Source organism: Dipteris shenzhenensis, chromosome 3 (assembly GCF_047967505.1).
Source record: "Dipteris shenzhenensis isolate YYH24624 ecotype China chromosome 3, Dip_SZ_1.0, whole genome shotgun sequence".
NCBI classification, from domain to species: Eukaryota; Viridiplantae; Streptophyta; class Polypodiopsida; order Gleicheniales; family Dipteridaceae; genus Dipteris; species Dipteris shenzhenensis.
The window spans coordinates 7,655,266-7,727,354 of NC_141598.1; the positions used below are offsets into that span (position 1 = coordinate 7,655,266).

Sequence of the window (72,089 nt, forward strand, 5' to 3'; positions counted from 1 at the left end):
CATAAGAAAAAGAGATTTGATAAAAAGCCCTTCTTTAAATCTAAAAATGGTTTGGTTCCACAAAAGACAGATTCTTCTTCGAAGCCAAATGGTGGAACTTTTCCAAAGAAAGAAATAAGGTGTTTCAAATGCAACAAGCTAGGACACATAGCCACTAAGTGTCCTAAAAGGAAGAAGACCCCGACGACAAAAGTGCACATGATTGACGACGAAGTAGCCAAGCAAGAGGGAGGTAAGTATAATTGTCATGCTCTTCTAAACATGAAAGGTTTCATTAATGGCAAAGAGGTTGTTATTTTGCATGACGATGGTAGTACACATGATTTCATTTCAGAAAGAACCTTAGCAAAGCTAAACCTAGAGTCTTTCCCATCTAATTATAAGGTCAAAGCTGCTTTCACCAAAACAAAGTACAATTGTACTAGAGAAGTCAAGAATCTTGAAATCTGAATCAAACCCTACAAGGATACACAAGACTTTCTAGTGGCACCCCTACAGGGAGTGTACATCATCTTAGGAATGCCATGGAGGCATCAATACAATCCTAAGATAGATTACGATTCACATCAGATGTGGATTGAGAAGGACAGACAAGAAATATGTCTGAAAAGCTCAATGAAATCTGAGGTTAGTCCTTTACTCAAACCCACACAAGCCAAAAGAGCAATTAGAAAACGTGAGAAGACATATCTTATTTTGGTGAATATAGTTACGGCTACTCAACCAAACACTAAGCCTATGCACCAAAAATTTCTCTCTCAATTTTTTGATTGTTTCTTAGAGGATTTACTGCCCAGACTACCATGTTCTCGACCTGAAGATCATAGGATAGAAATCCTATCGAGCAATACTCCACCTTGCAAAGGTCCTTATAGAGTCAACCAGCTAGAGCCAAAGGAAATACCAAAGCAAGTGGAGGAACTGATAGAGAGAGGATTGATAAGACCCAGTAGTTCTCCTTATGGAGCACCTCTCTTATTAGTCAAAAAGAAAAATGGAACCTACTGAATGTGCATAGACTATCGTGCACTGAACAAAATCACAGTGAAGAACAGATATCCAATCCCTAGGACTGATGATCTATTGGACAAATTGAAAGGGGCCAAGGTCTTCAGTAAGATAGATCTCAAATCCGGCTATCATCAAGTTCGTATGGTAGAAGAGGATATATACAAGACTACTTTTAGAACTCAAACGGGACATTATGAGTTCTTAGTTATGCCTTTTGGGCTAACTAATGCTCCAGCTACTTTTAGTAGAATGATGAACCGAATCTTTCTTAAACACCAAGATTGTGTAGTGGTATTTTTTGATGATATTCTGGTGTTTAGCAGAGACATAGAGGAGCATAAGGAACATTTGAAGCTAGTCTTTTTACTCTTGAAAGAAAATCAATTGTACATAAATCCTGAAAAGTGCAGTTTCTTTCAAGATCAGATAGAGTATTTGGGTCACATTGTATCCGTCAATGGGATCCAAGTAGATCCAAAGAAGATTGAGTGCATAGTCACATGGCCTAAACCCCAAGATATACATGAATTGAGATCATTCTTGGGATTGTGTAGCTTTTATAGAAAGTTTGTCAAGAATTTTGCATACATTGCACATCCATTGACAGACCTTCTTAGAAAAGCTAAGCATTTCTTATGGACTGAGCGCCAAGATAAATCTTTTATAGCTTTGAAAGAAGCTCTCACTCAAGCTCCTGTGTTGCAATTACCCAATTTCTCTAGACCATTCTTTGTAGTTGTAACCAATGCTAGTGGATATGGAATTGGAGTCGTACTTATGCAAGATGGACATCTAATAGCATATGAGAGTGGAAAATTAAAACCAGGAGAATGCAATTATAGCACATATGATAAAGAATTAACCACTGTCATGCATGCTTTACGAATGTGGAAACATTATTTGATGGGATCTAAGTTTCTTATCAAAACCGATCAGCAAAGTATCAAGCATTTGTTGACTCAGCCACTTATATCCGATAGGCACATCAAGTGGGCATCATTTATACAGAGTTTTCAGCCCATGATTCAGTATCAACCCTGAAAAGAGAATGTAGTTGCTGATGCTCTTAGCAGAAAGCCAAGTATTAATCCCATCACTGCTGTAGAGACCCAGTCTTTTGAAGGTATGAAGAATTCTTATCAAGGGGATCCAGACTTCTCCGATTTATGGAACAAATTAGAAAATAACAATTGGAATCCTATGTTGGACTATTCATGCAATGATGGACACCTCTTTTATCAAAAGAAATTATGCATCACTCGACCTTTAGACAAATTGTAATGGAGGAAATGCACCAACCACCATATATGGGACATAGGGGAGTGACTGCCACTTTACAAGTTATAGCAAGAGAATTCCATTGGCCTACTATAAGAAAAGATGTGGCTAAGGCAACTGGAAGAGCACCCTTTGAGATTATCTATGGGAAGGTTTTACCTATTCCTATCACATGACTGACCCATAGAGTGGAAGCAGTAGATGCATTTACCCATGATTATCAAAATATTCTCAAAGAAGTTCGAGAAGTGATTGCAATAGCTCAAGAGAAGTACACAAAACAAGCTAATAAGAAACGGAAACACATGCTTTTTAAAGAAGGCAATTATGTACTTCTTCGGATTGAGAAAAGAAGATTGAAAAGTGTTGAGAAATGGCCAGTAATCAAGATGTCACCACGTTTTTATGGACCATTCAAGGTGATTCAGAAAATCAATGATCTAGCTTATAGGCTTGAATTACCTGATAATTGGAAAATACATAATGCTTTCCATATCAGCCTCTTAAAGCCCTTCAAAGGACTTTACCTATTCATCCTGTCTATGAAGAGGCTCCATTGATTATTGATGAAGAAGAAATTTTAGAACTTGAATGAATTATTGATCATCAACAAACCTTGACCCGAAAAGGAAATATCTATACTACATACTTGCTCAAATTTAAGAATCATCCGAGAGATGATGCTCAGTGGATGCCTGACTGGTTCTTTTGAACTTTTCCAGACCTCCTTAGTTCCTATAATCAAACACGCAATTGAGGTCATTTGCAATCCAAGCAAGAGAAATGTTACGGAAATTATATTTATGATATATCTTGCTTTGGACATTATTATTTTTAGTCGAGTGTGACTATGGCAAAGTACTCCATAGGAGTGCATCGGATGCAGTGGGGTCCTAGTGGATACTTTGTGTGGTTAATTGGGGACGCCTGACTAGCTTGTGTTTTGCTATGCTAGATGATCGGTATTGTGGGTGATTCCATGTAAATACTGATGTTGCTAGTGTCATTGGTGTTATGCTTGATTATTGTGCTTTGAACGCAATGGGCCTTATGGGTTTTATTGTAGTGGGTGTGCTTGTAATGATTAGTGATGGGTCTATGATTCCCCTAGTCATCCTCACCTACTCCTATTGGGTGTGTATAAGCCAGTGGTCCCCCTATCCATTCCCCTGGAGGCCATTGTTCCCAGTCCATAGAAGATGGGTGCACATGAGGTGATGAGGGAACAATTATAGGGATGGTGGGGTGTGGGTGGGTGTGAGAGGATGGGAATGACAAGGGGATGGGACGAAGGGACAATGGGCATGCATGGGGGGATGGGCAGGGTGATAGGAGGGCATGAAATGATGAGAGGAACGACAAAGGGGGGCAACATGGGGACATGAGGAACAATGATGGGGTGGGAGGGTAATTGATGGCCTCGAGGCTGAGGGGATGAGAGGAACGATGAGGAGGAGGACAAGGTAGTAGGAGGAATGGCATGGGGGAATGCAAGGACAACGGTTGGGGGGAAAGGGCAAGGGGGCAGGAGGGACAATGTGAAGGGTGCAAGGGGGTAGGAGGAATAATGCAAGGGGGTAGGAGGAATAGTGCAAGGGGGATGTGAGTCATCTTGTGGCCTTGGAGTCACTCTTCTAGAGATATATGCTAAGATTTGATTCACTTAGAGGAGGTAATTCACAAGTGAGCTCATATCGGGATTTCCAATCCTATCCTAAGCATTGGCTGTCTTGATGGTGACAGCTCACAAATTGAGGAGTCTATGAGCCTTGATACCAACACGAAACCCCCTTAAGACCTCAAGAGGAGCACAAGCATACTTCCATCACCTATGGAATCTACATCCAATTTATTCTCTAGAGTATCCAATCTCTTTGGAGCCACAACCAAAATATAACATCCTATGTTTCCCACTGCCACACCTCCAAACTTTGTCAATATCTTTGCAACTCAGAAGAAACTTATGGCAACCACAATCCTAGCCAGTGAGTCACACCTAGCTAACACGTGGGATAGAACCATGAAACTCAAGAAGTCTACAAAGCATGGGAGTATGCCTACAATGCTCAAGCGCCAGGTAAATAGTTGACTTGAACCAACCCAATGGGAAAACACATGCCACAAATATTCATTAAACTATTACAAAATGTAGTACATGGGCAATTTCATCAGGCTAGCTTGGCACAATCATAGTAACTCTAAGCCATCCTGATGGTTGACCTAAACCATCTTCGTGGGAAAATAGCTGCCCCTTTTGGCTTCATGAGACATCCAAAATTGGATCAGACCACAAGGTGTCCAAAAAATCTTTACCCGAACAGCTTGATTAGCCTACTTAAATGAATACCCAATATCCAACAAATCCTAAATTTAACCCTTAGTACTCCTATGATTTGAAGATCCTTCTTGGCTAAGAGTCTTCAACTAATCCTCCTTATCTACTATAGCTAGCTATTTGATAATTATAGAAGACTAGCTTTTATATTAAAATAGGGCTACAAGAAAAGACGAAGCTTTGAATTATGTGGAGATTTATGCTTACCTTTGTGCAACACTTTGCTCCTGATTTTTAATTACATATAGTTCTCCAACTAATAGATGGACCACTCTCTATAGCATGTAAGATAGAGTAATTATCTCGAGACATATAATTAGTATTGACCATATGCAATAGTCATTAGGGGTACCATGATAATTGCTATCTGTGCTTTTATCCTGCATTTTTTCACCAAAAATTAGTTGTGTGAATGCTCTGTACCCCAAACTCACAAAGCATGTCATCATCAGTATACTTCTCATATTGTTGTGTTTGTGCCAAAGGTAAAGAAAAAACTTTTTCAAATGAACTCAAACATAATGTATTGATCCAAAAGGACTTGACCTTCTAACCATTACAGTGTGCAAAATTGTTGATATGTTGACATCCTATCTCACCCTTTGTGCCAAGGAAAGTGTGCATATTCCTCTAAACTCACTTTTTGTAGTCATCTCTAATGTTCCTCAAGCTCCAGGCCAAGTAAAACTTGGAACTCTTCAAAACAAAATGGTGAATCCATAGCTAACCTTTTAGATGGTTGAAACATCACACTTGCACCTGAGCCACTATCCAAATTGTGATCATTGAACACTATCCTATTTGGATACTATATAACCCATGGATTGTATCACATTGGCAGACCACCCTAGGTGATATAAGTGTGGTTAGAAGAGCAGGGCCCCACAGTTCGTGTGTGAGTGAGATTGACAGGATGTGAGTACAGTGGACGTGATCATATGTGGGTAGTAGGGGTGTTAGTGTGGGTGGTTATAATCTTATCATAGACGTGGGTGCATTACTTGCGGGGGAATGTGGAAGGATTGCCTTAGGGATTAGACCCACAAAATGATGGTAGAGGCCCCAAATGTTAGCTTCAGATACATAATGGTGGTCTCTCCATAAACACATGAAGGAGAATGTCAAATTCTTTGCATGCCCTTATGTTGGGAATCCCATTTCCCCATGGGGGTGGCTCATCACCACCTTCATGTGATCAAACTCTAGGTGCTCAGGCAATGTGTCCAACACAGTCCTTTTTGTGATGAGTTGTTCATGCAAATGCATGAAAACGTCCTTGTCAAAGGTCAACTACATGAGCTAGAATTCAAATCTTTGCAAAGTTGGACCCTAGAATCCAACCTTCTCTCTTTCTTCTCCATCTCTTTACTGTTCTCTCTTTACAAAATGTCCCATTCTTCCTAGACAGACTATTGTAACCTATCTGCCTAAAGTAATCAACCAAAAATCTATCTTCTCTCTCCTCTTTTCCTCTCTATCTCTTTCTTATTTTGTCTTTATAAAATGGTCATGGAGGGTGAAAATAGTGCCATTCTCCACATCCCAAAGAGGCAAAATGGCAGTACTACCATTCTCCCCTTCGGGTTATGGAGAGTGGCACTAGTGACATTCTCCCCTTTAGGATATCAAAATTGGCACTAGTACCATTCTCATCTTTGGGATGTGGAGAGTGGCACCCATCATCACTCTCTTTATGAGTTTATAGGGAATGGGACTAATCCTATTCTCCATAACCTCATAGGGAGAGAGGCATTAGTGCTACTCTTCTCATCTCAAAAGGGAGAATGGTAGTGCTGCACTCCAGCATAGTTAGATGATGATGCAAAGGAATGCCATTGTTCCTAATGCAGAAAAGGAGAGAAAGGGAAAGGAAAATGGCGATGCAGATCCTAACATATATGAGGTGCCAAAGGGCAGCTCAAAAAATCATGCAAATAGAGAGAAGGTGCATGGGGAAAAATGTAGTGCTAAAGGGAAACGTAGGTGACACAAATGCTTGAATTTCTATTTTCATAGTTCAAGTTGTGGTTCTAGCATATTTTGGATTTTAGGAATTGGTATGCATGTAAGAAATGATGTTGGTAGGAGAAATAGCATTCATGAATGTGGATTTTTTAAAAGACACAAGCCTTGCTAGATGGTTGAGGCTAATTAACATTTTGAAAGAAAACTGTTTACATATGGGCTATAAAGAAAGAGCTCATCCAATTATTACAGATTATGTTTCCATGGATAAATAGCATTCATGGATGTGGATTTGTGACATTTGAGGCTCATTAACATTTTTTAAAGAAAATCGATTACATATAGGGTATATAGAAAGAGCTAATCCAATCATTATAATTTATATTTCCATGGATTTCTTAAGCATTGGCCTTTGCTCATATGGATTTACACTTTTGCATGCATTTGCACTATTCATTCAGGAGAAAATCACATCATCCTTTCCACTTTTTTTCTCAACCATTCGATGATTCTCTTTCACTTTCAAGATTGAATTCTATGGTATTAGATGCTTTTTTTTGCTCTAGCTCCATACTACTATATATGTATGCTCCCAACAGTCCTCATCCCCAATATATCACCACTCTTTAATCTAGAAATTTGCATGTTGTACTACACCCCTACATCTTCTGTGGATCACAATCCAATATTGCAAAATACCTTCATATAACTAGTGGAGGGCTTTTTTGTGTCCTTATTTGATAATACAACACCTAGCCAAATGGGATATATTCGTTAGTCATGCTTGACTTAGCTTGACCAAAATGAGATCATCTTGTTTCCCATCCACCTCTAGTTTGAATTGTTCTCTTGGCTTATTAGACAAGCAAGGCCACTATAATGGTTCTAGGCCTTCTAAACTCATAGTCTTAGTATCTTCTATTTCCACTCCATAACCAAGATATCTTTCCATCGACTCTTTGGCCAAAAGTCATGACTAAGTTTCTCATGCTGTACAATGGGATTCTCCATGCAAGAAATCAATGTCAACCTAATATTTAATCACACGTTCTATTCACTTTGAGTATGAATCCTTGACTTTTGTATTTCCCAGATGAGACTTTCAATATTCCACATTCTTATTCATTTCCAAAATTATGAGATCTTTGTCATTCAAGTACCTGCTAATAAGAATAGCATCAAGAATTCTTAAGGGTAGTATTTCTCTACCTTTTGCATCACATTTTCACGATAAATACCTTCTAGTGGCTTCCATTGGATGCCTCATATACTATACAACCCCACTCACCACCATCACAAAGCAAAAATAAATTGCAATGGTTTTGAACAATCCATTAATGCCTCTTTTTGTTTGAATACGTATCCCTTCATGAATATTTTGAAATCAAAACCCCCCTTAATCACAATTGGAGATGGGTGAGAGTTTCGGCATTCACTAAAGGATCACATCAAATGAGGAAATGTCAAAGTACAATTCTTTCTTAGCTCCTCTGATAATTGACTAAACCACTACATCAGTGTCCTCATGTGTATGTTCCAACATCAAGAACCCTAGTTGGACCATTTGAAAGACTCCATATGCAAAAACAAAGGACAAGAATGCCAAAAGGTATCTATTTTTATTCTCAAAACCATAGTTGTCTATGATAAGAGTAGCTCTTTGTTGCTTGTACTCTCCACTCAATGAAGTTCTTCATGAACTTGGTGGTCCCAATGTCATAGTTATTTAATGCTCCTTTCATAAGTCCATATTGATGCATGTGTAAATCTAATGCATCTCTTGACATCAATATAGAGAATAACTTTTGCCTTATGCTACTTTGCTTGTTAGTTGTCTAATGTCTCAAGGTCAAGGATTCACGAACATAATAACAATGAGCCAATAGTGGAATTAGGGTCATTCTTCTAATATTATAATGAGAAGTTTGCATATGACAATTGGCCATGCACATGAGTAAGCATCCTTGATAAGGGTACAAGAAGTTGCATGACACATTTCAAAGATTTTGGTATCAGTTGTAGCCTTTGTATGCAAGTCTTCATTCGATCCATCTTGTCATGAATGGTGCAAAGATTTTTCTTTGGACCCATTTTCAAAGCCAAATTGCATGCATAATATAGGCTTCCATTTAATGTCCATTTTTTAAGACAACCTGCATGCATCATATAGTCTTTCTATATAACGTTTGCTAATAGCAGATCCTCCCTCTCCCAGTCTTTGCTCTTTCTAGCTCCATTTTATAGACTAACTATGTGAATAGTGTTATAGCACATTCTTTGTTCTTTCCAACTTCTCGTCTCACATTATTTGCTCTTTCTAGCTTCATTTTAAGTGTATTGAACATATTGCAATTGCAAAATGCGCTTGTTTTTTATAGACTAACTTGTTTGAAGCAGTATTCCATAACCTACTGAATGTTGACCTTGATAAAGGCTTCTACTTTAACACCTCCATTGTTTTGTTGACTTGTCATAAAATGTCCACTTGCGTGTACATGGGTAGGATGATGATTTGTGTCTCGTGTTTGCCAATGATCATTGTGTGACTTTTATGGGGCATTATGCTCAACAAATTATTGAATCATGACTTTTCCCGCCTCCACATGCCTCACTCAATTCCGTATTTTCTCCACATCTTCATGCATAGATTTTTGCACTCCAATATCATATTTTTACTTGTGCCAATAGAAATTTGTCTTTAGAATTCTATGTACCATGTACCAAGCCTTGCAGTAGCAAATGTTATTTGTCATTAGGTTAAAATTTAAAGAAGCATCTATTGAGCCGTTGGTCATGAGCCACGAGACTTACCTTCATTTTCACAGCTATTTTAATACTATAGCAACAAACTTTATGTACAAAAGCACTCCATGTATGCCTATGTTATAACTCCACAAGTTTTATGATGCCAAATACTTTTAGGTCATATATTCATGTACATCTAGGCGATAACCTATAATACATCGAGATCATAACCTTCCTATATTTTTTAATGTTTTGTTTGATTTTGTCTTTATTAAATGGGAGGCAATGCTTTTGAGCATTCATGATCTCTCCTTCTATTAATCAAATTTTGATAACCTTCTGTGGTCTCTATGCCAACATGGACTTAGGTAGCACAGAATGTGTGTGTAAAGTAGTGGCAAAGCTCTGCTTGTACTTGCATAAGGCTAGGGATAATCCCTCTTAGGAATTCAACTTGCATGTTCTACATGCAAGTTCTACATATGATTCCTACATGCAACATGCGAGTTCTACATGCAACATGTGAATTCTACATGTAACTCCTACATGCATGTTCTACATGCAAGTTCTACATGTGAGTTCTACATGCAACTCCTACATGCAACTTGTAACTCCTACCTGCAACTTCTATATGCAAGTTCTACATGTAGAGAGAGAATGTCTTACAATTCCTACATGCAAAGAGGAAAGCTCTCCAACTTTTATAAATACCCCATAATGGAATGAAGCCCAGACTCTGGGGCATTGGGTTGAGTTCTACTTGCTATTCCAAGCAATTGTCTCAAGTGTCCATGCTTCCTTGCACTCCACATCCAAAAGCATGTCTTAACCTTGCAACTCCTCCTCCCTCTCCTCCAACCTTGCAACCCATCCTCTCCCTCTCCTTCTTCCCCCTCCTCCTTCTCCTCCTTTCTCCTCCTTTCTTCTCTGTCTCCTTTGCCCCCATGCTCTTACATCTTCTTCCTCTCCCACTCCTATGCTCCCCCTAAACCGTTAGTTCCTCAACCCTTAACCTCCATGATCTACGAGGGAGACGAGTTCTCCATCATGTACTGTACCCTGAACTTGGGATCCTCCTTCTAACCCTTGAACCTCTTCTAAACTCTGGAACCTCTCTTTGAATCTTGGAATCTCTTTTTAGTTCGTGAACCTCACTCTAACCCTTAAACTCCTCCTAAACTCTTCAACCCCCAATGAAGGCGAAAGCCTTCATTACCCCAACCATGATGATGTATGTCCCTTTCACACATGCATGCACTATGTTTGCATACCACACTTAAGCCTACATCTCTCACCAAAATACAACTCAAGGTCCTAAGCTACACTTATACTATAAATGACAACACCGATATATCTGTAGGTGACAAAAAGCCTCGGAACCCTGCATACTAAGATAACCCTGCTCTTCCTACGGAAGCCGTGGGAAAGAGCCAACATCTTCGCCTATGATCAAGTAATGTATTTTTCCATTTTGTGATCTTTCATGTGTTTTTAATGTTTTGACAAGTATTTATGGATGAAGTCTTTTGTGATCTTCCATGTGTTTTTAAGATTTTGACAAATAGTTATGTGTAAAACAAATTCTCTGTGTGTGCGCGTGTGTGTGTGTGTGTCTCTCTCTCTCTCTCTCTCTCTCTCTCTCTCTTTCTTTGTGTGGGAATGTGTTTCAATTCATGAACATTAAGCTCAGAGTTACTCTTTGAATTTTTGTTTCCTATTATCAATTGCCTCATCCATATTTTTAGCCCCAATAAGCTACTAAGTAGTGCCTAGGAATATTCTCTCACCTATACTTTTTCACATTTTACAAGAAAGAAAAGATAAAGTTGGCATTAACGCATAGTTTATTGGGAGTCAAAATTAGGTGACACTAGAGAAAGGGTTGAGAAAAGCAAGGAGAGCTTGCTTTTATAAATCAATACATAAAAAAGAATGAAATAAACAAGGTGGCAATGTCATTGTGATCTACATAAAGGAAGAAAAGGAAATCGGAGTGATAAATGTGAGAGAAGATTTTTTCCTTTATTTCCACATTTTTAGTGGATGTTGAATGCATAGATTGATCTATCCAATATGCATAGGAAGTGTGAAATCTTATTACTTCTTTTGGTATGTCAGTCCATATGTGATCAAGGTGGCTAACGTAAATTGTTGTGGGCTCATGGATATGCATATGATAATTGTGGCTCGCCATCATTCTTTGAAGGTTTATTGACCTTATTGTGTTTTTAGACATGTCTATGTTGAAGTCTACCACCAATATTATGTTTTTATTCTCATTATGTATATTTTCAAGTACTTTTTTTAGGAGGTCAATGTTAAAGATAGTGTAAATTGCACTATCTACATAGGGCATAGGGGCAAACCCTAACCATAAGGGATTCACATGTATATCTTCATGTTCATTGTCAATACACTTAGTGTATAGGTAGCTATATCATGTGCACTCCTCTCTCCCTCCCACTCACTTTTGGTATCATGGTATCAGAGCCACATCACCCTCCAAGACACCTCATCGATTTGGACCCCCTCCTTGGACAAAGTTTGGCATAGATTTCAAATGGCCATAACTTTTGATCCAGAAGGAATTTGGAGGTGATCCAAAAAATAAAATTGCTCACCACTAGCTCACGCTCTACGTACCTCTCACATCAAATTTCACATCTGATATTTCCACAGGTCAATATTATTAAATCCTCATCATTGAAACCACAACCTGATCCAATGTAGCGTACCCAGCACTTAAAGTGAATTAAGATAAAATTCTTTTGCTGCATTTGATACTTCTATGTGTAGTCTAGTTGTAGTCTAGCACCGCCATAGAGGAGATCTAGCTCCACCAAGCCAAGTGAGCCATTGCCACATTACTCGATTAATTCCTAGTGGCGTCACTCCCATCAGATCTATCATCAGTATACACATTCACACACTAACACTAGTTCAGTTCTCTTGGTATTTGGCACTTCATCACTTAGTGTGACACTTGGTAGAGTGATCTTCCTCCCCGAATTTAGGATTGTTGCAGCTTTGCATGCACATATGCCACCAATGTATAGTCACATTTTTTGACTATTTTTGGCATTGGTTTCCACACACATACATCAGCCTTGTATAGCCTCTTGGCTACGTTCGACACGTAGTTGTCATCATTCTACTAGAGGCTTGATCCTTGGCATACATGTTCTCACATGACTTGGTTCTGACAGTTTAGCATAACACGGAAGTGAGAGAGGGAGAAAGAGAGGAGTGCATACAATATAGCTACCTATATACTAAGTGTATTGAGAATGAACATGAAAATATACATGTGAACCCCTTAGGGCTAGAGTTAGGGTTTGCCCCTATGCCCTATGTGGATAGTGCAATTTACACTACTTTAACACCCCCTCTTAAATTGCCCTGGGTAAGTAGAGGGTGCATGTATAAGACCTTTTTGTAGATTTTGTTTGGTGCGTATGATAGCATCCAAAACTAGAAATTTTTTTTGATAAGAAATTAGAGTAGTGTGTGCATATGTGAGCACATTAACTACATAGCGTAAGCATGTACAATGAGTACAATTTGCAATCCTATACAGAATGTGGATTTCCCCCTCTTAAATTGTGGGTCATTCTTCGCCTTTGGGAATAAAACCCATAAGATAGGCTGAAGGGAAGAGGAAGGAAAGCTAAAAAATAAGATGCCTGCCTAGATCAAAGACTGGTCAGTCAAAGATAAATGCATCGAGAACTGTGTGTATTGCTACATGCTAAAGATGTCAAGGCTAAACATGTCATAAGTAACCGTGGATTGTGCAGCTTCTTTGTAGAAGAGGCATCTAGATGTGAGGTTAGTCGATGTTGCGATGGCAATGTAATCTGGTAGGTTGTCACATACAAGGGTATCACCAACCCAAAAGAACTGATAGCAATGTTGAATGTATGCTGCAGTAGTGTAATCTCTATCAAATGATGCAGGTTTGAAGAAGACCACATAGTAGGTGTGAACAGAGTGATCCAGGGGCTGAAAATTTGGGGCCGAAGGTGCAAGTATGATTCCCTATTCTACCAAAGAAGAGGCCCATAAAGTTGACAAGGTACGGTGGCCTGTCAAACTTGTATGCTCAATTGTCATGAGCTGAAGGTCATCTGATGTGTGCATGGCTAAACATCCATCGACATGGGATTTAGCATCTATCATAGGCTCATTGAGAAGGAGTTGATAGTGTAAAGGCCTAGATGCCTGAAATACAACTGTGAAAACATAAGATGTGCTCGAGGCGAATGAGGTGCCGAATGCTGATGTAGGGACCGATCTCTAATCATGGATCCAACCTTTAATATGCATCAAGAAAGGACAGTATATGACATCCATAAGTGCAAGCTGAAACAATGAGTCTCCCTAGGGTGTGCTATGGCTGAACCTGATGATGTCCATTACACTAGGGTAGGACTATACTAATGCATAGGTATCCTCATGCTAAGGAATGATTTGTTGATCGAAAGAGGTGGTGATCATTGGATCGAAGGGTGCAATGCGGCATGACTGAGCTGATGCTAGAATGTCTTGTAAAGTGATCTGTTGATCTAAACTACTCGTAGAAACTGTGTCCATGGTATGCTCCGTGTCAGGAGGTCAAAGCATCAGAGATGGATGCTAGAATGGAATCACCAGAAAAGCTAAATGCACCATGGCATGTATCTCTGCATGCTGCAGAGGATGTGAGTGCCTCATACTAAGGACTTACTTGTTGAATAACTCCATGATCACTGATGAACTCTTGCTGAGTATTTGTAGCATCTGTGGCAAAAGATGGAGTTGGATCCATGCATGAATGTGATGCATGTACATCACTAGAATCAGTTTTTGTGCTGATGTAGATGAGACTACCTCATACCATCAAATTTGCCTCATGTTGACTAACCATCAAATTTGCCTCATGCTGAGGTCTTACTACTGAATGTGCCTCATGATGAGGACTTAGAAGTGTGCATCATGTTGAGGGCTTACCGAGGAATTTGCATGATTAGAAACTGCAGGTTGATCCATGTTAGCATCTGAAACATCTGCATCTAATCTATCAAGGACAATGAGGCTCGAGTCTACATCATAGATTGGTACATACCTTGTGGCAATAAATGGTCAAATAAGGTTCTCTTTCCACACACAGATCTCATCCAGAGTCATGACTGGTGTATCATCAATGGCGTGATGTGGATAACTCCATGCTGGGTGTAGTCTTATGCTATGTGCAAGAGGCTTATTCATGTACCAGGGCAAGAGTGTCTACCCATGAGAACACTATAAATGAGCTGCTCTTATGGGGGGCTTATGCTAAACGATCAAAACCAAGTCATGTGAGAGTTGTGTATGCCAAGGATCAAGCCTATAAAATGAAGATGACAACTGAGTGTTGGGTGTTGGAACACTAAAAGGAAAGAGTAGAGTGGACACAAAATCAGAATACTTGCTTATAGAATGAAGAAGAAAGAGGTCCTTAAGTAGGCACCTCATACAAGGTCACTGACATCACTGATGACCTCAAAGCTCCACAATCATCTCCTCAATCTGCTCCTAGATTCACTCAATCATCCTATGTGGCTTTTCCACCACCTAACTGTGCTTGTGGGCACCTAACTGTGCCTCTAGCACTCACACATAGAAACATAAGGTGTGCCTGAGGCATACACCTTGAGATATCCCAACAAACCCCCCCTCAAGGAAATGCCTCAGGCTATGTCAAGGATACATCTAGTCTCATAGTTTCTCATGCCATCTCATGGTGGTCAAGGATTAATCTATGGCTAGGTTCTCATGCTAGCAAGGGTTCCCTTGGGTGTAAGGTAAACAAAAAGGGATACAAACAGACCTTCCAATGGTTATCTCCCCTGCATGTACATGCACACAATGTCTGCAAGAGGTACCATGGAGCAAAACATACACATGGCCTACATCATAAGGTGACCAGAGGTGTTTACAAAACACACAAAACACAATAGTTTATTTTCATTCATTTTGGAGGACTATCCAGGGTGAGTACCTTGACATAAAAAGAGAGATCTGGAGCATACATAGAGATGATTTAAAATGCATAATCTTCAAAGGATGCCTCATCTTGTGGAGGCTCATTCACTGTAAGTAGATTTGCATTTTTTGTCTTTGCTTTGGCTCTGCAAAACTTCTCACTATGGTTGTTTTTGCCACAGTGCTTGCATGGATTAACTTTGAAGCAGTCCTTTGAAAGGTGATTTGTCTTTCCACAGTGATTGCAAGGAGTATACTTGCTCTTTTGGAATTTCATAACATAAGCAGTGTCATTGCCTTTCCTTAGCTCCATATGTCTTTCTTCTTCTTGGAGAGCTAAGATAATGCCTTCAAGGTTAGGATTGGGAAGATTCTTCAAAGTGCTAACAATGTGATCAAAACTTTCAGGCATACTCTTAAGTAACACTGCCATAGCATCATCAGGGGTGATAGGAGAGTTGATAGAAGCTAATTGAGTCATAAGTCTCTGCATATAGTTGACATGAGCAGCTAAAGTAGTATCACTTGCCATCTTTAATTCAAAGAAAGAGATTTTAAGTGATAGTTTAGATATGTGAGAGCTTGCACCAAAAATCAAGTCTAGCTTCTGCCAAGCTTCCGAAGGAGACTCCAAGTCAGAGATATGATGTATGTAATCATCACCCAAAGCTAAAGCAATTATACCATATGCTTTTTCTTCTCTTGCTGGATCCCTTGCCGGTCGTGTCGGAGTTGAAGATTGTCCAGCATTGGAGGCCGTAGAAGAAGCGGTAGGAGTAGGTTTGACAAGTCCCCATAAGTTCTCCCACATCAATGTAAATTTCACCTTCATTTGCCATGTATGGAAGCCCTTTCCATTGAGCTTCTCAAGATTATATATGGTAGCCATGAGAGGGTCTAACCCAGATATTGGGCAGTGTCTATCTCTCTTACAAGGCAAAGATAACTGAAATACTTCCAAAGTATGAGCACTTGATGTAGCAAATAGTAGTGACTAGATTTCGAACAATGATGCTTCTTTTTACATGCTTCATAGAAGTGGATGAAATAAACACTTTCCAATCAAAACCAGGTCTAGCAAGTCAAAACAAAACTGAAGCAACACTTGTATGAAGTTATTGAAAACTTCAAAAGACCAGAAATGCTAGAGTAGCATTTTATGTAGCATCATTTTCAAAAGCATGTCAAAACTGTCAAAACTAGAGAGCTGAAGTTGGAGGGCTCATAGCACACTCTTCAAAGCAAAAGAAAGGGGGCTTTCTGAGGCAAAAGAAAGCTGGTATACCACAGTAGATCCTCTGGGAAGAAGAGGCGAAAATATGCGTCAGGTCACCTTCACCTTCTGGAATAAAGTCGACTGGTTTTTCTCTGTTTTCTCCTTCAATATGCAGCCATTGTTGCTCAAATTTCAGCACAAGGTAGCTCTAGGTATGGAGAAGCTTGCCCTAAAAGGAATTAGACAAAGACGGAGTAGGCGCAGAGAAAACGTAGGAAGAAGATTCGATGAACTTCGTGCAATGGCGACCAGCAGAGCTTGCATTTCTTCAATTCCTTGCAGCTCGAAATTTGCCCCAACAAGAGGGATCTCCAGTAGGAAGGGCGTGGGAAATGGGTGAGAATCGGAGGAGAACAAGCTCAAGCAAATTTTTGGAAGAAGAGGGAGAGATGGTGAAGAAGAAGAAGAGGAAGAAGATGATGATGTGGCAGAAATGGGCTCAAGGGGGATCAAATGGCTCTGATACCATGTTGGAACACTGAAAGGAAAGAGTAGAGTGGACACAAAATCAGAATACTTGCTTATAGAATGAAGAAGAAAGAGGTCCTTAAGTAGGCACCTCATACAAGGTCACTGACATCACTGATGACCTCAAAGCTCCACAATCATCTCCTCAATCTGCTCCTAGATTCACTCAGTCATCCTATGTGGCTTTTCCACCACCTAACTGTGCTTGTGGGCATCTAACTGTGCCTCTAGCACTCACACATAGAAACATAAGGTGTGCTTGAGGCATACACCTTGAGATATCCCAACATTGGGCATAGCCAAGAGGTTGTACAAGGATGTGTATGTGCAGGAACCAATGCCAAAAATAGTCAACAATGTGACTTTACAAGGGTGGCATATGTGTGTCCAAGAAGTATGCAACCACCTTGAATCCAAGAGGGAGAACTCTGCCAAGTGTCACACTGAGATGCTGAAGTGCCAAATGCTAAGAGACTAAGCTAATGTCAGTGTGTGAATGTGTATACCGATGATAGAATCGATGGGAGTGACATCGGTGGGGAATTAATCGGTGGCTAACTTGGCTTGGTGGAGTTGGATCTCTATGATGGTGCTAGTCTATAGTGAAACTACATGTTGAATCGCAAAATGTAGCAAATGAATTTCATCCTAATTAATTTTAAGTGTTGGGTGCGTTGCAATGGATCAGGAGTTGGTTCTGATGAGGAGGATGCAATGATGCTAACCTATGGAAATCTCAAAATGTAGATTGAAAGGTCTCAATGCATAGAGCATGATTTGGCTAGCATTTTTGTTTTTTACATCTCTACGAAATTCCCTCTAGATCAAAAGATACGGCCCCCGGAAGGATAAGCCAAACTTTGATCCCAAGAAGGCTCAAAAATGATGATGTGGCCTAAGGGTTGATGTGGCAGAGGGTGTCACATGCTAAATTCATTGTGTGCCTATGGTGGAGAGGCAGATGTGCCTAGTAAGAGGTTGTGCCATGTGGCACTACCATATGTCAACAAGTTAACTAGCCTTGTCTAGAAGGCCAAACCAGAGTAAACTCCACTCGGGTTAAAAATGACCATTGACCAAACCTGCCTAACTCTAGGCACTCCAAACGTAACCATGTTTTAATATTAACCACTAACTTAACCTTGTCTAACCAAGGTTAGCTTAAAGTATCTTAACTTGACCAAGGTATCATTGGGACCTGATCCTCCACATCACAGAGGCACATCACCCTCCAGGACATCTCATCAATTTGGACCCCCTCCTTGGACAAAGTTTGGCATAGATTTCAAATGGCCATAACTTTTGATCTAGAAGGAATTTGGAGGCGATCCAAAAAGAAAAATTGCTCATTATCTTGCGCTCTACACACATCTTACATCAAATTTCACATATGATGTTTCCACAGGTCACCATCATTAAATCCTCATCATCGGAACTACCTCCTTATCCAATGCAACGTACCCAGCACTTAAAATGAATTAAGATAAAATTCTTTTGAGGCATTTGATGCTTTGACATATGGTCTAGCTGTAGATGAGCACCACCATAGAGGAGATCCAACTCCACCAAGCCAAGTCAGCCATTGCCACATTACCCAATTAGTTCCCAATGGCATCAGTCCCATTGGATCTATCATTGATATACACATTCACACACTGACACCAGTTCAATTCTCTTGGCATTTGGCACTTCATCACTCAGTGTGACATTTGGTAGATTGATCTTCCTCCTTGGATTCAAGATTGTTGCACCTTTGCATGTAGATATGCCAACCATGTACAGTCACATTCGTTGACTATTTTTGGCATTGGTTTCCACACACATACATCAGCCTTGTACAACCTCTTGGCTATGCCCGACACATAGTTGTCATCATTCTACTATAGGATTGATCCTTGGCATACATGTTCTCACATGACTTGGTTCTGATTGTTTAGTGTAAGCCCCCCAATGGTGGCAGCTCTCACATAGTGTTCTTATGGGTAGACACTCTCGTCACGGTACACGGGTAAGCCTCTTGCACAGAGCACTAGACCCCTCCAGCATGGAGTTATCCGCATCACACAATTGATGATACACCAGTCATGAATTGGAATGAGATCTGTGAGTGGAAAGAGAACCTTCTTCGACCATTTATTGCCACAAGGTATATACCAGCAGTCTATGATTCAAACTCGATCCTCATTGGCCTTGACAGATCAATTGTAGATTCTCCACATGTTAGCATGGATCAGCTTGCAGTTTCTGATCATGCACATTCCTTTGTAAGCCCTCATCATGAGGCACATTTGGCAATAAGCCCTCAGCACGAGGCATATTTGACGGCGGTAAGTCCTCAGTATGAGGCACTCACATCTCCAACTGCATGTGGAGATTGACTCCATCTTTTGCTACAGATGTAGATAGTCAATAGGAGTTCACCATTCATCATGCAGTTATTCAGCCAGGTAAGTCCTTAGTACGAGACACTCACATCTCTAGCTGCATGCAAAGATTTATGCAATAGTGCATTTAACTCTTCAGGTGATTTTATAGCATCCATCACTAATGCTTTCATCTCTGACACAGAGCATACCATGGGTTCAGTTCCCTTCTGCAGTTCTGATCAGCAGATCAGTCTAGAGGACATTCTAGCATCAGCTCAATCATGCTGCATTGCACCCTTGGATCTAGTTATCACCACCACCTTTGATCAGTAGAGATCATTCCTCAGCATGAGGATACTTATGCATCAGTGTGGTCCTGCCCCAATGTAGTGGACATTATTAGGTTTAGCCATAGTGCAACCTGGGGAGACTCAGTGTTTCATCATGCACTTATGGCTATCATATACAATCCTTACATGATGTAGATCTTGCAAAGTCAGTTTATTTCATAGTAGTAAATGAGCTGACTATGGAAGATTTGTGGAAGAAATTATGTGCCACTTATGCGAAGGAAACTGCCTTTAATAAAGTTTACCTCATGAAGAGGCTGTTTGAGCTGCAGATGAAGGAACGGGTCTCCATTGCTTCTCACTTGAATGAATCCAATACAATTTTGAGCCAGCTTCAAGCTCAAACTGTCTTCATTTCCATCCTCATGGGATACCTTCCATACAGCTGTCAGTTACTCTGCACCTGGTGGAGTACTGAAGTTTGATGATGTTGTGGGTAGCTTGTTGGCCGAGGACATTAGACAAAAGTCTATGGATGGCAACAAGTAGGTTGTAGCCTTAAATTTGCAAAGGGGTAGATCATAGTTCAGGGGGAAGTCCCAAGAAAGAGGAAAGTCTCATAGTAAATCCAAGGCACAGAACATTGAGTGTTACCACACTGTGACAAGAAGGGCCACATGAAAAAGGATTGCTACAAGCTAAAAAGAGAGCAAAAGGATAAGAAAAAGAATGCAAATTGGGGTGCTTTGTATCCCTTACATGTATCAAGGGTGTTTGATCATGTTGTTGCAATAACCAAGCAGCCAGTACTTCTTTATGGCATTATAGGCTGCGGCACATGAGCCAGAATGGAATGAAGCTCTTATGCCATTTGGGTTATGTACTATAGTTGAGTTTTTATGACTTTGAATTTTGTATGCATTGTCTCTATGGGAAGCAAACTAAATCAGCCCATAAAAGAAGAGAAAAGAAAGAGCTTGAAAGGCTTGATTTGGTGTATTCAGATGTATATGGTCCCATGCCTACAAGGTCATTAGGCAGGGCTAAATACTATGTGACATTCATTGATGATGCAACTAGGAAAGCATGGGCTTATGCTATAGCTTGGAAGAGCAATGTATTCCAGGTATTTCAAAAATGGCTTGCTTTGGCTGAAAATCAGTCAGGTAGAATGCTTAGATGCCTATGGACTGATAATGGTGGATAATATATCTATCATGAATTTTAGCTTTTTTGTGATACACATGGGATGAAGAGGGAGCTCATATCTCCTCATACTCCAGAGAAGAATCCAATTGTAGAACAGATGAACCGCACCATTCAGGAAAGGTTGCAATGTATGCTTTCCAATGCAAGTCTTTCTCGTGGTTTTTGGGCTGAGGCAATGAAGACTGCAGTGCATGTGATCAATAGATCACCTAGTAAGAGTTTGGATGGTGGTAATCCTAAAGAGGCATGGAGTGGCAAGAAGCTCTCTTACTCTCATTTGTGTATATTTGGGTGTGAGGCATATGCACATGTGCCAAAAGAGCTTCAAAAGAAGCTAGATCCTAAGTCTAGGAAATGCATCTTTTTGGGTTATGGTGAGAGTGGAGAGAGGGGCTATCGTCTCTGGGATCTAGAAGCAAAGAAGATCATACGAAGCCATGATGTGGTCTTCAATGAGAAGAAGATGCATAAGACACCCATGAGGGATGTGGAAATGAGGAGAATCACTATCTAGGATGTGAATCCACTCACATATGTTGATAGAAGTAAGATGTCCATGCACCAAATGTGCAAGAAATGGTGCCACCAGGTACTCCCACAGGTATACAATTGAGGATAGATGATGGATCATATATTGGTGGAAATGATGAGCTAAATGTGGCTGATATGCAGGCGGGACAACATGCTGAAATGCTCTTGAGAAGATCAACTAGAGTGTCTAGACCACCTGAGAGATTTGTTCTAGGGGTAGACTATGTGATACTTTACTGATTGCAGGGAGCCTTCTTGCTATAGGGAGGCTATGATGTGTGAGGATCAACACAAGTGGGAGTATGCTATGCAATTAGAGATGAATTCCCTCATGAAGAATAAGACTTGGGAATTGGTTTCTTTGCCACATGGAAAGAAAGCATTGCCATGTAAATGGGTCTACAAGATGAAGGTCACAGGAGATGATGTGCCTAAGTGCAAGGCCCATTTGGTTGCTAAAGGGTTCAAGCAAGAGAAGGGTGTGGCTTTGATGAGATCTTCTCTGTGGTTGTGAAGATGACACTTATATGCATACTTGGACTTGTGGTAGCAAAGGATATGGAGCTTATGCAAATGGATGTCAAGAGATCTTTCTTGCATGGGGATCTGCATGACAAAATTTACATGGTACAGCCGGAAGCCTTTGAAGAAAATGGCAAAGAACATTTGATTTACAAGCTAAAAAAGAGTGTCTATGGCCTTAAGCAAGCGCCTAGAGAATGGTATTATAAGTTTGACGCTTTCATTCGGGGTCCTAGGATTTCAAAAGAAGTGAGATTTGATCATTGCCTCTAAACTAAAAGGACTAAGGATAATAGCCTGATACTCCTGGCACTTTATGTGGATGATATGCTATTGGCTAGCAAGAATACTTATGAACTAGATGCATTGAAGGCCAAGTTTCATGAGGCCTTTGACATGAAGGATTTGGGACCTACAAGTCATATTCTTGGTATGTGCATCATGCGTGACCGGAGTAGGAAACTCCTTTGGCTTTCACAGAAGGAGTATGTTGCAAAAGTATTGCAGCATTTCAATATGGAGGGGGGGAAGGCAGTGAGTACTCCATTGCCTCCATATGTGAAACTCAATCATATAGATAGTCCCAAATCAGATGAGGAGAGGGCCATGATGGCCAAGGTTCCTTATGCATCAGCGGTTGGGAATCTTATGTATGCTATGATAGCTACTAGACCTAACATTGCATTTGCAGTGGGAGTTGTTAGTCGATATATCGCTAATCCAGGAAAGAGGCATTCGGAGGTAGTTAAGTGCATCATGAGGTACATGAAGGTACCAAGGAGATGTGTATTTGCGCTAACAGAGGAGAGATGCATGTACTTGGGTACACAGATTCAGACTATGCAAAGCATGTGGATAGCAGGAGATCCACTTATGGTTATGTGTTCCCTTTGCAGGTGGCGCAATGTCGTGGATGTATTGCACACAAAAGTGCATTGCTTTGTCTACCATAGAGGCCGAGTATGTTGCAGCTATAGAGGGTTGCAAGGAGGCTATATGGCTTTATCGTCTAGTGGGAGACTTGGGGATTCATACATGTGTACTGATATTGCATAGTGATTCCATGAGTACTATTCATCTAGCACAGAATCTGGTCTTTCATGCAAAGACCAAACACATTGAGGTCAGGTACCATTTCATCATGGAGGTACTTGAGGACAAGTGCATAGAGCTTATCAAGGTTCATACAGATAATAACCCTACAAATATGCTAACAAAGAGTCTATCTAGTCAGTAGTTTGAGTATTATCATGTATTGATGGGCATTGGATAGTATGCTCACCGATTGTTCTCCCTTAAAGGCACATTGGCCTTTAAGTGGGAGGCTATGGGGGTTAAAGGCCACTGTGCCTTAACCCTAGTTATGTACAATACTCAAACACATATATGTATGGATGACATAGAAGATTAGGGTGTTTTGCACCCACCAAAACTTGTGTGGCTCTCTCTTCTAGCTCTCCCTCTCTCTCACCTTCTTCTGTTTCGCTTCCATTGTTGAGATCTCTCAATCTGGACATGCATATCATTGAAGATGAGGCTATGGTCCTCCTCATCATAAGAATCCAAGATCTCCTTTGCCATCTCTTCATCCCACACTTGCTACCACGACAAGCTGGCAAACTTCATTAGTCGATTCTCCTGATGTGAACATCGCTAGAGAATATTCAATCAGGTGGTGCAGAGGCAACACATGAGAGCTTCTCTTTCTCTTGTGGTAATTGGTGCACTCTTCTCTCTCCATGACTATGAAGATAGCATAGATGCTTAGTGAGGAAGGAGATGTGAGTGATGAAAAGGCTGAGTGGAAAAGGGGATAGATGGGCACAGTAGAAACAAATGGAGCAGAATGGCCGATGAAAAGATTGATGCTATTGTAAATAAGAACAAAGAGGGAGCTATTATAGACAACGAAGATGACAACAGAGAGGTAAGGACAGGAGTATATTGAGTATGCAAGTGAGGCTGATAATTAGAGTCCCTAACCAAATGTAGTCGAATCAAATCTGCAACTAGGCATCCTATCAGATTACAGTTACACACTACATGCATAATGAACATGATCATTTTCATATACATCATTACCCCTTATGGATTGTTCTAAATTGCCCTTATAGTCCTCTCTAACATAGTGCAATTTACACTATCCTTAACACATAGGAATTAGGTTCGCCAAATATTCATGGACTAATAATCATTCTAGGTTTGAATAGGCTTCTGTCGTGCAAGCTGAGTGAAAAGAAATCTTCAAACAATCGGGCATATCACATTGGAAAAGCAGCATTTGCATTAAGGAATGCATTAAAATCATGGATACTTTTTATACAAGCTGTAATGTGGAAATATTGTCATGAGCTTATCATTTGCAAGAGAGCATAGCAAAAGTCCTAGACTTGAATTGCCCAACACATCACCAAAATTTTTTTCCCTTCGCATGGTAACAGCAGTGCCACATATAAAAATATCCTCGCTCATTTGTGGCCTAACTATTAGATATCAATGCTCCACTCTCATATAACTATGCGAGAACTAGCTAACTCTACTTGTAAGCCCCCCATATGAGGAGAAGGCATTTGAGTAGCTCGGTTATCTGGTAGGTCCTGGTTTGGACACCAGATGGGGGCCATGTGTGGCCTAATGGCTGGATGGCTTCAGATAGAGTTGGCACACTACCAACTAGGCTACATGCAAGTGCAGGAAGGCATCCCTTGACTGACCGCACTGAGGGTAGATGGAGCATTTCCCAGGGTAGCCCACTCTCGGGTTGCGGGGCTCGTTTGGAGCCTCAGATGATCTCGGATGGCTGTGGGCTAAACGGACACCGTAAGTTGGTTGCTCTGTTTTGCACACTGGTTTTATCGTATGGTTGGTGGCCTATTTCGCTGACCCCCAGTCGACCATTTTGGGTGGACTGGGTCGGCCACCCAATTGAGCCTAACTGACTATGACTGGTGGCTATATAAGAGCAAGCCCGTGAAGTCCATTTCATCACTGGCTACAGCAACCCTAATTCCTTAGCATCCAGCCTCCGTCTTCTACTGTTTTCGGCATGCCATCGAAGCTTCTTTCATAGGAGCGCATGGTTGGGAGGCAGCGCCATCTATTGTATCAGTTCTACAGTAATCAAATTTTTGATTCTCCATATTATCTTGTTTTCTCTCTTGTGTACGAGATCCTATTATCTGTTGAGCACATACGTTGTATTATTTTCTTACACTAACAAGCTTACCATCATGGAGCCTATGTACAAACCACTAGAAAGGAATTTGGGGGACCATGCAATGATAAGAGTATTGTCTTGATGGATATTGATAGCTAATATAAGAGATGTGTGAACCACCTCGAAAATGGTTCTTTCCAAATTCATTTTCATTTGGAGATTTGAATAACAACTTAAGTATGTACCAATATGGTTGAACTTTAGTATGAACTTTAGTGGTGCAAACATTAAAGGTGTGGAATTGGAACAATAGGCCCCCCCGGTTGGTGAAAACTGCTATTAACTCATTATATGGTGTGGGGGGAGGGGGGAGTGGTATATGATGGCAAAATATTTAGGGATAAAGTGGGGGGATTGAATTAAATTAAGGGGTAGGGGGAGGGGCAAATATATACCCTTGAATTTGGGGCAAATTAATCCCACTCAAGGGGGAGGGGAGAGCTTGAATTAAAAAAGGGGGAAGGGGGAGGGGCATTAAAGAGGGAGGGACATGTGAGATTGGGCTTGAATTAAATAAATGGGGAGAGGGAGGGGGAGGGGCATTAAAGAAGAAAGGAAATCCCAAAGGGGGAGGGGGAAGAGGGAGGATATCTGACACTATTATAAAGAACGGGTAGCATGACCCATGTACAACGGGCTACAAACCCGCTCTATTAGAACTTAGGTCTCAATTTAAGATCTTAAAATGTCTTAATTTGCAGAAACAAAATTTCAACCCTAGGCACTACTTTGCTTGGCTCACTCAATCTAGGTTACGGGACATTATAGGTGATGTATAGCAATCAACATTTAATTTGTTTCATCTAGTGTTAGAGAGGCTCGTCACCATTAGGTTTTTTTAAACCGTAAATGTCCATGTCTCCATCTCATGATTCTAATCACCATATGTATTAAAACATACATGCATTGAATCATACATGCATCAAACCATATGCAAAAAAATAAAAGCATGTACAAATGCAAGGGAACAAATGTCACCTACTAGACCAAATAAAAGAAGCAAATGGAGATACAAATAGAACAAAATAATCCCAAACATATGATATTATTTTTCCAAATTGTAGATTCTAATGACATTTTTCAAGAGAATCCATATAAGAAAGCTAAATATCCCTTCCACTCAAGCTCTTTATTCATTGAGTCATCATATGTGTTGAATCATGCATGCATTTAATCCTATATGCATTGAACCATATGCAAAAAAATAAAAGCATTTACAAATGGCAAGGAACAAACAACATCTACTTGACCAAACAAAAGATGCCGATGGGGATATTAGTGGTGTATAGACCTGATGAGCTAACGGCTAAATGGAGTGTCTTAAACAAAAAACCAAAGAAAAAATGAAAAGATCATGGTTTTTGTAGGTTGCTAATTCCATGACATATATGCATCAAAGGATATGCAATTGCAATAAAACATATGCATATAAGTAAAAGCACTTGTACATGTGCATATATATCTTAAAGCACATGCAAACAAAAAAGAACGTGTACATGCAATTGCAATGATACATATATGCATTATTTTACATCTCCTCCTCCCCCTAGCCCCCATGTCCTCCCCCCCCTCCCCCTCTCTAATCTCACCTCCCTCAACCTCTCAAATAACTCCCTCTATGGGCCTATCCCTCTCTTCTTCTTCAACCTCTCCCAACCTCTTCTCTAACCCCCTCTTAGTTTATGTATATATGTATCATTGCAATTGCATGTACACATTCTTTTCATATGATGTGCTTTAAGATATATATGCACAAGTATAGATGGAGGCAGTTGGCAAGTGATCCTAGTCCAACTCGAGATGGAGGAGATGTAAAATAATTTGCTACATAAAGTACAAACTACATCAAATTTCATTGGATAAATCAAAGCACATTGAATTTGCTTCATTTACATTGCATTTGCATGAAATCACATGAAATGGCAATGACCTACATGTAACCTACTCTCAAAACCCCCAAAAAAACTAAATTATCCTTAGACCTAAATTTTAAAAACATGAGTGAAATCACTAAAACTAGACAAAAATGTAACCAAACTTCCTAAAACACTTATTACAAAACCAAATTAATTATACATAAATATGTAAGATTACTCGATGTTTTTCAAACTATATGAATATATCAAAGTACATTGCATTAGGCAATACATCATAGTACATTGCAGCTCCATGAAATTTTCATGAAATCACATGCAAATGCAATGACTTACAACCTACTCTCAAACCCCCAAAAAATCACCAATTATCCCCAAAAAAATAAAATCACTTAAAATATACAAAAATCTAACGAAACTTCTCAAAACTACTTATTACAAAACCATATTAATTATACTTAAAGATTCATATTACTCAAAAAAAAAATCAAAGTACATGCATGAAAGTAAAAAATACATCAAAGTTCATTACGTATATCCAAGCTCTACAAAGGATCAACAGTGGTAGCTATCAAGACATAAGACTAGACGATGCTGAAAGGGCTTATTGTGCTTTCTTGAAAGTGATTGTGACCCACCTACATTAGGGCAATTTGATTGTGTTCAACCTTCTTCACAGAGGCAGTTGGCTTCCATTCTAGAGAAAATTTCTATCGATAACCTAATGCAAATTCTTGTGTTGAGAATGAGCACAAGCGTCAATATTTGTGGCCCATTTGTTCTAAAATGGCCATTAATTTTGGTGTCCGTTCAGAAAAGCAGCGAATATATCTTCCCCCCCCCTCTTTCTCTCTCTCCCCCCTAGCCACCTCCGCTACCCCTCGCTCCTTAGTTGGTTATCCCTTCCTGGCTTTCATTATCCCCCTCCTTGTGCTCTCTCCCTACCCCTCATAGCTCTTTCGCCCCTTGTAGCTACATCTCCTCCCCCTCATTGCTGTTCCAATCTAGACATGCCACCCAGCCCATCCCTCCTCTCTCCTGCCTTCCCTCAGCTTCTCCTTGGTGACCCCCCCCCCCCCCTCTCTCTCTCTCTCTCTCCCTCTCTCTCAGCTTGTCTTTTTCCCTCTAGACCACCTCCTCCCTAATGACGTCCCCTTCCCCCCTTTTGGTGTCTCATATCCCCTCCATAGAGCCCCAAACCCTTGTCTTGGTATCTCCTCTCCCCTCTACACTTCTACATAGCCTAGTCTTTTCTCACTATCGCTCCCCTCCATGGCAATACCATCTCAACATCTCGATAGTTCCTTCACCTCATTCCTCACCCAATCTTGTGATGCTCACCCTTGACCTCCTCAACTCACCTCTCTCCCTTGCCTCTGCTCTACCTCACACCACCCTCTCAAGACACTCTTGCCAGCAGCAAGGATGACTTTTTCAAGTTAGTTTTGTTAAGAAGCAAAACTTTTATATTGTTATTGAAAGCTCATATACCCTAATAAAAATAACTTTTGAAACATTCGCCAAGATTTGAGACTTTTATGGGGAAAAATAATAAGTTTCGCCATTCAGAAGAGAATATATAAAATTGTAGTGTGTGCTCTCAATAATGTGAAATAAAAAAAACTACCTCGATAAACTTTCACCAAGATTTTATATTAATATATAACTATAGATTCGATAAAAACATCCATGCTTGCCAGCCTCTTGCCTCTACAATATGACCTTCTCAATGACACTCCTCCCCACCTCCTCCCTCAAGAACTCCACCCTTCCCTTCTATATGGCTCCCCCCTCATCCTCTGAAGTGTCTCAACCTCACCCTCCCTACTCCAATAGCCCCACACCATCAACCCATAGCAACTGCATTTCTCATCCACACCTCTTCTCTTTGCTCACTCTCTCCCCACATGGCTTGCCCTCCACTTACCACATGGATTTCCATCCATATGACACGTGGTCGAGCCCCTTATTTAACATGTGGCCTTGTTCACGATTTTTAAAACAAAATAAAATGGGTGTTTGGAAGAAAGATTTATAAAAATAATTTCGAGGTGCTACAAAAAGTAAAAGTATTGTGGTTTTTTAGGAGTTCAAGCCTAAGGTAGCAAAATTTGGAACCAAGCATGATTTGAGGGAGTTGCAGCCTCCTCCACAACATCTTTAGGAAACCTTCCCAAATTTTAAAGTTCCATAACGCTTTATGGGAAAAATGAGTACTTTTGCATTCTATATTCATTGACTATCGAGACTATGTGATGCGAAGCTACCTGGAGCATCTCACTTGGTGCTTTCCATAGCAATTCATGTTTCATGTGACCAAGTTGTACTTGGATTTATATTATTCATTTGGTAACAAAAGAATATGGTAGAGATCCCTATCTTTTGTGGTGGGATAGATTAAAACCCCAAAGGTTATCTTGTATTGTTTAAGCACCACTGCATTGCGCTTCATTTATGAACTCAAGATACATGAATTAAGGTGATACCTATTTTCATGAAGGGCCTTGCTAAAGTTTGGTTTTTAAAAAAAGCAAAGGAGATTCAAGAAATTTGGCCACTGCTAACTATAGTGTTTGTGGAGCATTTTGGCTAGAAGGAAGACCCCACATGCATGTTTGTGCAGCAACTAGCCTAGTTAAGGCATAAGGTGGGAGAGAGAACAAGTTGATATTTGGATTGAAAAACTTATCTTTTGTAGAGCCTTTAGGGAATGCAAAAGGTTTTGCCTATAGAAGAGCTATGAAAAAGGAGGAATGTGTGCTTTTGCATGTTCTATTAATTGGTTGAGTCAAATTCACCACACTATGTGATGCAAAGCTAGCTGGAGCATCCACTTGCCATAGTAATTCTTGTTTTGTGTGATGACCAAGTCGTACTTGGCTTTCTATTTTTCATTTGGTAAAGAAATAATATAGTAGAGATCCCTATCTTTTGTGGTGGGATAGATTAAAACCCAAGAGATTTTCTTGTTTTGTTTAAGCCCCCTTGCATTGTGCTTATTTATTGACTCAAGATACATGCATTAAGGTGATACATATTTTCATGGAGGGGGTTGCTAAAGTTTGATTTGAGAAACAAGCCTAGGAGATTAAGTAGGGTTGGTCATTGCTAACTACAGTGTTTGTTGAGCATTCTGGCCAGAAGGAAGACCCCACACTCATGTAACTAAAGGTGACCCAAATAAGGCATGAACCATGAGAGACAATAAGTTGATATTTGGATGGAGCAACTTTTATTTTGGAGTGCCTTAAGGGAATGCAGAAGTTTCTTCCTTTGGAACGGCTTAGTATGTGCTCATTCAACAATGGAGCTAGTGATGAGTTCCAGCTTAAGTTGAAGTAGAAGGCACCCACCATGGGGCGGGTGGGAGAATTCTAGGCAAGCCTCCACACTCTTACTTTCTACATAGAATCTCTGAGCTAAAGCTTTGAATAGTAGAAACCTTATTTCCCCCATAAGTCCCTCCAATTTGTTGGATTTATGGCTTTTGATGCTAGATTTCTTCGCTGGTAATAGATGCATGTATGCTAGGTTTTTGTTTAGCAGAGCATGGCAGTCCATTTGCATTTGTAAAGCTATGTTGAACTACAACAAAAATCATCCAACAAGAAAAAACCAACAGGTTGTCTAGACAAGAAAAGACCGCATGGACGCATGTGCATCGGACTACATACATAGCTCCATAGGAGTGGCTCCTACAATGTCATGGACTTTGTAAAGAATCAACTATAGTTTTGGGTACAAAAGTGTGTTGGGTGTGAGAATATGTGAATTGCAAAAACGTGTTGGCTTTGACCTTTGGAATGGGCATCAACACGCAGTAGCTTCAGCTTAATTGCTCACTTAACAATATGAGTGATGCGTGCATGGATGGCACTATAGATGCAAAAGATCAGCTACTGCTGCCTGCGATGATACATAGCACCTCAAGGATCGCGAGGTGCCAGAGTGTGAATACTGCTGCGAATCACGAATTGTTTGAGCAAATATGTGTCATCACGAATTAGTAATGGCTAGAGGAAGTTGGTGAAACAAGGTAATAACAACGATAAACAACAATTATTTGGACTCTTGAGTGTTGTAGTTCCATTTGAAGGAAGAATGATGATGATGCCAAGCTCAACATCCCATCATCATGTTTACTAAAGTGTAGACTCTAGAGTTTATAGAGCATTATAGTATACATCCACATGATGTTCGAGGTTTGAAATTTGTATAAAATTCTCTGGTTCCCAAGCAAGGTAGGATGGTTTTGGCCGTTGACTAAAGCAAAATCATGTCTCATTATTATTGTGTCCCTCAACTACTCAATGAGGCACACTCATTCACTCCGTAGTGCTCATTGCTCACTGTAGCTGCAAAAACATAGTGGAGATTGAGGATCGAGGTGATATGAAGAACATCCTTAAGGCAATGCCCTTTACGCCGCTCTCCTAGCTAATCATTACATTGGGGACTTCCTTTGCCAAAAACCCATCTTTTCAAGATAGCTTACATGTAGTGGAATTTTCAGCTATGATAGATGCCTAGGGATGGCAAATATTACACGGATCATTCCTTACCAAGGCAGTGGGATGGATGCTCGATATTATAGCATGCCATTGTGTGCCATTAGATCTTATACCCTGAGGTCACATCCCTTTAATGGGAGAGGCGTTACGCAGAAGCCAATCCATGCAGATTTTGGCACAGTGGTGTCTTCGATTAGTGTAGTGTGTTCTCATAATTTGGCAAATGAATTTACATGCATTGATGCCGATGTGACTTAGCTTTCGGTTGATGAGAGTAAACCTTATGAGGGGAAAAAGCTTATGGACACAAGTGCTCTATATTGCACCATAAGCTTTAAGATTCTAATATGATGCAAGGGTGGGTTCTCACTACATAGTTCTATCTGTAATCTCATAGTTGGCTCGACAATCTAGAGTGCAAATGACTAGAATGAAATAAGTTTGCCAAAGCGTAATTTTTTGCAATGCAATACCTTTCAAGCTTTCATTTTATTGCTGTTAGATTTTTTTTCTTACAATCATAGATCTAACATTGTCTTGTTATCGTTTGAATAATAGGGGGCCTAATATTAGAGAAAGTTCTAGGTCTGTGTAATATTTGATCAAATTAGCCAAGGCTAAATGCCTGAACAAGCCATTTTAAGCCACCCCGTAGCACACTTGTATCAAAGGACACCGTTTTATGTCTCTTCTATGATTGCACATAAAGGACCTGACACCTAGAACACAAGTGCATTCTAGGTAACGTGCACCTTCCTCCAATCGAGCTCGAGGGCATTCTTCTATCTCATCATGCCATTGTAAGTGCACCTTGCAATGCATAAATTCTTCAAATGGGTTCTCATGCAAGTGAAACAAGGTTGTGATCATGAAATAATGTGGAAAGAATCACTCTTGGGTCTTGCATCCTTAATCTTTCCTCTTCAGTATGGCAGATTAGGAACAACAGAGGTAACAGTAGATATTGGAATTGAATCTATGTTAAGAGCTAAGCAGTGTGAACTCTAAGCCATATATCCTTAGTGCCATGAGGAATGCGATTGTGCTTTATCAAACAATCATGCAATCGATATAATGCCGTAGCATTGAACGGGTCCCCTACTATTGCCCCAATGCACACTCCCCACACAAAGAGGCTATATAGACAATAAAAACCAAGACGCATGAAACTACATGAACACCCTCCATAGACAAGAATCCACCAAATGGAAAAATCTCCATGCATCAATCAAGCACAATAGACTATGCTAAATGAAAGAAAGTCCTCACCTAAAGAGCCTACCATGATCCATCACATGCAACCTTGTAGGCTTGTCATCTACCCACCCTTTCAAGCTCCATATCATATGTAATTGATACCCTCTTCAACATCTTAAGCTGATGCCCTAGACTGCAAGATATAGTGTGGGTTCATGAAAGATGAGAAGAAAAGTATATACCTTTGTAAGACTAGAATAAGTCCAATCATACAAATTTAGATTTTTTGTTGTTCTAAAGATCAAAAATCTACACAGAAAAGAAAAGAGAAAAAAAATCTACACAGAAAAGAAAAGAGAAAATAAAAGAGAATATGAAAGAGAAGAAAAAAGAGGTAAACAAAAACTTTTAAGAAAAACAAAAGGAAGACATACTTAGCAAGCAAAGCAACACTTATGTCGTCATCAGTGCCCAAGCATAAGTAGCTATACTAGGTTTCTAAAGACCCTCGGAGTCTCTTAGGCAAACCATGTGCTTACTAAAATATGTCAAATAAACAAAAGAGAAAGAAAACAAGAAATAAAGAAGAAAGGAAGCAAGTGACTAAGCAAAAATAAACAAGCACGTCACGAAACAAAATCTTCCAAAAAACTGGAATCTCTCTCTCTCTCTCTCTCTCTCACTCTCACTCTCACTCTCACTCTTATTTAAAACATAAAAAGCTAAATGGTCCTTTACACTTATGTATTGTTTCCTACAAAGAGTCAAAAATACATTTCCAACTTAAAAAGCACAAGCATACTCAAACAAACTCTCTTTTGAAACTAAAAGAAAAACGGGCTATTCAGCTCCTCGCTTTTTGTTTTCAACTTATGTTCAATCATTCTAAACATACTTAAGGCTGATACACCATAGATAAAAGACTTCATATTTAAGATTGTGCGTACTTTTTTCATTATTTTCCTTGGATTATACCTCTTGTGTAATAGTAAAGTGATCAAATTACTACATTGAGTGATAAAAGACTCCTTAGTTGTACAAAGGCGGGAAAATCTATGGAATTGGGAAGAAATGACTCCATATTTTGCCAAATCAGAAATGTTTGAGTCAATGTGAGGCATTTTTATAATGTGTAAACCACTATATTCAGGTTGTTCACGTTTATTGTATATATCAACGTCTAATCCTATGGTAGATTGAGAAATTTTAAGATCTAAGAAAACACAAGAATCCCTCTTGAAGTGCAGTTCAGTTCACAAGAGTCACGAGGATAGATTCCTTCTCCAAAAGCACTAGCGTCTTTGTACATAAAGTCTTGAAAGTTAGGAACATCTAGTACAAATAAATCATCTATAAAACGCCAACTTGGCTAAGCTTATGTAAAATGATAGGGCAGGTATTGATGGAAATAAGACATTGCATAAACTCAAATTCATAAGTGAAAAGATAAAAGTTTGCTAAAAAGACGACACAATTAGTGCCCATGGGGATTCCTATAATTTGTTGAAATAAAGAATCACCTATTGTAATGTAAAGATTATTTAAAAGAAAATCTATCCAAGAGCAAACATCTTCCACACTTACTACCTTTGTGTATCTTTTTTTTAAAGAACCTATGTCATGATCTTTATTTTTTAGCCACAAAAAGTCAAAGCATAAGGCTGTTTTCTCAACTTTTAGCACTTTGCATCTATCTTTGTCAAATCTCATATTGAAAACTTCAGCCACTAGCTTTTTTATTCTAAACTTCAGGTCTTCCAGCTCAATCTTTGTGTAAAGCATCGTAAAATCATAGGTTTGAAGGAGAATAGGAGACTCATTTTCCTGAATGCTTCGGGAGGAATTACAAAATTTTACAACAGGAATCACTCCTACCAAGTCATTTAAAATCCAGCTTGAGTGCAAGGGGACATCTGCCTCTTTTAATAAGTCCCTCCAAAGTTCATGGACACTAGGCAACATGGCTTTGAAGCAGTAGCTTAGCCATTTAGAGACATCCGTCAAAGTAGTCTCACAAGTAGCTGCAATAAATCTTGGCTTTTTGGGAGTTTTGTGAAACTTCCAAGCAGCACAAAGGAAAGGTATACTTGGATTGCAAACAAACCTAGAAGACTTGCAAAAACTCTAATGTTTTGAGATCAAATCCTTTTGAGAAACTAAGGCAGGGGCATAAGTTTTGGCAAGCGAGTTCACTTCTCTCAAAAGACATTCTAAGTAAAACTTTTTGCAAATAAAAACAAAGTTATTGGAACATTTGTCCATATAAGAAATGACAAAATTCCTATGGAATTTTCGAAGAAGAGTTTCATCTTCTTTAGAAAGATGGTTACTTTGCTTTGAGCAATTAACCGAAGGGACTTCTTCTAGTTTCAAAGCAACTTTCTTCAAAATCTTCCCTTTCCATTCTGATAAGATATTTTGAACTCCTAAACATTCTTCTAATTGCAAAACAGACTTTGAGATTCCCTTATCGATAGCTTTTAAAAGGCAAGACTCTTTAAAAGAGTACAATTGAAATTTCGTGCCTTTCATGAAAAGGTCTCTTAAGTTACTAGAAAGCAAAATTGAGGTATCAGTTGTGACTACATGTCCTAAATCAGCATCAATAAATCTTTGGAATCTCTTACTTTTACAACAACAAGGTTCTCTAAGGATAGAAGATTTTGAATGCTCTGAAAGCCTTTTCCCTATCTCTCCATAGTTGAAAGCCTTTTGTCCTAAAGTTTTTACATACTTCCAAGCTACTACTAAATGCTTCCAAATTCTTCTCACAAAATGAGAGAGAATCCATTACTTCAGGAGACTTCAAAATTGAGTTTAAGCCTATCTTGTCAAGTGAGGGAGAAGTAAAAATACAAATCAAGAGTTCCTTATTTAGATAGACTTCATTGCTTTGAAAGGAAGCTTTTACTTTTAAGAAGCGATCCAACGAAGTTTTAAGTTGTATATAATGGAGCTTATTTAGATTCAAATCCTTAAAAGAGAAGTTTTCCAAGGTGTATTGAAGTTTAAAAAGAACTTTGACATTATATTTTTCAAAAACTTTTATTGAAAAAAGACCTAGAGACATTAATCTATCTAGCTAGAGTAGTCTTCTTTTATAGTCTCGAGAAGCAAAAACTCTTGGAACTGAGGAAGTTAAAGGGACTAAAGGAGGGAGAAGTGGAGGAAGAGGAAGTGAGGGAGGCAACTCACGAACAACATATGAGATTGTAGTAGAGCTAGGACAACCTCGTAACATAATTTTAGGTTTCCATACGATGTTAGGTGTATGACTATGTTGGTAATGAGGAATGTTAAAGGGCTTGATATGAGTTCTCCACATCAAAGGCTTCTTTTTAGAGGTTCTTTTATTTTTACGAAGAGTTGATTTTCCTTCCAAATTAAAACTTCTTAGGAAGAAAGTGTGTAAAGTTCTCATCCAAAACAATTCATGAGGACGAGCAACCTTGTAAAAATCCTTGGTATTATTAAAATGGCCCTCTATATGCTCAATGGGAAAGCAACGAAAAGATTCAAAACAAGAATTTGCCATTGCCGCATATAACGGTTTTGAATTTTCAATTAAGAAATTCTTCCTATGAGCTTTTCTAGCTTCCCTAACATGTTCTTAAAAACGAATAAAAGCTGTCCTATAGGTTTGTCCTACATAAAGCATATTACTACTATGTATGTTATAAACAACATAAATTACTTGCGTGGCATGAATAGGACTAATAGAAACAAAAGTCTTGAGATGCTTGTTTTTAAGAAGTCTTAGTTTATTAAGAATTCTTATGTTATTATTAGTATAATGAGTGCTAACTAATAAAGCCTTAAAGTTAGACCAATTAATGTTACCTTCCCCAAAATCATGAAGATTATTCATGTTTGACCTAGCTAAAAAGTTAAACCTTTCCCTATATATGTTTCTTCTAACTTTTTTGTTTTGATTTACTGAGCTAGACCCAACTAAATCACCTATCAAAGAGACAAGACGATCACTAGTATTTCCAATGTTCGATCAGGTCAAACGATCCAACATTGGGGAACTTGCTTGCACTCTCCCTGCCCATCCCAAGGCCGTTTCCCCCTTGCTATATCCCCTGATTCTAGTAGGAGCGTGACTAGTATTCAGGGAAGGGCTTGCTTGCACAATCGTTACTCGTCCCAAGGTAACTCCTCCCTTACTACTACAAGGGAATGTCACAGGAGCCAGATGACATCCCAACAAATCACCCTGTTGGTTTCCAAAAGGCAAATTCATCATAGCATGTATTGCTAAGCCAATATACCCCCAAATTGGCGATTACAATTAGGGTTAGCCAAGGCCCCAAGGCCACTAAAAGAGCTTAATCAACCTAGAAGCACCAAAGGAAGAGAAAGAGAAGGAAAGTTACCAATAATTTAAAAAATAAAATAAATAAATAAATAAAATAAAATAAAAAATAATGCGATCATACAATGAAATAAACCAAGGAGAGCAACTAAAACAAAACGCAAAAGCACACTTTTTAAAGAAATAAATTTTTAAAAAAAGTTAAAATTAAGAGAGAGAATTAAAAATAAAAATAAAATTAAATTAAACAAAAAGAAAAGGATTAAAATAATAAGAATAAATGAGAATAAGTTTAGCTGTTGGGGCTCATGCACCCGTGTAAGATAAAACGATGAGAAGAAAAGTGGTCATTCCTTTTTTATTTGTGCAAATACATTAGCACATCCTCAAAGTTTCCACAGGTTTATATTGGAATAAGACCACAAATCTCAAGGTATGAATCGGATTAAAGTGGGGAATTAAACCCTCTATGTTGCAAGCCTCTTATATACAAACTCTACAAGATTAGACAATTATACAAGAAGAATTACATAGTCCATAGTGTTGATTACAAGTCAAAGGCATGTAGGAAAACTTGAGCGGATGTGTGTCTTCAAGCTGAAGAACTGGTCTTCAAGAAAATCCTCTTCTTTTAGTAACTAACATGTTTTTGCTGATGGGCAATGGTATTCTTTTCTTAATCTTGTAGTTGAGATTCGAGAACGTGAGAGTTTTGCTACACGTTCCAGACAAGCAAAACTCAACTGATTTGCAGTGAATCTGTCCATGGATAAATACTTCCATACATGGCAACATTCTAATCCCTGCAAACGGTTGATTTCAACTCTAGAGCTCCAAGATTTATCCTCTGCCATTCTGCGACTAGATTCATGGAAAATCGGGCATTGTCACCTGTGATTGCCCTCCTCTAAGAGATAGATGCATCCCTCGAGCTTGCCCCACTTGCAGGATCATGGCCACCTCCGCAGCTGCCATGGCAGCTTCCTGCAAAAAAAAATTGAGCCATCAGTCTAGGCGTCCGTGACTAATCAAACTTGCGCGTAACCAGAATATGGGTGTTAGAATTTCGGGCAGTTTGTTTACCTGTCTATGGCGTCTCCTCTGTAGCATATTCATAGCGCGAGCCATGATGTAGCAAGGGAGGAGAAATCCCACTGCTCGTAGCACGAAGAGCTGAGAATGCACAACAGATGAATTCAAACTTCTGCTGCCTATGGCGGGGGTTAGGCTTAAGCTCAATGTCTGCATCACAATTTTCCCGCCTACCAATATCTAGTGAAAACAAACTTACAGTGAAGAAAATGGAAGCATCTTCATCGGCGCTGGCAGCAGCCATGGCAATGGCATGGCGGAGGAGCAGGAGAGCCATGAGCTGTTAACGAACAGGAAATCGAAGGAATGAGAACGATAGAATTAGAGAGAAAGTGGGATTGCAGCGAGAAAAAAAATTTGTTGGCTTACGATGAGAGCAGCTGAGCGGCAACAAGCAGCACTGCTGGAGTTAGCTTCTTCGTATTGAGCGTCCAGGAAATGGCGCTGTGCGGCAGCCATAGCCAAGAGGCGAGGATCATTGAGCTCGATTGTGTCTGAGTTCCACTCATCGCTGCTGATACAAGCCAAGAAGTGCAAATTAGCTCACAAGAAAAGATGAAGAACCACTGCACAACATTTGGACTTTGGGAATGAACAATCTAAGGCGCCGATCTTGGAACATTTTGGACATGTTCATCCGAGCAACAACAGACCTGAAATCTATGGAGACATCATTGGAGAACAGCCGGGCGGGAGGAGCGGTGTAGCCGCTCTTGTAAGGCTGCCGACAAAACAAAGCAAAGCAGACGAGATCATTCCCAGGCATAGCATCTGTTGATCTCTTTCTCAAACGATATAATGTTTGGAGCACGAAGAATCACAGAGCACTAGTCCTCGCTAGCAGAGATTTCTGACAATTTCCTCGGAAAACAGAGCACGATGCCCTTTGATCGCATAGGTGAGCGTAGAAAATATGATCATTCGTCTGTTACCTCTTGACAAATTTCGCAGATCGTATCTCCTTTCTCGTTGCACCAGCGCTGCACACATTTGCGGTGCGCATACTGTCCAGCATGCAAAACAAGTAGATGCTTTCATGATTTTGCAAGAAGATGCTTTCATTTTAGTTGGCAGCAGCATGCTGGAAGCCATAATTACGAAACTCACAGACGAAAGCTGAGCTGACCTTGACGCTGCCGGAGCAGGCACACGGATTCTCCAAGTTTGCAATTTCCTCCTCTTCCTGACAGATCCTACATTCGGCGACGGCTTTGGCCTTGACGTAAAGACTCTTAAAATCGGAAGCCAAGACGGCGTGGGAGGGCGCGTTGGAGGGGGGAGGCTTGTTGGGAAGGTGCGGGTGAGGGAGGAGCTCAACAGCAACAGCATGCTGGAGCTGGGGCAGCTGCTGGGTGACGACGGAGAAATCTTCAGAAGAAGCTGGCGAGGAGGAAACGGGCTGTTGTACATGCGATGAGAGATGATCTTCCATGGCGCAGATACGTGCTAGATTTTCGAGCAGACAACGATGAATTCACCTCGATCGTTCGTTTGGCGAAGAATGCGAGGAGCAACAGGGACGACTGAACGTTCTCTGTGTGTGTGTGTGTGTGTGTGTCTCTCTCTCTCTCTCTCTCTCTCTCTGTGTCTCTCTCTCACAGAGACTGGAGGAAGCTACCAGGAGACGAGCTTTGTGCGAGTTTTTCTTCACTCTCTGGCTCTAGCTAGCAAGCAGCTCAGAGCTGGCGAGGCACAATGAATTGAACTAGGAAGAGGAAGCGGGCGAGGAAAAGCCCGCGAAAGCGGTCTGAGTTACGGGGCTACGAAGTCTGCGAAAAGGAAGGGGGAGGAGGACGAAGGACACCATAGCCAAAGCGAGGGAAGGACGGCGATGGCGATGGCGATGGCAATGGGCAAGTCCAAAAATTGGGCAGAGAGGGCAGGTAAAGAAATGGGATGAAGAAGAAGGCGGGGTTTTTGAGGGCAGGCGGCCGCCATAGCCAGCCAGCCACGGTCAGTTGGGTGTCCTTCATTTAAGGTCTCCCTCACACACAACCCTCTTCCTTCCTTTACAAAGACCTCGCCGACCACCACCGCTTGCCCCAACTGCCAAGCAATTCATTGCACACATGAATTGCTTGGCTGCCCACACCTCGGATGGATTTTGGGCACACCTTATTAGTCTTTCTACTCTGCACCTCATGCGTAGACCTTTCGGTTTCGTTTCCTCTTAGTGGGACCATTGGGTTTTTTTTAAAACCTCCCCACTTCTACTTATTTAATAAATAAATTCATGGCACAAAGTGTGCCCCCCATTACAAGGGAACAAGGTTCCTTCTTGAGTCCTCATTGAGGACTCTAGAATCTAGGGTTACTAGTCAAAATTAACATTGTGGCCTCAAATTTCTTGGAATTTGATCGTCTAAGTAGCATTATGTTGGAATATGGCTTTCCGCCTTACAAGGTCCCTAATTAGCCAAGCGGCAAGATCATTTCTTTTACAATGTCACGCATCACAAATTTTCCCATTTTCAAGGTGAAATCTTTGGAATAGTCATATGATGGGTGGAGTAAGAGCATTTGCTATGCAAGAATGATCTTTGAACTCTCTAATCTTACCACCTTTTCAGTCTTGTACATCCACTCAAAGATGCCAGTTTTCATTATATTCAATGGACCATAGATGAAATTGAACATCCAATCAAAAAATAAATGCCCTTCACCCTCATTTGGGGGAATTGGGGATGACTCTACTAGGGTGACCATGAGGGCTTTGAGAGAAGGTTAGTTGAACCATTTAAGCCATAAGACAAATGGGGGGGCAAAGATGAGCTAGTATGTTCTTAAAAGATTGTCCCCATAAAGCTACAAGGAAGCCACGATCCCTACTTTTAAGATTAGCATCAACCACATATGAGGCTTCCCACAACCCGATATACTACCTTGATGGAACTTGACTTCAACGTAAAAAATACCTTCCTTGTCAACATGGTCATGGATACCCCATAGGTATGCAATTTCAACAACCCCTCCTTCCATAAACTCTTTCTTATATCCTAGCTAGCTCACACAAGCATACCTGTCCCAAGACAATGGCAGGGTTACCCGCCCTCCTACAAACTGCCAAGCTCTTACCCACAAGCCCTTACTATAGAAGCTATTGAAGGTTGAGCTATGGAAGCTCTTACCCACTAGCCCTTACTATAGAAGCTATTGAAGCTCTCTCTCTCTCTCTCTCTCTCTCTCTCTCTCTCTCTCTCTCTCTCTCTCTCTCATCATGCACACGCACGCAACACACACACACACACACACACACACACACACACTTGCATGCGCATGAGCTTACGCATGCACCACATGTTTGTGTTCATTCATATATGCATACTTGCATGCTCGCATACATGCGTAGATGTGTTTGTGTGCGCACACACATTCGTGCATGTGCGTGTGTGCATGCATGTGCCTGTGTGTGCGCATGTGTGTGTGTGTGTGTGCACGCGCATGTGCGCACACATGCACACATTGTATGTTTCCTCTTTGAGGACTGCTTCTTGTAATATAAACATACATAATTTTCAGGGGGATTTCACTAGACAAAAGTGTGTGCATGCATCCATGTGCGTGTGCACATGTGTGCCTCTATGTGTGTGCGTGCGTGCACACGCCTGTGCTTGTGTGCATGTGCATGTGCATGCATACATAGATGTGTGTGTGTGTGCACATGTATGTGTGCATGCATTGTGTGTGTATGTGTACGTGCACACGCATGGACGTGTGTGTGTGCGTTATATTTCTCTTAGTCATGCAACTTCAGAAAGCACCCCCAAAATTAAGAATTTCCACCTTTCTTATCATTATTGGCATGGACACCTGTGTTGATCCCACCTTGCTCCAAATGCACTTCTCTATGAGAATTCATTTTTGCCTAATGCATGACTCTATGGAAGAATGACTAAAACTTGTGCTTATCATAAGGCATCAGTTGTCCTTTCCACGGAAAGTCGTTTTCCAAAGATTGAGGTACTCATTTTTGCTATGTTTTTTGAAAAGGTTGAGATACTCATATTTAAGTATAGTTAAGTTAGAGCATATAGATCCAATGGGGAATGCATGTTCCCTAGCCATAGGCCCTTAAAACACACCCATAAGCCCTTATTATAACCACCATGCATACCCTTGTCTTTGCTTCTCCTCCAAAGATCACTCATAGGCTCTAATATAACTACCATGCATACCCTAGTGGACTCTAAAGATCACCCAAGCTACAAGTGGTACAAATTGTATGCCCACTCAATGTCTTCTTAAACCATGGACTGTATTCAAAAAAATTTTCTTAGCAATGCGCATGGGAGCCAATGGATGCTCGTTAAATAATCTCAACGACAACACACACTTCCATCTTGCATAACCACTTTATGGCCAACCTATCCTGACACTCCCATGAAGTATATATCACCACTATAGTAATACATGGGATTTAATTCCAATGAATTTAGTTGGTGCTTCAAATCAAACTATAAGCATGAGTATTTAGACATTGATGAATGCTCTTCTACAGCCCATCATTCTTTATTAACCATTTTCTCAAAAATAACGAAATTCATTGTCAAATCGATGCGGTATCATCCTCATTAATAGACGTCTTGAAGTCACTTTTCCATTTCCCTCTCAATGATAAACCATCCTACCTCTCCCACTAGCACAAATTATCTCCAAATAGTCTTATTCAATAATGGTACTCATGATGCGGTTTAACTTCGCCACAAAAATAGCACTTTTCAAGCCATGAATATCATAGTTCGATCCCTCCATGGAGCCCCACCATCTAAGTTCACACCACCTTTCATTAGAGAATCCTATTATGGCCACCCCATTCTCAACACAATCCGTGTTCCCCTTAGTCCCCTTTTCAAGCCTTCCATTACACCCATTATTTCTCTAGCTTCGTACCTCTATTTGCAAGTTGGCCTTGATGAGCATTTCAATAACACATACCAGCCATACATCCACTTGGCTCTACATCATTTCCCCCACTACTTTTTACGTTGTCCTCAAAATATATGTGACCTACCACTTTTATAAGCCATCATTTTTATACAAATTCTTTGGTTTCCTTGAACTTTGAGGTAATAAGTTTTAGCCATGCTTTATGAAGCATCACTTGCAAGTGGCTTTGTGAAAATTATATAAAAGGATATCCATGAGCGGCTCTTATTAATATCAAATTTGTGACCTTTACAAGAGAGAATTGTTTTGCTCCTTTTAGATTGCCTATTTTCTTGCTCCTCGTAGGTTGCCTATTTTCAAATTTATATCTAATTACAATAGTTATGTTCGTCAAAATGTAAGATAGTGATGTTCCCTACTTAGATAAGTGTAAGATCCCACCCCAAATTTTTAAAGTGAGTATAGTTTTCCTTTTTGACAACAAAAAGGATCACAAGGACATTGAAAGTCTTTCTTCTAGTCATTAAAACGTAAGCCTATGCTAGAAACCAAATCTATAAAGGTTTCATTCTCCATGATTTAAATCTAACCATGAAAAGGAGTGTGAAACGATTGTTTTAAAAAGCATACCATGCCATAACTTTAACACACACTCTCTCTCTAAAACACACATATGCACATGCACAATCGCTCTCACACACACATGCATGCGCATGCACACACGCATGCATGCACGCACGCACGCACACACGCACACACACACACATACAAACATGCACACGCACAAACACATGAATTGATGTGAGATATATTCTAGCAATTTTTGGAATAAAGTGCAGAAAAAATGTGGAGGAAGTTATGTAGTAGCAATAAAAGAACTTTACAAAGTTTGTGTCGTAGGCAACAATGAATCAAACTCCACTCTATGATTCTTTGTCTAGTTTGATAAAGAGGATGTGCGTCACGATGCTGCTTCAATGAAGATTCTTTTGTCACTATGTGAAACACTATCTATGGATCTCAAAAAACTATTATTTTCAATCATGGTGACAAGTAAAAGTACCACCATTATTCTCAAGTTAAAATTGAGGAAATGGAAAACTCTTGTATTTATTTCCAAAAAAGCATCTTTAATCCTCACAAAGAATTATTATGTACTTATGAAATCTTTATTTCTTTTCTTGGCTCTTCTTATTGACTGGAAATACAAGGGAAGGTCAAGGGAAGTTCCTCCATTTGTGAGGTATTTGTTATGGGTTTTTAGAATTTTAACTTGCTTGGATCATGAGCACCATGATCTTATATGGATCGACACAATCTCACATACCTTGATTTATAAAAAGGTTCCAAACAGCTTACTTATTTTATGTGTTATTTTAGAATCTCTACAACTTATTTTTAAACATGTTAAAACATGCTATTTTAGAATAGTGAAATTGATAATGCACTTGAAATTTCAAAGGCCAAGACAAAGTAGGGGTCAAGATTTTTTATAAACATTTATGGCTACATTAAATTCACAACATTAAACAAATAAAATGATCATTTATGCTTAATTTAAAAAAAGAGAATAAAAGTTATATGACTAAATTTTACGTTTAGGGAAGATACTATCCAATTTTAAGGAGATATAGTTTTGGGTGTGTGTGTGTGTCCATGTGTGTGCGTGCGTTTGCACACGTGCATGCACGTGTGTGTATCATGTCCTTCCTGATCAAGGAATTGTCCGGTGTGAATTGCCACACCTAGTCTATTGTCATATGGAGATGGTTTTAATTCAATTTGAGCGTGGGACTACATCGATCGTTCCAAACATTCTCTTGCTCTGAGGCCACCAACCTCCTTGCCATCATGAGGATCAGTGATGGTGACCCAAAGAGGAAGGATTGGAAGACCAAGCTAGGTGTAGGGCAATGAATGCATTCATTATGCTCAGCCAATCATGGCTCGAGTTGAAAATGGGAACTTTGCAATCAATTTTGATAGCTATATAAAAATATCATTTTTGTGAGTGGCGACTATGAAGCATTGAGTTATTGAAGCAGCTAAGCTTTTGCTGAGCACTAAAAAATAACATGGTGCATCTACAAGTGTGCATGCTACTGTATAGGGAGCCAATGGAGATGGTTAATTGCTTAATCCAACAAAGAAATGGAAAATGGTTAAGCATCAAAGCAACATATATCAACTACTCCCCGCTTAACAAAATGCAATCAAAGAAAATGGATTTTGATAAGCGAATATGAATCATAGTGTCTTGTAATGGTTCCATGCATGAGCTCTACAGGAAGAACCATCTTTTGTGCCAATGTGCACCATTTAATCTATGCTCTTTTGGCTAGACTAGCATGCTTTCATCACGCCAAATGGTTTTGTATAAACTTGCAAGCTTGCAACATCGCGGCTTGATTTTACTCCAAATGGTGCATGTTGAGTTGGAATCATTGATTGGGAAATGGCACAAGAAATTTCAAAGGACCATAGAAATGATTTTAGAAAATTGAAGCGGCTGCAGGGTGAGAGTGATGAAGATTAGGCATGACCCAAATTCTCTACCACTTGCAAGGTCAAGCTTGAAAACATTGGTTTGTGCTAGAGTTACAAGTTCTTGCAAAACAAGGAGATACACTCGAAACTGACATATTTGCCCTTGGCTAGATTATCACCAAAATGGTGTAGTTTCTCTTTGATGCCCATGCATATTTCACTTTGGGTGTTCACATGCATAATAGTGCACTTTTGAGTTGCAGTTGGACACACACTGGTCATAAGATGAAAACCCATAAGAAAGGCTTAACTTGAAGATGAAATGCTACTTGACTCTATGTGTTTGGTTGTGATGGGGAGCTGGCTATGTGGCCCAGTTGTCTATGCATTTGTTGATTAGCATTACTACCTTTTTCTTTAGGAGCATTATTCCCAGGGAGTCTCCATATCTTATCATCTATCAGGAGAGTTTTATGATCTATCATCTATCTAAAAAGTTGGTATTTTCCACCTTGAATATATACTTTTCCGTTGATGTATATAGCATTGTTCCTAGCTCCACATTGGAAAAAAGAAATTTATGCCCTACATGACATTGTAGACACTCAATGACTGCCATAATATTCTTATGCATTGTTGTTGACCAAATGTCAACTTGGAATTTATAAAATAAAAGCGTCAAGAAACTGCATCACCCCAATCAAAGTACCAACCATTGTTTGCCCATGTGTAGACATTCACAATTCATTGACTTTGAGAAGAAACATTGCAAAAGAAGACCATTGAGATCCAATACAATAGATAAGGTGGTAAAGTTTGTGAGCAGTGATTTATTGGGTACATGGGCTTATTTCATTTGATCTATTACACACCCACATGAATACCCCCTTCAATACAAATGCGTGTAATTCAATACACAACTCACACATGGCATTTAAAGGATTGGACAATAACACACTCCATGGATGACCATAATTTCCTAAAAACATCTTATGTTCTTAAATACATATACCGTGCATGCACAGGTATAGACAACATCCACATGTTGAAAGGAAATGATGGATTAAACATTTTGTCATGTGGTGAAATCTCATGTTTTTAATTCTAAAAAATCAACTTTGTGGCTTCCCCACACTCCCCTCAAGGTTTGTTTTGGGCACCATTGTGCCCTAATAAAGATTGTTCTGCATGGTCAAATCTTCTCTAGGCTTTTTGATTTTGTGGACACTTGCTTGCCATCATAAAGATTTAGCCACATGGTCAAATCTTAAATACGTGGGCACCATGTGTGTGTGTGAGAGAGAGAGAGAGAGAGAGAGAGAGAGAGAGAGAGAGAGAGAGAGAGAGAGAGAGAGAGAGATATTGCCATGTGGTCAAAAGTTTTTGACATGAAAACCTCTAAGGCTGGGATTCCTTACCAAACTTTAAGCCGAAAGTTTTGGCCCTGTGGTCAAATTTTTATGCCAAAACTTTGAGCATATGATTTTGGCTGTGGTTAAACTTTTGTGCCACATGGGTTGGAAATTTAAATTGGTTGTGAAAAAAGCATTTTTGTGAGTCTAATCACACAAACCACCATAAAATTGAGGTATTAAAGAATACAAGACAATACTATAAAAGATTCAAGATTTATAATATTTAATTTGCTATTTGTTTACAAAATTAAAAACTTCAAACAGCTTTATTGTCCTTCATGTTCCTTGCATAATAACCTCTTGAAGTTTTGCATCTCTTCCTTTTCATCTAGCTATGTCAACTAGATAAACAAAATCAGGCATAGACTTTGGGTATACAATTGCATGTGCTCTTCAACAGTTCTTTGCTCCCGTGCATTGCATACCAATGTGATAGTTTTTATATTATTTGCCACTACAATAGCTAAAGCTTCACCATAAAGAAGGTATAAAAAAAACTTCATATGTGGGCCTCAGTGAATGCTTCTATGATCACATGTCCCTTCTTCTTTATTATTGCCCTTGCAACCCTTACTTCCTCTTGAAGGCCTTCATCATCCTCAACATCCTTAGCATCCAAAATACTTGGATAGTTGGCATTGCTCTTGTAAGACTGAACAGTATTGAAAGTCTTATCTTTGCTAACAAGTGTAAATGCAATAAATGAATCAATGGCACCACTAGCCAAAAGTGTTGAATCTTTGTATGAAGTTGACACTCCCTCTCAACATCTTGTACCTGCCAAAGATGTGCTCAAGAGCATCTTCCAATGCAACCATTTGCCTATGAGTCATGAACAACAATAACATGAATTGCTTTGGAGCACTTGTCATTTCTAGCATTGACTTCAACACCATCTTGAACTTAGAAGCATTCCATATCATACCAACATGTGTTGCATCCATCACAGCCACACCAATGGTAATGGGTTCTTTATACACATTGTGTATTAGGTCTAATGCTTCCAATTTTACCCTAACCACTTACACTTTCCATTTCAAATCCAAGAAATCATGCTAAGGGTTATGAGAGAGATTATTCCTTACTCTATCACGACAAACCCCCACAAACTTTGAATAAACATAGTCATCTCTCTCTCTCTCTCTCTCTCTCTCTCTCTCTCTCTCTCAGGATGCCAAAACATCCATACATATGACTAGACCACATGGCCAAAAGTCCATACACATTCAAAATAGGGTCAAATCTTCTATGGTATTTGTGATTGTGTGGACACCAATTCGTCCTCACAAAGATTTGGCCACATGGTCATATCTTCTCCAGGCTATGCAATTGTGTGGAAACTCCCCTCAAGATCCATTTTGCACTCATAATTATTTTAGTAGAAGGTCTTTAACCCCACATTCCCATGAAGATTTGTCCACAAGGCCAAAATTTTTCTAGGATTTGTGATTCTGTGCACACCATATTGCCCTCACAAAGATTTGGCCACATAGACAAATCTTCTCCTTCCACAATGTGTGATTGTGAGAGGAGAATGTTGCCCTCATGAATATTTGGCCACAAGGTCAATATTATCTGGGCTTTGTGATTTTGTGTTCACCATCTTTGGTCAAATCTTTATGAGGGAAACATTTGTCAACATGGTCAAATCTTCTCTAGGATGTTTGATTGTGTGAGGAGAGTGTTGCCCTCATAAAGATTTGACCACAAGGTCAAAAATTCCCCATGCTCCCATAAAGGTTTTATGTAGATACCATTACGTCCTAAAAATTATTGAACCACATTGTCAAAACTCCTCCAAGGTGCATGATTCTATGAGGAGAGTGTTGCCTTCATAAAGATTTTGTTACAAGTTCAAAAATTTCCTAGATTGCTGTAAAGGGTTTGTGTAGACACAATTTTGCCCTCACAGAGATTTGACCACGTGGTCATATCTTCTCCATGATGTGTGATTATGTGAGGAGACTATTGTTCTCATAAATATTTGGCCACAAGGTAAAAGCTTCTTCACACTCCCATAAAGGTTTGGCTTAGAAACCATCTTGCCCTCACAAAGATTTGGCCACAACATTAGTTCTTCTCTAGGCCTTGAGATTCTGTGGACACCATGTTGCCCTCATGAATATTTGGTAATGTGGTCAAATCTTCTCTAGGATGTGTGATTGAATGAGGAAAGTGTTTGCCTCATAAAGATTTGGCCACAATGTCAAAACTTCCTCACATTCCCATAAATGTTACGTTTATACTCCATCTTGCGCATACAAAGATTTCACCACATGGTCAATTATTCTTTGGACTTTGTGGTTTTGTGGACATAATCTTGCCCTCACAAAGTTTTGGCCACATAGTTAAATCTTCTTTAGGATGTGTGATTGTGTGAGGACATTTTTGCCCTCATAAATCTTTGGACACAAGGTCAAAGCAACTCTGCTCGCATAAAGGTTTTGTGTAGACACGAGGTAGACACCATCTTGGCCTCCCAAATATTTGACCACGTGGTTGTGTGAGGTGAGTGTTTCCCTCATGAAGAAAAACTTCCCCACTCTCCCATAAAGATTTTGTGTGTACAGAATCTTTCCCTCACAAAGATTTGACCACAAGGTTAAACTTTCTTTAGGATGTGTGATTGTGCGTGGAGTGTTGTCCTCATAAAGATTTGTCCACAAGGTCGAAACATCTTGATACTCCCATAAGGTTTGGTTTAGATTCCATCTTGCCCTCATAAAGATTCGGCAACAAGGTCAAATCTTCTTTAGGCCTTGTGATTCTGTGGACACCATCTTGCCCTCACATACATTTTCCCACATGATCAAATCTTTTTTAGAACGTGTGATTGTGTGAGGAGAGAGGTAGCCCTCATAAAATTTAGTGACAAGTCCAAAAAAGCTTTGCTTTGGACACCATATTGCAATAAAAAATATTTATCCACATGGTCAAATATTCTCTAGGGTGTATGAATGTGTGGGGAGAGTGTTGCCCTCATAAAGGCTTGGCCACAAGGTCAAAACTTCCCCACAAACCCATAAAGTTTTGGTTTAGACACCATCTTGCCCTCTTGAAGATTTGGCAATGAGAGAGAGAGAGAGAGAGAGAGAGAGAGAGAGAGAGAGTCACCTCTTTTGTTTCCAATATCTCTTGCTAATGGAAAGTTGTGTGGATCTTGTAGGTTTGTTTCCATGGCACCATATTTTTTATCAAAGAAGTAGAGCCAAATACTTGATGGTGTCAATAGTGAGTTTGTGTATCAATGGTACATGGATGCCAATGACCTTGGTGCGTAAAGGACACACAACATTAACTTTTTTGTACTGAAGGATCCCTTCTTGAGCTTTGAGCAAAAACTGGCCTTGTAGAGGATGGCTCTAATGGGATTGTGGGTAAAGAAGTAGTACCTTGCAATGTGGCAAAGATGAAGTAGAAGAACATACTATACTATATAAGCTTGATCCATGATCATTCAACTTCACATGCATTAATGAGAGTAGAATGATTACTTACTAAAGACGATGGGGAATCCACAAGAGGAACTAGTTAACCCTGAGATAATTTTGCTGGCATTTTAGATGGTCAGAAGAATGGTAGGCATGCAAGAAGACAAAAGGTAGATGGTTGTGGTTCTTGCAAGGGGAATGATACCACATATTTTGAGGAGAATGAGTACTTGTTCTCATCGTAGAATGGCAGGTAAACAAAAAGAAAAAAGGTGGATGACTGTGGTTCTTCCAAGGGGAATGATACCACATCTTCCAAGGAGAATGATTGCGATTCTTGCAAGGGGAATGTTGACAATGGTTCTTGTAAAGGGAATGATACCACATCTAGAAAGTCAAGAGATGATAGTGTTGGAGACCTTGGGGAAAAGACACTTGTACCCATGCATACCCCTTGCCTCAATGCCCAAATCCTTTAAAAAAAGGGAAGAAAAGGACAAATATGGAGGGTGGCCTGCATCTATTTGTACCTTGCTTTCCATTTTGATCACATAGAGCTTGCTATCCTAGTTGAGAGGTCTTTTTAAGCACCACCTCTACATGCATACAAGACACTTTTTGGGACTGTGTGAAAAAGGTTGGTGTGGCTTTTCAAAGGAATCCAATGAATCCTGCAACTACAACATATGTTATGCCATTTGCACAAGAGGGTACTGTAACTCGGCCACTTAAGAAAGAAGAAGTGCAAGCTAGCAAGTTGCAAATAGATAACTATTGGATCATATCGAGGTTGCATTACATCACTATTACAGAGAAATACATTGAGGAACTTTGACATATTGTTTGGAGACAAAGCTATTGTATGCTACTAGGAATTCAAGAATACTTGTTGATTGCTTTGTAAATATGTGCATTCAAATCACGTGTAGGATGAACTTGGAGTCCTACAATTTAATGAAAAATGCTTCTTACCTTGAATACATCCACAATAAGGGCTTCCAAAGAATAGTCCTTTGTAGCAGCTATGGGAGGTAATGTTTCTTGAACTAATCTTGTGCATCTTCTCTCCATCTTATCTGTGAGCTCATATCCCTCTATAAAGATTTGGCCACGTGGTTAAATCTTCTTGTATGTTACGTATAATAACACTAAGGTTTGTTTTTTAGATATTTGTGCGATAATGTAGGGGATAAATTCACTCGAAGAGATTTCCACAAGGTCATCAGTTCAAAGGGATGTTTAATGGTTGGGTTGATATTATATACAGGCTATACGAAGCTTGAGATTCCATTGCAAGATGAGCTCTTAGAAAAGAAGGCAAGACAACCTTCACCATCAATATTTTGCTATCTCATGGGAATTATAGAAGAGGAGATCAATTCATTGCAAGGAGAGATTAGACAGGACACTAGATGTTACTTATAAGACACAAGTGGTATGGCGAATACAAACTTAATATGGAGACACTAATTAAATAGGAAGGGATACCGCAAGATGAGCTGGTTGTCCTTTTCAATGACTTGATGCCACAAATTGGAGCTCCAGCTAACCTTTGCATGAGTTAGTTAATAAGTACAACTATCCTACCCCTTGGTGAGTGGAAAGGTCAATACTTGTGTGGCTATGGTCATGTTGTGTGGCAATACATGAGTTAGGATATCATAGAAAAATTGCAATTCATGTTAAGAGAAAAGAAACCCATATCCAAGCAATTACAAGGGAAAGCAAAACACCGATGAAAGCATCGTTATAAAATGCAATTTTTTAAATTAAAAAGCATTGCAAAATGATGTTAAAAAAAAGAAGGTAGAGTGTATGATGTTCTAAAAGTGATTATATTAGTCATCTTAAGATGTGCTAAGTGTAACTAGTGTACCGATGCATTCACATCCTCATCAAAAGAGGAGCTCTTTAGCACCGATATGTAGTCATGTAAGTGAATGAAAAGAGGGAAATCTAATTGTTGCAAGGTGCACAAGGAGTTATGTGCTCTCAATGGTTTATGCTCATCAAAACCTAAAGCTAAACTCATCCACTACCATCGACCTTCTCATCTACTTTTGACCTCCTCCATAGTGCCAAGATGCATCGTGCTGCTACCTTCTCCTAGTCAAAGGTGAAATGAATCGAACAAGGGATTCTTTAGACTCAAACTGTATCATGATCTAAATCCCTATGTCACAATATGAGAATTTGGTCCTTTCAAGCATGTTGCAAGCAAATTAGGTGATTCATTCCAAAAATTGTATCATAGGAGAATATTGGATATTATTGTCTAGGTTGGAAGTAGTGTTGATCAAGATTTGAAGAGTTTCAAGGTTGTGACTATCATGATTAGAGTAGCCTTTTAGCTATGTGAGAGTCTAAAAATAGATTGATTTGTGAAATTGAACGTGTTGCAATAGTCTAGCTCATGGTTGCAACTTGGTGTAGTGGAGGATTGGCAAGGAAACTCTGAGTAGACCCATACATAGGTATTTCCATGAACTTAGCAGAAGATGCACATTTGGCAAGAACTTATATCCTAGGAAACCTAGCAGAACTATAGCATTCCTTTTGGAAGCTTGCAGCGATGCCACTCTAATTATTTTGATGTTGCACACTATTTTGTCAATGGGCTTCAAAAGGTTTTCTATGTTAAATCCATAACGAATTCTAATTGATGTCAGAAGAGTATCCTCCCTCTATCCTTCTCATTTGCTTCCCCTCCTTCTCCTTCTCCCTCTATCCTTATCCCCCCCTAGATCCCTCTCATCCATCCACCCTTCCCCTCCCCAATCATTGGGCCTCTCCCTCCTTTGCCTCCACTAATTGTGTGCCTGTCTTAAGTTCTCTTACCAATGCCACCTATAAATTGCTTATAAGGCAGACTCATTTTCTTTGTGTGACCTTTTGTCATGTTGCCTCTACCATGCTTTTCAATTGCATCAAGTGTTGTGTGCCTTGTTTGCTCAATATTACTTTCATCTAACTGTAAATTGGTCTCTATTTGTCTTTTGGCTTGTGTTGTGACCTTGAGCTCACTCCTATTACCTACAAAGATGCCAAATGTCAAGCAATGATGCAAGATTTTTACTTAATTTTGCAAGATTCTCTTATCAATTTTCAACATTGTCAGATCTCTACCAAGAATGAAAGTTTCTTTTTATCAAAGTCTAGTCTATACCTAAAAATAGTAAAAGGGATATTCAACATTTAAAATGTAGGTAGGCAATTTTTTAAAATAAATTTTGTTAGAAATTTTGAGTTTTAATTGGAGAAATTTCAAGAGAAATTCAAAATTCCAATTTCATGGAAAAGTTGAGTTTTCGAGGGATAGTCAGGTGTGCAAACCTCCTCTATAGATTTGTCAAGTGATCAAAACTTAAACCATAGATATTTTCAAGGGACAAAACTTAAAGGACATATATTATAGAGCCTATAAATTTGTTCACGTAACCAAAACATGATCTCCCTTGTTATAGCCTCTTCGTCCATAGATCTAGTTAAACGATCAAGTGTGCATTTTCCGAAAAACCAATAGATCTTCCATAGATCTAGTCAACAAGATTAAATCTGTAATTCCATTAAAACTTAATTGAACCATAGACCTCAGAGAGACTATATATTTGGTCACATGACCAAAACTTCACCTCCCTTAGAAAAGCCTCCTCTTTACAAAACCCATAGACCACATATTAATTTAGGCACATGAATGAATTTGCATATCCCTTATTATTTACTCAACACACAAATCTTGGAGGGCTCACACATTTGGTCACATGTCCAAACCTCATCTCCCTTGCTATAACCTAAACATGATTCTCCAATTTATGTCCATGTGACAAAACATGATCTTCTTAAGTATGGCCTCATTTTACAGATTTGGTCACATGAAAAAAACGTCCTCATCTCCCCTATTATAGCGTCCTCCTCCATAGATTTGATCATGTGACTAAATCAACATCTTCTTTGTTCTAGCCTCCTCCATAGATTTGGTCATGTGACCAAAGCTTAACTCTTAACTCTTATCCCATGATCTTCCTACTCATGGCCTCATTCTATAGTTTTTGGTTGCATGATCAAAACTTCATCTCCTTTGTTATAGCCTCGTCCTCCAAATATTTCTTTTCCTTGTTCTAGTGTCCTCCATGGATTTGGTCATGTGACCAAATGTCCATTACCCTTGTTTTAGCCTCCTTCATAGATTTGGTCACATGACCAAAACATCATCTTCATTGTTATAGCCTCCCCTTCCATAGATCTAGTCACATAACCAAACCTCCCATTTAGGTTTGGTTAAGTGATAAAAAATTAAACCATAAATTTGGATAAGTGATCAAAACTTAAATCATAGATCTTGCAGAGCCCACAGATTTGGTCACATGATCAAAAATCATCCCTCTTCCTTGTTATAGGCTCCTCTCTTCCATAGATATAGTCACATGATCAAATATACATCTCCCTTAAACCCATAGAGTCTCCCATGTATCTAGCCACAAGACCAAATATGTAGTTCTCATATTATCTACTCAACCCATAGAGCTTGAAGAGCCCATAGTTTTGGTCTAATGATAAAAAATTTCTCTCCCTTGTTATAGCCTCCTCTTGAAGCTCACAAATTTGGTCACATGACCAAAATTCATCTCCCTTGTTATAAATTACATGTAATATCCCTTGTTATAACCTAAAAACAATCTTCTTGATTATTACCATGTGACTTAAACATGATCTTCTTGATTGTGCCCATAGTCCTTCATCTCCTCTGTTGTAGCCTCCTCCTCTATGGTTATAACAAGGGAGATTGAAATACCTTTTTTTATTTGTACTCAATACAAAATAGACTCATATAATAAAATTGTGTGTGGTCAAAGGCTTTCACAGGTGTTGCTAGAGAGCAAGGTGTTCCTTAGATATACAGTATTCAACTATGGCATATCTACATGAACCACCTTCTTATGATAAAGCAAAGATGAAGGTAGATGATGATGATAACATGCTTGAGATGGGTTGGGAAATAGAGGATAAAGATGGTCCTTTAGGAACTAGGTATGTTTGAGAAAGTACATGCTAATATTTCAAACACAGAGTCAAGTAAATCAAAGAAGTCAAAAGAACAAACTATTTTTAGGTGAATAGGGGAGTCCCTGAAGCTCTTTGGCTTTGGTGAATCCAAGAATAAGGTCATGAATTTTATCATTTGGTGGTTCTACAATCACTATGTACTATCATCAAACAAGAAAAGAAGGTAAAGAAGAGAAGTGAAGGGCGGTCTAGATTGGTGGCATATGAACACTTCTATTCATTTGGACTATAGGAAACATTTTCCAAACATGTGAGGAATTGTATTGCTACTCCAACGCAATATGTTTATAGGCAACTAAAAAAAGACCAAGTAAAGAATTTGGCACTAGATTGGTCTTAATTCTAGATTAAAAGCATTGCTGATGGAATATAGAGATTTCATGGCTTGGTCCTACAAGGAAATGAAAGGTATTTCCACTGAAGTTGTAGTACATACCATAACAATTAGGAAAGGATCCAAACCTAAGGTATGCAAACCCTACAGGACAAATCCCAAGTTATGGCACCCATGTCTATGAAGAACTAGAAAAGTTATTGGATGCCGCTCATTTATGAGATCCAGCATATCGATTGGCTGTCACCAGTAGTTATTGTTCCTAAGAAAAACAAGAAGCTCAAAATATGTGTGATTCTCAAGAATGTCAATGCAACAACAATCAAAGATCACTACCCCCTACCATTGATTGAGAAAGGGTAGGTGGGTTTGAAGTGTATAGCTTCTTGGATGGGTTTAGCGGGTATAACCAAGTACAAATTGCACCTCAAGATCAGGCAAAGATAGCATTTTCCACAAAATGGGACATTTTTACATATAGAGTCATGCCATTTGGCTTATGCAATGCCCCATCCACTTTTCAAAGGGTCATGTACACCACCTTCAAGGAATTTATTAATCCTACAAGTCTTCCTTGACAACTTGTGCATACACTCAGGCAAAAAGGATCACTTGCAATGCCTGGAAAATGTATTGAAGAAATGCAGGGAGTATGGAATCTCTTTGAATCCTCTCAAATGTCAATTCCTAGTCACACATGGAGTAGTCTTGGGACACATAGTCTCTTGACATGGGATTGCAACAACTGACATGGACAAAATAAAGATCATCATGGAACTTCCCGCCCCACTAAATGCAAAGGGTGTCCAAGTCTTCATGGGTCATGTTGGATACTATAAAAGGTTCATACTTAGGTATGCCATGATTGTAAGACTCCTATATAAGCTCCTAGTCAACTTCATCTAGATAGATGAATGCAAACAAGCATTCGAAACCCTCAAGTGGGGATCGATCATAGCCCTTATCCTAATGGCAGCAAATTGGGACGTAGAATTTCATGTACATACTGATGATTCCAACTATGTAGTAGGGAGTGTGTTATGTCAACCTGGCAAATACATGAAAGACTGCCTCGTATACTTTGCAAGCAGGTAATTAAATGATGCAGAGGTGAATTACACCTCAAGAGAAAGAGAAGTTTTAGCAATGATCTACAGCCTAAAGAAAATTTGACACTATCTATTGGCTACTAACTTTTTCTTTACACAAATCATCAAGCCTTATTATATCTTGTGAATCGGTCATGTACCACAGGCTGGATCACTTGATGGCTTCTACTGCTACAAGAATTCAATTTCAAAATCATGGTAAGAAAAGGAGATCAACATTTCATTGTGAATCACATGTCATGATTGAGGATAGGAGAAGAGTCGGAAGGATAAAAGCAGAGAGTTAGAGTAGGATAAGTATAGTACATCAATGTATAATGAAAAGCCCTTACAAATCTACCTCCATAGATACACAATGTAGGAAGCTTTCTCATTCCCAGAGGCACAAGAAGACTATCCAAAGAAACATTTGGATGTAAGATTCTCAGAGATTCACAATATATTCCCACCTAACACAAAGTCACAAAGCGGGGGGATATGCAATGATATGATTCTGGATCCCATATGCAAAGAGGTAGCCAAGTTTCCGACTGACATTTTCAATCATACAGGATTGAGACTCTTATACTCACTACACATAATGGCAAAAGCTACAGTGCCCATTTATCGGCCATTATAGTTGGGTTTGCAATAGAGCAAGAGGAAGACTCTACACCTCTCTCAACACAAGATATATAAGACTTTGAAATATTGATATTATCACCGGAATGGGAATTAGAGACTCCACCTACTCTCAATGTGGACAACATGGATGGACAACAATTTGAACAGGTTCCAGAGAATGAAAATTGGAACACTACCAAAGAATCATCTTTTGCTCCATTGGTTGCATCATTTCATCCCTTAGCCTCATGGTCATGGCTGCAAAGCAACCTTCATCGGCTATTTCTATAGACTTAGATTTTCCTTTCTAGAGCATCTATCCTTGCCACCATCACTACGGGTAATAGCATGGCCTCAAGTAGCACAAAATGTGTGCATAGAGTAGTGGCAAGCTCTACTTGTACTTGCATGAGGCTAAGAATAATATCTCAGGAATCTCTCTTAGGAATCCTACATGCACATCTTACATGCGATTCCTACATGCACATCCTACATGGATTCCTACATGCACATCCTACATGCAATTCATGCATGCAAGTTCTAGATGTAAGTTCTATTTGCAATTCCTATATGCACATCCTAGATGCAATTTCTACATTTAGAGAGAGAAAGTCCTATAGTTCGTACATGTAGAGAGAGAAGATCTCCAAATTTGTATTAATATCTCATGATGGAATGATGTCCACACTCTTTGGGGCATTGTGTTGAGTTCTACTTTGGTGTTCTATGCAATTGTCTCCAAGTGTCCATGCTCCCTTGCACTCTCATGTCCAATAGCTAGCATGTCCTACCCTTATCTCCTACTCCCCCTCCCTCCAAGCTTGCAACTCCTCCTCCCCCTCTCCTCCTCCCTTTTCCTCTCTCCCCTCCAACCCCTCTAGTCTTACACCTTTCTCTCCCACTCCTATGCTTCTCCTAAGTCCTTACCCTCTTATATTAGTTCCTCAACCCTTGTCCCCCAAGGTCTATGAGGAATATGAGTTCTCCACCATCTACTCTATTCAGAACCTTGGATCCTCCCTCTAACCTTAAAACTCCTTCTGAACCCTCGAGCCTCCTTTTGAACCCTGAAACTTCTTCTAAACGTAAACCCCCAATGGAGGTGAAAGCATTCATTCCTCCAACCATGTTACTAAGTGTTCCTTTCATGGAATCATGCAAAATGTTTGCTTCCCACAATCTAGCCTATGCCTCTTAGGGGAATATGACTCGGGGTCCTAAGCTACACATATACTACGATGACAATGACAAGGACATCGATATATCAAAATTCTTAGAACCCTGCATACCTTAATCACCCTACACATCTTGTGGATGTCATGGAGAAGTGGCAACACCTATGCCCATCAGATATCATTTTCATGGGTTTTTTACCAACCTTCATGCACAAGATAGAAAAAAACATGCATTGGGGGTCTCATTCAAATGTGCGAGTCTAGGATCGGTATGACACTTTACATGCACCTCAATCTCACCCACTTTAAGACCTATGCAAAGTATGTGCAACTTTGATATGATTTGCATCCATTGAGGAAGGATTTTTCTCTACTTGTCCTGTGCAAGGGTAAAAAACATGCTTATGGGTGCATTAATATCATATTTTTAGAGAGTCTCCCATGGGAGGACAACTGTAGAAGCCCAAAAGTTTTAAAATAAAGAAGAAAGCTAGGAAAATTCAAAACAATAGGGTGGTTGAGGAGCTCTAAACGTAAATATTGTGTATATAAGTCTCCTCACTCTCATTTTCCTAATTCTGACAAAAGAAGAGCAAGAGAGAGATTGCAAGGGCAAACAGAAGGAGGGGAGGGGAGGTATGCACATAGCTCCCCTTGTCTTTCTTACATTGTCCCTGGGCTACGTTGCTGGATTGGTGGCCGTGTGCATGGAGGATGATGATGTTAGATTAGAGTTTATTAAAAAAAATGAAATTTTAAATATAAAGTTGAAAGCTTATATTTTTTAATTTAAATGAAAATTAATTTTAAAATATATTTTTAAAATTAGAACTTTATTTTTAAATACATAAATATACAATTAAATAATATTTTTATTAAGAATTTAAAAAGTAATAGTATTTAAAATGGAATTTCTTTAACTTTTTAGCTTTTTAAATTAATTTTATTTATATAAACAATTATAAATAAGATAATTGTGTGTGTGTGTGTATCTATATATCTATCTACACACGATCCAAAACCAATGGTGATGAATCAAAGTGAGAGCGTCAATAATGAGCTGCTATCCTCACTCCATTGAAGATTGATGATTCTCTTTTGATCAAATTTTGTAGGTCTTTTTTTCCGAGCTGACCCCCCCCCTTTTTCTAATATATAAGCTACTTTTTGCTTTAAAAAAAAAAACTAGGAACATCAAGGCATGGTGTTATAAGCTACTTTTTGCCCAAAAAAAAAAAAACTAGGTCAGTGGTCAGGGACATTGAGGCGTGGTGTGACCAGCGCTTTCCAATGATCTCTCTTGAATTTTCTACACCCCATGCACCAATTCAAATTCAATCACATTGACAAGAGAGATCGAGCTAAAGGGGTCTTTTTGCATGCCCTTTTTAAAAGTTGATACTAGTGGCCTAAGTTGACAGCGACGCAGTGGCCTAAGTTGACATGGTGGTATAGTTGATCTCCGCATCATTGAGTAGGGGTCTTCCAAACTTCAAAGGGAATCGAATGCGGACATCCAGCTCAAAACCACCTAAGTTGCTGCTATTCCACGCTCTCATCAATGTGTGCTTCATGGCAGATACGGCGTTTACTTACAAAAAAGGCTAAAACCATGCAACTCAGAGAACGTGCGTGAGTTGATAATATAGCTCATTTGTAGGATTGTACACCTACATGATGAACAGTAGTAAGCTGATAGTTCGTCTCTATCACAGGAACCTGGGATTGATGCTGGAACGTGAAGCCTTCACCATTGAGTTCACCGTATCCACCTCTGAACAACCCAACAAGCTGCGCGAATCGTACTTCGCCCTGCTACTCTCTACCTTTTTCGAAGCAGGAATTTTCGTGTAGCTTTCACGATTGCCCAGGTTAAGTATATCGCTCGACGATATCGTGTGTGTGACCTTAGCTTTATCAGAGATTTTCAGCTGTTGTTGGTCTCTAATATTCGTGGTTTTCGTCTGCTCGAGGAGGCCCTTCTGAAAGGAAACGGATTTAATTTTCAAAATTCGATATGGTTGCACTCTTCTAAAATATAACAAAAAAGTTTGATCATCTCACTTACATGCCGGCGTTTGTCGATACAGTTCGAAGGAAACGCAATCGTGACAGCTTCTTTTGCGCAAACCTCCATTGCCAGAATGAAAGGATCCGACTCCCAAGTGGGTTGTTGCTTCTTGGGCGGCAGAGGATGGACGATAGACCAGCCGAAGATGCGCCTTCTGGCACACGTTGGCAGGGGACCTGCTTTGTGCAGTCGCGGAGGTAGAGGGAGGCTTTCAAGTATCAATTGCTTGTGATCGGCTCCGGGCGTGGAGGCAGAAATAACAGCACCTTCTTGCCGCACTTCGTTTGAAGTTGTTCCTTCGCAGGCTGTCTCCAGATCGCCGAGCAGCTTCTTCTGTTGAGAGGACGAAGCAAAAGCAGCTTGCCGGACCTTGTTGAAAGCAATCCTCTCCTTTTCTTCGGCAGCTTGATGCACCTCTTCACAGTCACGTATATCAAGATGAGTCTGATGCTGATCAAGAATAGGGGAGTTCAAAGTAATTCCTTGGTAGTCAGATTGCTGAAGGTCGATCAGACAACCGTCCCGCTCCACCTGGTTATACGCAATCTCCTTACAATCAAGACCAAACCGGTCGATTTGAAAGGGATATTGGAAAGATTTATTAGCCGCAGCTGCAGCGGCTGAATTCGTCTTCCGAAACATGTTGCAACGACTCTTCTTTGGCTGGAGCGGCTTGAGCCCTCCTCCTCAATTGGACAAAATGCTATGAATAGCATGCAATCAGCAATTTTTAGAGTTTTCCTATTCAAGTGGTCTTGTGTTGTGTTCATGAATTGCGACACATATGGTCATATGAGTAGATTCAATTGAGCTGATGTTTTTACAGTTTCGTTCCTATCCTTTAAAAAAAAAAAAAACAAACAAAAATGGGCCACGAGCCCGAGGCCTATGCTTAAGAGCAAAGCCCAACCTCCCAGAACTTGGGATTAACCCATCCTAACAGCAATCTCAACTACACACACAACAACACAAAGCAACTATAGATGCGCTTGATAGACACGCAAAATAGCGAGCGCGTCTATAGGCGTTGCTTGAATAGAGAAATTATAGGCGTGTCTAATAGTGCGTCTAATAGCTCATCTATTTGTATATATATTAACACGTCTATTTGCGCGTCTACACTGAGAAAATATGGGCCCATCTAACATTATATTTGTCAGCGCGTCTATTGGCGCGTGTATTAGCGCGTCTATTAGCACGTTTACACTGGGAATTAGATGCATATTTAGACGCAAAGCAGAGAATACAAAAAGTGAGATTTTGGTGTACATCATTGCTTTCCAAACATTGCCCATGGTTACCAAAGCACATAATTTTAACAAAAACATCAATGCTTTTTTGCAAGCCCACATATACAAGGATTAAGTGAGGTGAGGAGAATGAGACAATATGTAAAATAGTTTTGCCAATATCAATGATGGGCTACGGTTCAATCTCATCCTCAATGAGATCAACCCTAGCCAAACTATCTACTTCAAAATCCAAACAAGTGTTTAGATCTACAAATACATTCAACCCACTACTACTTGTGCTACTCATGTGCTCATTGAAATCAGCATCACTAATGGTAGGCTCGTCCTCATGTGTAATGGCCTCAATATATGCATCTCCTATCTCATGATCATCCTCCTCTCTCATATCACGGTCATCATCACGTCCATGGCCATGATCATCCTCCATACGCTCCATATTAGTAAATGTACTATACATCACTTTGGAACGTGGCATAATAGGTATGACATGCCACCATCTATAATATTATCCACCATTGGTTGATAGACAACCTAATTCAAACACAAATACAATCATGTTATTTTCCTTGCATCAAATATTTAAAAGAGAGTATTTTTATATGTGTGCACAGTATCTGTTCACATTGTTGCGGTAGTACTAGTATGTCCTTCCTACTTTGCCAAAACTTTGTGGAGTTAATAGTTACAAAGCCACTTGCATGGCGTTTGATTGTTGCATTAGGGCCTCTTTCCACCACGTCCTTAAACCACTTTACATCCAAAACATACACAAAGAAGCATCGAAAGTCAAGCTTAATAATATCTTGGATTATGCCACAATAATCATCCATGGCTCCATTGGCTCCCTCAAAGCTAGCAATGATGCTACAATCTTGCGTGTTTCTCTTGGCATCAATCCGTTGTGTTTGAAAATGCTTGCCCTCACACCATATAGCATTGACCATAGTGCACTACACCAAGAAAAAATTAATTAAATAAGCAATCTAAATTATTGAAAGCTCCTAACTTATGCATAACATTCTATATACCGACCTTGCTCATGCATCCCCTATCATACTCCCATTCTTCCATTGTGATAAGAATCCCCTCGTCTTTCTCTGCTTTCTCCATTTCATCAAGTAGCCAATCCACATGAATATCCTTTGGAAGTGCTCTTAGATACCGAGGGTATGGCACAGAGATCTGTGGTGTGTATGAAAGAGGGCCCTTTCTTCTTGTCTTCTTGCCTTTGCGTCCTTGTATCTTGTCACCACTATTAAGCACGCAATAGAGGTTGATACTATTATGCAACTCCGTGTCGATTACTTTGTTGCATCCTTTCCCTTGAGGCACAATAGAGGTCATCCTTAGGTCTTCATCATCTCTCCATAGTCGTGGGAGAGAGCTATCCACATCAACAAGAAACTCAGAATTATATACAAGTGACTCTTCTACCAACCAACCCTCAGCCATGCTACCTTTGGGTCTTGCATTTTGTCTCACGAAGCCCTTCAAGGTCTTCATGAAGCGCTCGAGGAAGAACAACCATCATGCATGTATAGTACTGCATATAGCAATCTTATCCACCAAATGCACTATAAGATGTAGTTGGCTTGTGAGAATAGAACGTGGAAATGTCTCCTCCACTAAACAAACCACCTCCACTGACATAACTCGAGCATTCTCAAGCATGGTGGATCTATTTCCTTTGAGCTCACATACCTAGAAATGAAAAAGTACACCATATTAGCAATATGAACACCTTGCATGGAGCATTGATATGCATCATATTTTGTATCATGTAAAGTACCTCACAAGCTCGCCCATCTTGTAAATACAATCTTTCACATCCTTTGATGCACTATGTGAAATGCTAGTAGGTAGTATAAATTGAACCCACGAGGAGTGGTTGATTAGTTGCTTATAATTATTCACCCACAAATTTGAAAGAAAAAAGATATTATGCACATAAAATACTTACTTGGAGCATCTTGTGCCAATCATGAGATTTCAAGCCATATAATTGCTCTACACCTCTTTTCTTGCTCTTTGTAAAGGCTCCCTTCAAACACCTCATGCATCCAGTGGGAGTACAAATTATAGTAATAGCGTGCTTCACCACCGCCATCTCTAGCTTTGATAATAACCTCCATGGTGCACGAGGTAAAAAAACACGCCCATTTGGTCTCTCTTGTGGCCAAGCTTCATGCATCCTCCCTGTGGTACATAGATCCTCCCTTATGCCTACGGAATCTCGTGTCCCATTCAAATGCTCCCAAATGGTAGATGCCATATTCTTGAAGATATGCATGGGATCAAGCAGGTGATTGATCTTGAGGTGGGACCAATATGGTAAATGATAAAAGATGGAGTATCTAAACAAAATAAAGTGTTAGCGGACAATCTTTATTTCTAGCGAATATAGCACACAATAGTTACAAACCCTTACAGGCTCATGCCAAGTGGTGGAGGAGTCGTGGAACCGTCCCAAATTCTCATCCAATCTCCCGTGGTGAGTGATTGTGGGAGGACTTCATTCTAAGGGGCAACATATCTAAGATGATCAGGTGGGAGAAATCGATGGTGATTCTCATAGATGACCTTATTCAATGTGTCTGCCTGTGAGGCAACTAGCAAAGGACCACAAATAGGACATGCATGATAACCCGATGTAGTGAGACCTGAACAATAGACAAAATTAAGAGTTGAAGGTGGGTTTAGGGTGCCACATCCTTTGCCTAATCATAATTAGAAGTGCAACATTTGCTTACCTGAATAATCGCCATAGCCTGGGAAGTCATGCATCGTCCACATCAAGACTGCTTTGCAGTTGAAGTCTCGTGACGAGGGAGGCCTGCTCACATCATGCACCTCGATACCTCTCCAAAGTATCTCTAGCTCATCAATCAAAGGCTCCAAATAAACATCAGGATTTTTGACTTATGTTTCCCTGGAATTAGAAGGGACAGCATAACATGTCCTTTCTTAATAGCCATAGAGGGTGGAAGATTATAATTCACCAATATCATTGGCCATACACTGTAAGAGGTGCTTTTGAGACCAAATGGGTTCACATCGTCCATACCCAATCCAAGTCTCAAGCTCCTAGGTTCTTCCTTGAAGCTTGGCCATGTGTCTTCAATATGCTTCCACGTAGGAGAGTTTGCGGGAGTTCTCCACTTGCCATCGGTTGATCGATGGGAGGAATGCCATGACATGAGCTCTACAAGGATTTGCACTTGAACATATGTTAGATGTGAGGGATTATGGGAAAATGTCGCAGAACCTTACGAGGCACATCCAAAGTTTTGAGATCTGCTCTATATCTCGCCTCTCCACAAGTAGGGCACTCTCTTGCATTCTTATGTAGTCCATGAAACAAAACGCAATCATTGATGCATGCATGGATGTCCTTGTAATCTAATCCTCTAAGAGAGGTCACATGTTGCCTTGCCATATCTCTTGAGGTCGGTAATTTATTCTCCCTTGGAAGCATTTTACACAATAGCCTGCACGTGAAGACCATAAATGAGGAAAAGCATTCGAGTAATCGACCCACTAGCATAATTCACCATGTTTGCAAAATAGACTTTAAAGCTTACTTGAGTAATGCATTCAAACTTGCATTGCTCCATCCATAGATGGTTTGCAAGTTTAGTAACTCAAGGGAGGCACATGGAACAGAGAATGTGCACCCCTCAAACAGTGGAGTTGATGCTGTAGTAAAAAGATCATCTTGCTCCATGCTATTATCCCTCCCTTGATGGACATATAAATCCTGCACCATATCACCAAACACCTCCTCCTCCATGGCTTCATGAGGTAATGGTGGAGGGCTACTATCACCATCACTCCATGCATCCGTAATGGTCCCTTCTGAAGATCCCACCTCATATTGCCGATGCTTCGCCTCCTCACGGCGAGCATAGGGCAACATATGCGGGTGTGGCACTGCATCCTGTATCAAATTAAAATGGAATCATAACTCAAACATATGAGCACCCATAGGTATCTTAATTAACCTTAACTCTTTAACACTTACCATGTTTACGGTTGCATCCCATTCTCCATACTTTGAGATGTGATTGAGTGTAATCCTGCATGCACGATACATGTTTCCTTGACATCGATCACACATACATTTGATTTTTTCCTCCAACCACAATTCGTGATGGTGGATACGGAGGGATTCATCCTCACTGGAGCTACTTGTCGAAGATGAAGACATCCTACAAACAAACAGCCCAAAAAAATTTGCTTTTCTTCAAATATTTAATTTTAAACTTTATGGCACGTCTAAAACCACGTCTGTCTGTTTTGTGGTGCGCGTCTACAAGCGCATCTAAAACCATGTCTGCTCTGTGTATCTAGACGTGCAATTACATGCGTATTTAGATGCGTGTATAGACGCACTATTAGACGTGCTTATAGATGTGGTTTTTAAATCTGCTTTTAGCGCGCTCGCTTTGCTTTTCTTCACATTACTTATACTTTGCATGGTTTGCTTGCTTTGCTATTAGCACATCCACAGTTTCGACGCTTAAGAGGAAGGCACCCACACTTACTTCCAAGCTTACACTTAAGAGGAAGGCACCCACACTTACTTCCAAGCTTAAAGGAGAAGAGGGTGAACAAGGAAGAGAAGCAACTTTGAAAAAGGAGAAGAAGCTTCCATACCTCTATCCAAGGTAAGTCTTTTTACAATTGATCTTTTTTGGAAGTTTGCTCTCTTTGGATTTGTCCTTTGTCGTATCCAAGAAACACATGATTTTGGTATCAATGTTACATTTTTGTGTTGGGCGCATGTCCTTTTCTACTTTTTAGAAAAGTTCATCTATCGGAGTGCATCTATAGGCACGTCTCAGAGCGCGTCTAAAACCGCATCTATAGGCATGTCTAGACGCGTGTCTAGCCTGTTTGCAGATATAGATAGCCGTGTCTATAGACACGCTATTATATGCAAAAATAGACACGCTTCTCAGATGCGTCTATAGATGCACTCCGATAGTTATCTTTTCTTCCCTTCCCCTTTCTTCTCAGCTCATCAGTAATCGTCTTTTTTTCTTTTTTCCAGTTCATCATGTGGCCAGGAAGCTCTTCGGGCTCGCCTAATCTCCGAGAGTCTATTTTTAGGGACTTATATAACCTTTTAGGGCACCCTCCTAGTCTTGTGGAGTTATACGGGTATATGACGGGTACTGTAAACACCCCCTAGGAGTTGGCACTATAGACTCCAAACCACCCCACACCAGCTGAGATTACCCCAGCGGAGTCAGCACAGCCCAGCCGGCTACACAGCTGAGGCCCTTCTCCCATGCCGTCTTATGCCCCTTCTTCCATGCCATCTTCCCCAAACTAGCATCCCTCCGTAGCCCACCACGCCCTTTCCATTCTAGCAGCTCAATCAGTGCATTCCAAGCTGCAACCAACCCACTCACCAAGTCTGAACCCGAGATTCTAATTGGGAGCGGCAGCTACCATGGAATGTAGTGCATTTTTCTTTCCCCCTTTTCTTCTGCCCATAGAAAAGCTTGCAACATCTTCTCAATCTCTTCCCAGTGAGATTTCCTAAAATTCTACACTGATGCTACATAAGTAGTGAAGGCAGACAGAATATGTTTGATAACGATTGCTCTAGCATTCCAGCCAAGGCATAGTCCTTGCCAGGCCTTAAGCTTCCCTTTAATCCTCTCTTTAAACCAGGCAAATCTTTGCTTAAGTGTAAGCCCCAAACCAATGGGTGCCCCAAGATACCACACTACCTCTCCATACTGAAACCAGGAAATTTCGAGCGGGCCTGCCCATTCAGGTACTGGTTCCCCACTTGTCCTTAAGGCAAACGATTTGGACCAGCTGCAGACCGAACCCGAGGCCTTGCAGAAGACCTCCATAATTCTCATTAAGCATTCAGCACTCCCTTGATTTTCTTGGGCTATCACCATGATATCATCAGCAAATAGCTGGGAACAAATCTGTCCGAGGGAAGCTTCAAGCCTTGAAATTTCCCCCCATTCATAGCATCCTTCAGCATAGTAATAAAAGGAATAGTACATATTGCAAATAGTAGGGGTGCCACCAAACATCCCTCCGAATTGAGCACTTAAGATCAAATGCTCCCACAGCTCCCCCATTAATGCATAGGACAATAGAAGCATTACTGGACAGTGTTTGAACCAATCTAATGAAACAGTTCCCAAACCCCAATCGAATTAACACTACCAAAATAAAATCCCACCAGATCTGGTCATATGCCTTGCCCAGCCCAAAACAAATGCATTTTTGATAAGAGGCTGAGGCAAAGTCTAATGTAGTAGACACATTTAGAATATTTTCAAGGATATCCCGGGACTTAAAATCCACACTGTTCGTGGTCAACTATCTGAGAGCATATGTTCTTGATCCTTAGTGCCAATGTTTTGGCCATTATTTTATACGATGTGTTCAACATTGTAATGGGTCTCTAGTCCTCTACCCACAATCTAGCCTACCTCTTGGGGAATAATTTTAGCAGCCCAACCATAATCAGCCCTCTCCCAGTGTGGAGAAAGAGGATGCAAAGGGTAAGAAAAAGGGCAAGTGTCACTATTGTAGGAAGCCAGGGCATTACATCAGTGAATGTCACAAGAGGCTTGCAAAGGAGAAGGAAAAGGGCACTAAATCTGAAGAGCTATGATCCTTCCATGCATGATGATGTTTGTCTCTCTATGGCTAGTACTCAGGAGTGGTACTTTGACAGTGGTGCTAGTAAGCACATTACAGCGCAGAGAGAGTTATTTTCAGATCTTGTGACTACCTCATAGGGAGGTATGGTCACATGTGCCAATAACTCCAGCTATCCGGTGCAGGGAGTTGGCAAGGTTGTATTGCATTCAGCCCACGGTGGCTCCTTCACATTGAGTCACGTGTTGTATGTGCCAGGTATCAGGAAGAATCTAATATCCATCCTTGCAATTGCCTTGGGAGGATTAGATGTGAGATTCTCAGGACCCAAATGCACAGTGCATGATCTTGAGGATGCATGTACCATAGTGGCATCAGGGACACTCCGCAGAGGGTTGTACAGGCTGGATCATTATGCAGCAGGTACTCATGATGCTATGGCAGTGGTAAGCACAGAAGAAAGGGCCAATGCTGAATTGTGGCATGCACGGTTTGGTCACTTGAACTTCAAGAGCTTGCAGAGACTCCATACACATGACATGGTGGTAGACATGCCACATATACATGCCCCTGGTAGACATGTTTGTGAGGGGTGTATATTGGGAAAGATGCATCGGGCTCCATTCCCGAAAGATGCCACTGTAAGGGCTGTCTGAAAATTACAGCATTTCTAACAAGTCCTATTCAATCAGGTCCTAGAAAACAATATAGAATTCAGAAGGAAGTCCATCCGGTCTGGGAGACTTTTCCTTCATTGATTTCAGTGCCTCCCATAGTTCCTGAACAGAAAACTACTTATCTAGCATGGCCCACTGCGCCTCAGAGACCCTATTTTCAACTCCAGCTAGAGACTCCTCCAAGGCAGCCCACCACTCTTGATCCTGTTCGGGATGCTGGCCCACTAATTTTCAGAAGTGCTCTCTAAATATATTCACAATGTGCCAATATTCCGTTATGACTTCATCATGCTAGTCCATGACCTGAGTCCATGACCCGATCAATCACTTCCCACTCATGCTTTTGTTTCACAGCTTGGAAGAAGAATTTAGAGGGACAATCTCCCAGGGATAACCATGTTTGTCTGCTCTTAGTCCTTGCAAGGTCAGCCTCCTCAAATTCCCTAAGCTCAATTGCCTCTCTAAGCCGAGAAAAGATATTAATCAAAATATGATCCTGAGGGTCCAATTTTAGTGCCTCATTTAGCGAGGCCAGAATGACAACCAGGTCTAGAAGTTTCCCTTTATGCATTCTAGCAGCTTTGTCCCAAGCTTTGGCCTCCCTCATTACACTTCTAATACATGCATCCCATCTGTTGCAAGGTTCATCCCTATTCGCCCTTGCAGACACCCAAGCATCTTGAACCACTTCTCTGAACCTAGGTGATTCTAGATATCGAGTACACAACTTAAAGGGGATATCAAATGACCTGCCAACTGAGGACGGAAAGGCAAACTTCCACAAAATAGGCCAATGATATGAGATTGCAGAATTAACTAGCACTTCATCCTTCATGGGGTCTCTCTTCCACCACCCTTCCCTTGACATGTAAAACAGATCTAATCTGGCTGACCTAAACTCATCTCCTTTGCGATAATTTGTCCACGAGTGCACTTGCAGTCCCATTGGGTCTAACTCAATGTAGTTTGTGAGATCGTAGGAAATGCATAGCTCTTCCTAGCCATCAGAGATTCAACCGTAACCCTTTCATTTTTGGCCTGCCTAAAAGATAGCCTTAGTTATGAAACTCTCTTTGAGAAGTGAAATTAAGAATTTTTATTTCCAAAAATTCATTCTCCCAAATTTGGACATATTCCAATGCAACTAGACTCTAATTTCTACATAATACCCCCCCCCCTCTCTCTTTCTCTCCTTCTTTCCTTAGAAATCCTCCTCTCTCTCTCTCTCTCTCTCTCTCTCTCTCCTACACATGGATCCTATTGCGATGTTTATGTACCAACGTTTAGCATGTGCAGGGCACTAATTGCCGGTATGAAAAGCACGTTCTGTAAAGCATCGCTATATAGTGACTTTAGGCAAACGTTGCTATATAGCAACTATTACAAAGGTCGCTATATAGCGACTTTTAAGTGTCGCTATATAGCGGCACTGAGATACTATTTTATAGCGACATTTTCTAGGGAGGTTTTTTACTCATATAGGCCTTAAAAGTTAGTTTTTTCCAATGACAAAATTTTTTAAATTTTCATACATGTTTGATCTCATAGAGAATAAAAATATGAGAGCATGTACATCAAGCCTTTGAAGCTCATATATTCATGTCCAAGTTTGACATGAAAAAAATCAATGAAGAGCATTTACATCAACTGTTTCATCTTGAGCCAAGTCTAAGGCGCCAAACAGTCTATCTCCAACTCTATACCGAGTTGATCTCCTATATCATCATGATACTCTAGCATCGTACATTCACCTAAAAGTACTTGATCATCTTCTTCAATAAAGTGTATTGATTCTTGATGATCGTTGTCTTCTTCCTCAATATCGTGATCTCCATCTTCCTCCCGTGTGATGTCATTATGGGCATCTTCCTCTTGGCTCATATTGTGATCTTCATCTTCTTCGCTAGATTCATCGGGATCAATTGGATCCGGCATTGGTAGTGGCATCTCCATATCCACATCTCTATCTTCAAAAATTTGCTTACTTCGTGGTGCAACTTGGATCACGTACCACCATCTTGGATCAGAACGATCCGGATGAAAAACCACCTATATTCAAGATGGGTGCCAGATGTTGTCAATTATAATATGAAATTATGCTCAAGTACATGTATCAATGGATCTTTAAAAAGGAAATCTTCGATTAATTAAATCATTAGTATGCACCTACTCACAGTGCTCGAGAAGAACAAAAGTATCACTTTCATCGGTCCAATGTTTGGTGGAGTCTATTGCAAAGAAACCGCTACTATCTTTTCTCACCGTCGCATGGGGACCATTGTAAATAGTTCTAAACCATTTTACATCAAGAATGAAAATACTAAATCGTCTGAAATCAACTTCATAGATTTCGTGTATGGTTCCACAATAATCCAACTGTGAGGAGAGAAGGTTGGTATCCGAAGCACTTGCTCGGCTATCTTGTGTGAAGTTAGCCATGACTCCACAATCATACGTGACTCTCTTTGAATCGATGCGTTCCACATGAAAATGTCGTCCATATGATCATAATGCACTGTACTTTTTGTACTGTAAAAGAGCATCATTAAAACAATGAAGATGCATCTATTTTATAGCGTATATTGCCACAAATAATTGCTTAATTATGTCAAGAGGTAAGAAACTTACATGCACCATACATCCAGATGATAACTCTCGCTCGCGCTTGTTTATTGTCTCTCCATCACGTTCGGCTTTACGTAGAGCCAGTTGTAGCCAATCTAGTGACATGTGAGT

The 72,089-nt window shown here is 40.0% G+C and overlaps 1 protein-coding gene across 2 annotated transcripts; it reads right to left on the minus strand.

Annotated features, from left to right (window-relative positions):
- Window positions 1-37,563: 37,563 nt before the first annotated feature.
- On the minus strand, window positions 37,564-40,018 carry LOC147903300 (uncharacterized). 2 transcript variants are annotated; one of them, XM_087372471.1, is made up of 7 exons: window positions 39,335-40,018; window positions 39,141-39,212; window positions 38,862-38,929; window positions 38,578-38,719; window positions 38,408-38,488; window positions 38,200-38,289; window positions 37,564-38,100 (listed from the first exon to the last, which is right to left on the minus strand). In XM_087372471.1, exons 1-7 carry the CDS (start codon window positions 39,638-39,640, stop codon window positions 37,984-37,986), a joined length of 876 nt encoding a protein of 291 aa, XP_087228597.1. In that variant the 5' UTR covers window positions 39,641-40,018; the 3' UTR covers window positions 37,564-37,983. The 2 variants fall into 2 exon arrangements, with proteins under 2 accessions (XP_087228597.1, XP_087228596.1); XM_087372470.1 differs by having other exon boundaries at window positions 38,578-38,722; window positions 39,335-40,017.
- Between the last annotated feature and the right edge of the window lie 32,071 nt (window positions 40,019-72,089).

Excerpts from the sequence above, each read along its gene's own strand:
- LOC147903300 (XM_087372470.1), bottom strand. The coding sequence starts at position 39,640 with ATGGAAGATCATCTCTCATCGCATGTACAACAGCCCGTTTCCTCCTCG. Across the intron at positions 38,723-38,861 it reads GATGTCTCCATAGATTTCAG|CAGCGATGAGTGGAACTCAG; the intron begins GTCTGTTGTTGC and ends GGCTTGTATCAG. Across the intron at positions 38,290-38,407 it reads ATGCTTCCATTTTCTTCACT|CTCTTCGTGCTACGAGCAGT; the intron begins GTAAGTTTGTTT and ends GTGCATTCTCAG.